Below are 72,089 nucleotides of genomic sequence, written 5' to 3'. Positions count from 1 at the left end.
AAACAAGAAAACATGGAGCCTTGGGTCATCTCTTGGAAGCTACTTTGTCATATCATATCATGCGCAAACGGTGCATGCAGCCTGTTAGAGTCGCTCCTCTACGTTCATTCTTCTTTCTGATTTTTCTCTGGCAGTTTGTTGAAGTTGTGACCTCTTTTGGCCTTCCAAATGAAATCACCAACTTAAACTTTTGCTTGCATTACTGTTGCCCCTTGCCCTATGTTTGTTTTTACTCATGCTCAGCTGGTTGGGCTGAAGCCGGCCGGCTCATCGGCCCGCTGGATGTTCCTGCAGAACTCTGGAGATTTAGGACGCATGGAGGCAGAGGAGGCATAGAGCTACGAGGAGGAGAGCTGGTATAAGAAGACGGAAGTTTATGGAGAGGAGATAGAAGCCGTGTCTCTCCTCTCTCATCATGGGCAACGTGAGATCTCTGGATAGTAAGATGGACAAGCTAACAGGACTAGCCAGGAGTCAGATGGAGTTTCAGGAATGTAGCATGGTGTGCTTCACGGAAACGTGGCTGCATCAGGATATTCCCGACCACAACGTCTCCATTGATGGCTTCCAGACTGTCCGGGCAGACCGGGATAGCAGCGAGAGCGCTTTGGGCCTCCGACCATATTATCTGCACAGGGAGATCTCACATTTCATACTGGTAGCTGTTTACATCCCCCCTCTGCCAACCTGACTACGGCGTCCAGCGTTCTCAACGCTGCCATAGCCAGACTCCAGACAGACCACCAGAGTGCCCTCTTCCTGATCTCCAGACAGACCACCAGAGTGCCCTCTTCCTGATCTCCGGGGACTTCAACCATGTGTTTATTTTCTACATAGCTTATTTTGTCTTCTGCACATACTTTTATTATCATTATTTTCATTGTATTTGTATTTATATCTGTAACCCCTTCACCATGGCTCACTAAGTATGACACACTTTAAGCTCAAACGGTCTAGTGGTGAAAGAGACATCCCATTGTAAAATAACTGTCTAGGGTTAAGTATGACTCTCACTCTTCTGAATATATCACTTAGAGGCTACCAGAAAAGCTAGGCAAATTACCTTAATGTAATGTAAACAAAATCCTGATCAACTTTAAAGCATGCAGCAATAAACAACACAACAAGGTATCTCAGTTTTGCATATGTATTAGCAGAACTTCAAATGTTTCACAGGAAATGCAGAAACAATTAGAAACAGGAGACCCTCCCCCCGTCCTGAAGGTAACAAAAGACTAGCTGACGACCTGAACAGCTTCTACTGCAGGTTTTCACACCCCACACCCGAACACTCTGATTTACCTGGCCCCGGACCATCAGCACTGGTGCCCCACAGGGATGTGTTCTCTCCCCACTGCTCTTCTCACTCTACACCAATGACTGCACCTCAGGGGACCCCACGGTGAAACTCCTGAAGTTCGGAGACGACACCACCGTCATCGGTCTCATCCAGGACGGAGACGAGTCTGCTTACAGACAGGAGGTGGAACAGCTGGCTCTCTGGTGTAGTCAGAACCATCTGGAGCTGAACCCGCTCAAGACGGTAGAGATGACAGTGGACCTCACCATCCTGAACAGAACTGTGTCTACTGTGGACTCTTTCAGATTCCTGGGATCCACTATCTCCCGGGACCTGAGGTGGACCTCCCACATAGACACAATCAGAAAAAAGGCCCAGCAGAGGATGTACTTCCTGCGTCAGCTCAGGAAGTTCAACCTGCCCCAGGAGCTGCTGATCATGTTCTAGACCTCCATCATCCAGTCTGTTCTGTGCACCTCCATCACTGTCTGGTTTAGATCTGCAACCAAACTAGACAAACACAGACCGCAACGGACTATAAGGACTGCAGAAAAAATCATCTGTGTCGACCTGCCCCCCATCCAGGACTTGTACCAGTCCCGGGTCAGGAAACGGGCAGGTAGCATCACCGCTGACCCCTGCATCACTTTAACCTGAGTGCGCTCTCTTAACTGTTTGTTTAGCAAGCTAGCATTTAGTTTCATTGGCACGCTTTAATGTTGGAGCTCATGGAGGACACAGCAGCTGTACCTTCTTTTTGTGGAATGGAAACAACCCTACCATGCAGAGGAATGTATTCCTCAATCTCAAACAGCACAGCAGCGATGGACAGCTAGGTAACACCACACACCCCTCAGGAGGAAGATGACGTGCTCTTCACCCAGCCTCGGCTCCAGTGACACCCGCTGAAGCTCTCTACTGTCGTCGGCACAGGGAAAGTTAGGCAACCCTCGTCTCTCCTCTGATGGCGGCGGCGGCGCTAACTCAGCTAGCTTCATTTTCATCTGAGAGACACACACTCCGTCGACAGCAAACAGTCACAAAACACACACGAATCACAGTGTGGTAACCAGCAACAGTTCACAGTCCAGTAGGAGGATAAAACAGGTTAACTGAGACAAAGTCAGTATTAATTCTCCAGAGAGTCTACAGTCCACAGCTCCGCTACGCCCGCGTTCTCCTCCTTCTACTTCCTGCTTCTCGTCTCCATGCACAAGGTCACCTGAACTAACACTTCCAGGTCATTAACTCCCTAATGTAAACATAACGTGGCAGAAGTATATTTAAACACATGAAATGTACATATCTTAACAGTAAATTATTAATGAAGTTCAACATAATAATTATCTGTGCCTTCTTAAAGTTGTTAGTTTTACATCATTTCAATATGACAACTAGGGGCGAGCCTGACTAAGGATTTGCTTAGTTGAATCTGATTCATCAGATTTTGCCCATAGTCGACTAATAGTGGAATGTTTGTTGTTTTTCCTTATTGACCCAAAGTCTGCATGATGGTGACCGCATGACAATATTACACATAACCCTTTACAATTAAGAGACTCATAGCTTAAAGTAAAACTTAGATTTTTTAAATCTATATTGCAAAAACAACGAGGTGATGAAGGAGAGAAAACTCAAATAAGGCCACCATCAGTTAAACATGGAACAACGCTCCACTATAGATTAAGGAATCGGGAGATATTTAAACAGTGTTCACACAGAGGAGAGCAGCACTGCAGAGGGTAGTTTGTCCAACTTAAGACTAAACATTAGTATAATGTTCACAATCAAACCTGAACCAGCTAAAGGGTTTTTAAATCTCTTAACAGAACCTTTTAAAACAGTCTTTCATCTCGTCTTTGTCCGCTTGAGTCTTTTCAAACTGTACGTGAGGAAAACCATCGTGTGTACGGGCAGAAGTGCGCTCCTTGCTTTGTTGACTGTAAATCCTGTCTTTGAGAATATCCTCTCTGATGATGTGGAGGTGGATGGGATGCTGTGGATTGTTTCTGAGGCTTCAGACAGCTTTGGGTATCCCTCCTCATTCTTTTGGCCCCGTACAGTTTTTGTGTGGTCCGGTAATCCTTGATCTCACAGCCCTCTTCATGAAGCTGCTCCTCATCTTCATCACTAGTTTTTAGGATCAACTGAAGTTTTATTTCCTGACATTTTGAGCTACCATGAACGTAGAAGGATTTAAAGACCAGCTGAGGTACGTCTGCTCTACAGGTCCTGCTAAATGGGAGAGTCCACCTTTAATTACCAGGGGAGATTTAATTACCACTTTAAGGAGATTTAACACTTCAAGAGCTGTTCTCAGAATTACATTAAATAAGTCTATATTTATATCAAAATAGGCTAAATGAGACACTATTTTTACGTGAAACAGGAAAATAATGTAAAATGAGACATTGAGCACCCCCATGGTTTGAATGGAATGATCCATGTTTCATATGCAAATATTCGACTATGAGATTGGCAGTCGACTAAGGCTCGTTAGAACGAATCGTCCAATATTCAACTATTGGGGTCACCCCTAATGACAACTGAAAATACAATCAGGCATTTTATCAATAAAAGTCACTCTTGTGCTTTATCAAAAAAATACTAGTGATAATAATACTGATATTCATCAGGTTATTACATATCTTGTTAATTACTTTCTTCTATTAATATTATTTGATAACAGATCCCACACAGGGACGAGGTCAGTGTTTATAAAGCAGTTGTTAAACCTCCCATTAAGGCACTTAACAGGAAGTTTGGCACTGGCGCCACTGCCTCAAAACCCAAGTGTGGCCTCCTTCAAGAAGTTGTAGGAAGTACTGTCAGCTGCAGTCAGTTAACATGACTTGCAACTGTTAGTTTTACAAAGATTAGAAGGAAGAGTAAGCTGGAAAAACAGCACCAGGGGCATAAATAATGTATGCAGCAGGCTTTGAGTGATTCTGTGTTGTCACAGCATGTAAAGCTGTTGACATTAGATAAGTAGGTAATGTTTCAGCATGTCTTTTCATTGTACTCTGATGAATGAGTTACAGCTGTAAACACTTTTTTTGAGTGTCTGTGGGATGTTTACTCTGAACACTGCGACATCAAGACACACTTTTCATTCCTCTGTTTCCTGTCTACGTCTGTCTTTCCTCAGCCCTGCTCTCTGAAGCTAATAAAAGACCCTCAAACACTCGTTCTTTTTGCCTTATTTGGCATCTGATAAACATCTTTGGGAGCCATTTACAGGTCTTTTTCCTTTTGGTTATGTCTTATCTACCCTTTGCCATAACATTATTTACATTTAAATCAGTATTAAAATCCCTTTTCCTACATACAATTTTGCATCATCAGCATAGAAATGAATACCATGCCTCCAGTTGATGTTTCCAGGATTTGGACAGGATATAAGCAACTTTTTGAGTTATTTACTATTTATCCAAGGTTCCATTTTAGTCAAGTGGTGGTAATATTGAAAAATATTTTGGTGGCAGTACTGAGGTGAAGGTTGCAGAATCAATGATATTTCTTAATGTGCGTTGACACAAACTCTTATCGACTATTTTTTGTGATCATGTTGAAGCCCATCCTACTTTAACTTAACTTCAGTTTTTTTTTTTTTTTGGTTTGTTTTTTTCTTCTTTTTTTTTTTTTTTTTTTTTTCTCTTGTCTGCATATATATTTCTGGTTTGTGTCATGTTTGTCACAAACTGTCAAATATTAATGCAATTTATTCTTGCAGCAAAAGAAAAGAAAGAAAACCTTTGTCTTCTGTGCTTGTGACTGTGTGCATGCAACCATCACCATCCCTCTTAGAACTCTGGCCTATCTTTTATTGACAGCTAATATCATGTTCTGTAAAAGAGGGCGTGCACACCTAGGTGGGCCAAAAAATAAAAAATAAAAAAATAAGAAAGTGAAAGAAAGATTACATAAGGATATACAAAGGGACAGGGAGAGAGAAGGAGAGAGAGACCTAACACACTTAGATGGAGAGGGACCATCTCACCATGATGCCAAAAAAAATCCGTGGGGTGATACTAATGATTAAGCAACCCTTAGTGTCCACAATCATTACTGAAGCTTGGGTCGCAGAGGGTTGCCGCCGTGCTGTGTTCTATTTGTGTAACGAGACCACCACTGGTGCAGATGAAACCACTTGGGTCAGATCAGCAGAGCGGTACGGCCCGGCACCCGGACCGCAAGAGCAGTCAGACCGAAGGACCCAACCCGCCGCGGGAGACCCAGGCCAGGGGACAAGCCAAGGACCCAGACCGGAAGCAAACAGGTACCGCCGGAGCACCCAGGGCGACCCCCAGATCACCCAGTAGGAGGAAAGGGGGGCGAGGGGGGAGAGATCCCGCAGCCCCCCCAAGGGACACCCCCACAACACCGCCCCCACAGCCCCCCAAGACGGAGCCAAAGGAGCCACCAGGGCCGAGGGGGCCCGGCACCAGGAGCAGACAGCCAGGCAGACGGGCAGGACCAGGACCAGAGCCCACCAACCGGCGCGCCGGAGCAGGAGGAGGCGGCATGGCCAATCCCCCCCGCCCCCCCCAGACGGCCCGACCACTCCCCCCAGCCACGCCCCCCAGCTAACTTAACTTCAGTTTGATGTCTTATCATTCATCATATTGCTTATACTTTATTTCGAATTTTTTTCCTTCATTTCTTTATTTTTATGTATTTTTGGTTGTTTGGTATCATCATTTTTTTGATCTTCCTGCTTCCTAATTCTGTTGTAGCTGACAATCGCTTTTTACTGTTTTCTCTCTTCTATGATTTGATGTTTTATAACACAGTGACTGATCCTGTCTGTCGATGTCTGCTCTCTCCCTTTGCCACTACTGCCCAGCCCCCGTGAGGCGCTCATACTTTCAGCCCACCACTTTCTGCCCTGCATCCACTTGCAGATATTATCTCATCACTACTAAAATTTGTGCATGTATAATGAATCTGTGAGGAGTGATGAGGTCAGAGCCTGGATGCAAAATTCAATGTTCAGCTGCTGCAAATGTCAGTACATGTTTCCTACTGACGCAAAATGATCCACCTGCTTTCCCACTTGTATAGTCTGTGTTATGTCAGAGTGTGCTGATGCTTGAACGCAGTAGGTAATTGTCTGAAGCAGTTTCAGTGGGTGAGTGGGTGTGTTGATAATGTCACTGATGTTTTGCAGAGTTTTGCTGCTTTACACTCTCATCTGCTGGCCTCAGCTACCTGTATGTAGTTTCCACTCTTGTATTGAAGATAGATAATTCTTCATGTTTTGGTGACATGAATGCAAAACAGACATGATTACTAAAAAGCTCTACTCCTCCATCTCCTGCGCACTCTGGGGTGCAGATCCTCCGCCACTCCACTTTATTTTGTGAAATTTGTCTGATGGCTGGAGTTTCTCTTCAGATTAAATTATTGTTACCCTCCCAGTCAAGTAAAGCCATGTATCGTCTATTGTGGTGAATTTGAATGTGAATGTAGGAGGGACATAAATCTTTCTCTATGGGTGGGAAAGTTCTCATTCCGTTTCAGATGAACTTTATAACCCCCACACTTTGCAGAGGAAGTTCTGTCATAATCTACAGGGTGTTTTCTCTGTGGAATGTTTCCTCATGAAGTCATGCAGGTGTCAGGAGCTGACTTATGGACCTTTTGTGATGTGCCAGACATCAGCAATACTCCCTTGTATAGTCATCTTTTGACATTCTTTATGATTAGCATCAGTTATAAAAAGCTTTCAAGTGTGCAAACCATAGACTGTACATATAATGGACAGCATCGCTCCACCTTTTCCCATTGTATGGTTTTGAAGCCAAAATATCCCGTTCCAGAATTTTCTGCAGCCAGAGTCTGCACAATCGGGAAATTGTGTGTTTCCACGGTAACAAGCTCCGTCCTACATCGTAGCGTCCCGAGGTCCTACTGAGTTTCCCTCTAAGGCAGCTGTCAATCAAATTAAACCTGGATGTAAAACCCTGTTTTTTAACCTCTAATAACTAACGAAAAAGAAGCTTCAGAAAAAAGAGGCCTTGAACACAACACAGTCAAATAACTACATGTCACCACAGCATAAAGATGTGAGAAACATTTGGACCACGTGTATTTATTTTGTAAAGTTTGACTGCAGCCCCATTCAAATGAATTGGGGGGGACAGAGTTTTTGACCTATACTGCAGCCAGCCACTAGGGGGAGCAGTTTTTGTGGCGGCCTCACTTCGAGCAGAGCAAGATGAAGTCCATTTTATATCCAGTCTACGGTGCAAACAGTGAGACAAAACTGAAGATTTCACTTTTCTATGCAGTGGTCTGCTGGGGAGCAGGGAGCACAGAGAGGGACAGAAAATGAGTGAACAGACCGTCAGGAGGGCCAGTTCTGTCCTGGGCTGTCCTCTGGACTCCATAGAGGAGGTGGGCGAGAGGAGGATGTTAGCCAAGCTGACATCCATCATGGATAATCCCTCTCACCCTAGTGTTGTAGTCAAGTCCCCATTATTCGAGACAAAGACAAGCCCAAGACCAGGGTGCACCGAGACCATGACAAGACAAAGACCGAGACCAAGACCAAGACCACATATATCAATGAAAAATCATGATGAGAGTTAACAAAATAAAAGACTTTTCTTTTGACACGCTGTGAGAGTTTATTGAGAGTTAAGAGTTTATTTTTTAATCAAACGTCTTAGCAGACATCTCTGGTCACGGGCGCACAGTCTCTCCTCCTGTCATCTGTCTCCATCATTAACGCCTGAGTGCAGGGGGTGTGTCACTCACTATAGCATGGGGGGGTTCTCTCTTATCACAGTAATGACAGGGACACAGTGTTTGATTCAGACCCACAAAATATTGTATCCATGCACATCTGAATTGCAATGATTTCTCATTCTGTGTATATTTTCAATAACCTGATGCAATTTTATCTGTGCAATAACTTACCTTACTATCTGTTCATCAGATAGAAGTGTACATAGTATGTATATATCTGTTATATTTGCAGTATTATATTTTATTCTACTTTTATTCTTTTCTTTTTTATTTTACCTTTATCATTACTATTATTATTGTATATATATATATATATATATATATATATATATATATATATATATATATATATATATATATATATATATATATATATACAGTCATGGCCAAAAGTTTTGAGAATGACACAAATATTACTTTTTCACAAAGTCTACTGCTTCAGGGTTTTTAGGTGTTTTTGTCAGATGTTTCTATGGTATAATGAAATACAATTAGAAGCATTTCATAAGTATCAAAAGCTTTTATTGAGAATTACACAGAATTCATGCAATAAGTCAATATTTGCAGTGTTGACCCTTCTTTTTCAAGACCTCTGCAATTCTCCCTGGCATGCTGTCAATCAACTTCTGGACCAAATCCTGACTGATGGCAGTCCATTCTTGCATAATCAATGCTTGGAGTTTGTCAGAATTTGTGGGTTTTTGATTGCCTACCCGCCTCTTGAGGATTGACCACAAGTTCCCAATGGGATTAAGATCTGGGGAGTTTCCTGGCCAAGGGCCCAAAATCTTAATGTTTTGTTTCCCGAGCCATTTTGTTATGACTTTTGCTTTATGGCAAGGTGCTCCATCATGCTGGAAAAGGCATTCTTCATCACCAAACTGCCCTTGGATGGTTGGGAGAAGTTGCTCTCGGAGGACGTTCTGGTACCATTCTTTATTCATGGCTGTGTTTTTAGGCAAGATTGTGAGAGAGCCCACTCCCTTTACCGAAAAGCAACCCCACACATGAATGGTCTCAGGATGCTTCACTGTTGGCAAGAGACAGGACTGATGGTAGCGCTCACCTCGTCTTCTCTGAACAAGCCTTCCTCCAGATGCCCCAAACAATCGGAAAGGGGATTCATCAGAGAAAATGACTTTACCCCAGTCCTCAGCAGTCCAGTCCCTGTACCTTCTGCAGAATATCAGTCTGTCCCTGATGTTTTTACTGGAGAGAAGTGGCTTCTTTGCTGCCCTCCTTGACACCAGGCCTTCCTCCAAAAGTCTTGGCCTCACTGTGCGTGCAGATGCACTCACACCTGCCTGCTGCCATTCCTGAGCAAGCTCTGCACTGGTGGTGGCCCGATCCCGCAGCTGTAACACCTTCAGGAGACGGTCCTGGCGCTTGCTGGACTTTCCTGGGTGCCCTGGAGCCTGTTTGGCAACACTTGAACCTCTCTCCTTGAAGTTCTTGATAATTCCATAGACGGTTGACTGAGGTGCAATCTTACTCACTGCTATAAACTTCCCTGTTAGGCCCTTTTTGTGCAATGCAATGATGGCTGCACGTGTTTCCTTGCAGGTAACCATGGCTAACAGATGAGGAACAATGGTGTCATGCACCATCTTCCTTTTAAAGTGTCCAGTCACTCAATCATGACAGATTGATCGCCAGCCTTGTCCTCATCAACACCCACACCTGTGTTAATGTGTGTGACACCTGTGTGGCATTGAAATGATGTTAGCTGGTCCTTTTGTGGCAGGGCTGAAATGCAGTGGAAATGTGTTTTTGGTGATAAAGTTCATTTTCAAGGCAAAGAGGGACTTAGCAATTAATTCACTCCTCATAACATTCTGGAGTATATGCAAACTGCCATTATAAAAACTGAAACAGCAGACTTTGTGAAAATTAATAGTTGTGTCATTCTCAAAACTTTTGGCCATGACTGTATATATATCTGACATCAAATCAGACTAAACTTTCTGTTTTAGGTCACTTAGGATTGCCAAAAATTATTTCTATTTGCTAAATGTCAGAATAATGACAGAGATAATTTATTAGAGGTTTTAGTATTACTTTCTTCAAAGTCAAAAGTTTACATACATTTCCCTAGTATTTGGTTGCAGTGCCTTTAAACTGTATGACTTGGGTCAAACGTTTTGGGTAACCTTCCACAAGTCTCTTACAATAGTTTGCAGGAATTTTTGGCAGTATACTTAGGGTCATTGTCCATTTGGAAGACCAATTTTGCCCAAGCTTCAACTTCCTGGCCGATGTCTTGAGATGCTGTTTCAATATTTCCACATAATGTTCTTTCTTCATGATGCCATCTATTTTGTGAAGTGCACTAACATTTTTAACTATGTAAGTACATTGTTGTATTCCCCTGTCCCGTGTTGTAAGCTGCTCTAACAAAATCATTTCCCATAATGGGGATCTATAAAGAATATCTTATCTTATCTTCAGATGGAAACAGGGCAGACAGGGCAGGAAAGATAAGGACGTCCTTTCAATTTAGACTGCGTCACACTCTTTATCTATAGTACTTGTCTGGGAAATATGCAAATTAACTTTAATAGCATGATTGTGGAGAAGTGGTTACCCTGTGGTTATCATTATTATGATAATGAAGTATGGTGTACATGCATTATTGAACTACAACCCCGGTTCATTGTGTCAAATGTTGATAGAAATGGATTTTGATGGTCTGCTAATAATTCTAACTCTATATTTATTAGAAAATAGTACAAAGACAACATATCAAATGTTGAAACTGAAACATTTGATTGTTTTATGAAAAATATGCTCATTTTAAATTTGGTGCCGGCAACATGTTTCATCATGGACGGACAACAAAACACTGAAAAAGTTTTGTAATGCTAAATAAAAAACACCTGGAGAAAAAAGAAATCGCTCATCTAATAAGGTTAATTTAATAGAAAGTCCAGGTATAAAGTAGGTGATGTAAATAAAGTATAAGGAGGACATTCCTGGAGTTAACAGGACATAGATTGGCAGTGTTCTTCAGGCCCTGAGGTGGTACTGCATGAAAATGGACTCGACTCTGGAAGTCACTGCATGGGCTCCTAATCCCATCCACAAATGCAGGTTAAAACTGTACCATGCCAAGAGCGCTTTATTTTGCCATCAGAAACAACTAACAAACAAACTTTACTGTCAGACTTCTCTTCATGAAGAAAATGAGTCCAAATGGGGAAACTAACAGGAGAAATAACTGATCATTGATATATATTCTATCAATGATATTAGACTCAATTACTCTATTTCATTAGACAGTGAATCTGACAAAAACAATAAGATATAACATCCATCCTCTGTAATGTTGAATTTATGATTTTGGGATCAGTATATTGTTTTTAAAACTCACATCACTTTTTAATCTCAGCTCATCACATACAGACTGTTTAGAAACCGACGGCTGTTTATGATCTGTTTCAGGGCACCCTTAGTGACTGTTTGAAGGTCTGTTTCAGAGCACCCTTAGTGACTGTTTTAAGGTCTGTTTCAGAGCACCCTTAGAGACTGTTTCAAGGTCTGTTTCAGGGCACCCTTCGTGACTGTTTTAAGGTCTGTTTCAGAGCACCCTTAGTGACTGTTTTAAGGTCTGTTTCAGGGCACCCTTAGAGACTGTTTTAAGGTCTGTTTCAGGGCACCCTTAGTGACTGTTTTAAGGTCTGTTACAGGGCACCCTTAGTGAATGTTTTAAGGTCTGTTTCAGGGCACCCTTAGTGACTGTTTTAAGGTCTGTTTCAGAGCACCCTTAGTGACTGTTTTAAGGTCTGTTTCAGGGCACCCTTAGTGACTGTTTTAAGGTCTGTTTCAGGGCACCCTTAGTGACTGTTTTAAGGTCTGTTTCAGGGCACCTTTAGTGACTGTTTTAAGGTCTGTTTCAGGGCACCCTTAGTGACTGTTTTAAGGTCTGTTTCAGGGCACCTTTAGTGACTGTTTTAAGGTCTGTTTCAGGGCACCCTTAGTGACTGTTTTAAGGTCTGTTTCAGGGCACCCTTAGAGACTGTTTTAAGGTCTGTTTAAGGGCACCCTTAGAGACTGTTTTAAGGTCTGTTTCAGGGCACCCTTAGAGACTGTTTTAAGGTCTGTTTCAGGGCACCCTTAGTGACTGTTTTAAGGTCTGTTTCAGGGCAGCCTTAGTGACTGTTTTAAGGTCTGTTTCAGGGCACCCTTAGAGACTGTTTTAAGGTCTGTTTCAGGGCACCCTTAGTGACTGTTTTAAGGTCTGTTTCAGGGCACCCTTAGTGACTGTTTTAAGGTCTGTTTCAGAGCACCCTTAGTGACTGTTTTAAGGTCTGTTTTAGGGCACCCTTAGTGACTGTTTTAAGGTCTGTTTCAGGGCACCCTTAGAGACTGTTTTAAGGTCTGTTTTAGGGCACCCTTAGTGACTGTTTTAAGGTCTGTTTCAGGGCACCCTTAGAGACTGTTTTAAGGTCTGTTTCAGAGCACCCTTAGAGACTGTTTTAAGGTCTGTTTCAGGGCACCTTTAGTGACTGTTTTAAGGTCTGTTTCAGAGCACCCTTAGTGACTGTTTTAAGGTCTGTTTTAGGGCACCCTTAGTGACTGTTTTAAGGTCTGTTTCAGGGCACCCTTAGAGACTGTTTTAAGGTCTGTTTTAGGGCACCCTTAGTGACTGTTTTAAGGTCTGTTTCAGGGCACCCTTAGAGACTGTTTTAAGGTCTGTTTCAGAGCACCCTTAGAGACTGTTTTAAGGTCTGTTTCAGGGCACCCTTAGTGACTGTTTTAAGGTCTGTTTCAGAGCACCCTTAGTGACTGTTTTAAGGTCTGTTTTAGGGCACCCTTAGTGACTGTTTTAAGGTCTGTTTCAGAGCACCCTTAGTGACTGTTTTAAGGTCTGTTTTAGGGCACCCTTAGTGACTGTTTTAAGGTCTGTTTCAGGGCACCCTTAGAGACTGTTTTAAGGTCTGTTTTAGGGCACCCTTAGTGACTGTTTTAAGGTCTGTTTCAGGGCACCCTTAGAGACTGTTTTAAGGTCTGTTTCAGAGCACCCTTAGTGACTGTTTTAAGGTCTGTTTCAGGGCACCCTTAGAGACTGTTTTAAGGTCTGTTTCAGGGCACCCTTAGTGACTGTTTTAAGGTCTGTTTCAGAGCACCCTTAGTGACTGTTTTAAGGTCTGTTTCAGGGCACCCTTAGTGACTGTTTTAAGGTCTGTTTCAGAGCACCCTTAGTGACTGTTTTAAGGTCTGTTTCAGGGCACTCTTAGAGACTGTTTTAAGGTCTGTTTCAGGGCACCCTTAGTGACTGTTTTAAGGTCTGTTTCAGGGCACTCTTAGAGACTGTTTTAAGGTCTGTTTCAGGGCACCCTTAGAGACTGTTTTAAGGTCTGTTTCAGAGCACCCTTAGAGACTGTTTTAAGGTCTGTTTCAGAGCACCCTTAGTGACTGTTTTAAGGTCTGTTTCAGAGCACCCTTAGAGACTGTTTTAAGGTCTGTTTCAGGGCACCCTTAGTGACTGTTTTAAGGTCTGTTTCAGGGCACCCTTAGTGACTGTTTTAAGGTCTGTTTCAGGGCACCCTTAGTGACTGTTTTAAGGTCTGTTTCAGGTCACCCTTAGTGACTGTTTTAAGGTCTGTTTCAGAGCACCCTTAGAGACTGTTTTAAGGTCTGTTTCAGGGCACCCTTAGTGACTGTTTTAAGGTCTGTTTCAGGGCACCCTTAGTGACTGTTTTAAGGTCTGTTTCAGAGCACCCTTAGAGACTGTTTTAAGGTCTGTTTCAGAGCACCCTTAGAGACTGTTTTAAGGTCTGTTTCAGGGCACCCTTAGTGACTGTTTTAAGGTCTGTTTCAGAGCACCCTTAGTGACTGTTTTAAGGTCTGTTTCAGAGCCCCCTTAGTGACTGTTTTAAGGTCTTTTTCAGAGCACCCTTAGTGACTGTTTTAAGGTCTGTTTCAGGGCACCCTTAGAGACTGTTTTAAGGTCTGTTTCAGGGCACCCTTAGAGACTGTTTTAAGGTCTGTTTCAGGGCACTCTTAGAGACTGTTTTAAGGTCTGTCTTTTCTCTGTTATTAAACTCAGCTGATGTTAAGTTTCGGTTAAGTCCGAGCCGCTGCAGCGTCCAATCAGTGAGTGATATTCAATAAGGGGGCGTGTCTGTCAGAGAAAAGACTTCCGCAAAGTCTGCTCTCGTGTTTCCTCGATTATCCTTCCTCGGATCAGTCTCCTCGCTCCTCTCTCCTCCAGGAGCGTTTAGAGCTCTGGGACGCAAGTTAAAATGGCGTGTCAGTAAGTACTTCCGGTTCGAGCGAGGAGACTGCAGTTTAGAGCTTTGAGATGCACCCTTAGTGTGAGGTAAAGAGGCGGAGTTTGAGCCTCCTTGCTAACAGCTGTGTTCCTGCCTGTCAATCAAGTCAGTCATGTCCTTATTTGGGCAAAACTCATACTCTTTATATCTTCTGTACTGTCGTGTTAGAAAAAATTCACCCCCATACAGTGTGTCCTGATAAAGAAATGAGCGACGTAGACTGAAGCTGTTTTTTGAACCAGGCTGTAAACATGTTTATTTCTGCTGTAAAGATCGTCTTCTTTGAATGGGTGTGTATGTGGTTTCCTGTGTTTCTGCAGCCAGCCTCAAGTGGATTCTCAATGAATTGCAGTTTATAACACTTCAGGGGTTCATATTTTGAGACCGGAGGTTGCTGCTTGACTCATGCAGACATTGGTATAATGGATCATCTTTCTTAAAATTAGGGTGGTAAATTTGACCCTGTCTGCAGTGGTACATGTTGGTTCTCTGGCCTGTATGTTAAGAAAATGGCCAAGCCAGGGCACTGGTGGCCTAGTGGTCTAAGCGCCACACATACAGAGGCTACAGTCTTCGTCACAGGGGTCGCCGGTTCAATTCCAGGCCAGTCGACCATTTCCTGCATGCATTCCCCCACTCTCTACTCCCCACATTTCCTGTCTCTCTTCAGCTGTCCTATCAAATAAAGGCAAAAAGGCACAAAATATAACTTTAATGAAATAAAAAAGAAAGTGGCCAAGCTGACCAGCGCCCCTGTGAGTAATACAAGTACTACTGACAAGCACCTCAAACAGCTTCTCTTCTCATTATACTCACAGGGATGCTGGTTCCTGGTATCTCATACAACCTCACTTACAAAACATCCCATTTATGGTTCAGTAAGAGATAAGAGCAAAAGGTGTCAAGGCTCTGTTGGTTAAATGAATGTTGTTGATGTTTGTTAACAACAATAGCATCCCAATGTATAAATTGAATGAGATAAAAGTACCCCTTTATCTCTACCCATACACTATATAACCAAAAGTCCGGAGGCTTTCATTCAGTGTTTGAAGGTTGTAGTTTCACCCTCTCAAACACTCAAAGTGTCCTTGTGCTCAGCTGTGAATTTATCTTAGTCTACCACTTTAGAGTTCATTTCACTTCAGATATAGTTACTTGAAGGAAACCAGTAAGTACTTAAGAGTTGACTGAAGAGGAAATTTCATCAACCAACTTTTGGAAAAGTGTCAATCCTCTGAAAGTGTAACGTTTAGTCACTGATAACTTGTCTGCTTGTCACTCCCTGTCAGCAGTGGTAAGTACACTTGACTCAAAATGATTGTGGTGAACTCTGGATATTAGACAGATAGTGTGTATCCCCATAAAAAAGAAAGAAAGAGAAAAACAGTTAAATTTGCCCAAACACAAGTTTTATATGAAAGTCAGCATTTTTCAAGGTAAGAGCAGCAATTCAAGTGTAACAGCTATTCCAGCATGATTTGTTCCAGAGAATTTTCTAAGAAGTTATACAGCTATATCAGTATTACATTGTTACAAAAATATAAATCATCTAAGTCTCAAATTAAGTGAAAAACAACCTGATTGAAGTGAAAGAGCAGCAAAGTACAGAAAATGACAAAACACACTGAAAACAGAAAGAGTATGACAGACATTCAAATATGTACCAATCAAGGAAAATAGTTCTTATATACAGAATAAAACCAACAAGTAGAACATGAAATGAGTTGTTTTAAGAGTGCGTGTACAGTAAGACCTTTCAAGTAAGATGTGAGGAGGAATGAGAGAGCAAGGGGTGTGACGATCTTTCCCTTTTCTGAGAGCAGGATTCAGGACTAAAAGAACATTTCACAGACAAAGTGTATCTTGGCCGAACAGATTTCCTCTCATATGTTGTGATTTTATCTGTGGCTTCTGAAGAACATTCAGTTATGTAACAAGTCACACTTCCTTTCTCAGCAATCCCTTGATATGTTCATTTAAGTGTCCGGGCTCCAAGTTTCCAAGATTCAACGACATAAGGACCAGGTTCACGTGGAAGAAATGCAAAAATCAAGCTCATGGTTTTGATACCAAGAAATGCATGTGTGTGTTTTTAACACGTTACAAAACTATGTCACAATACGTGCCCATTATTCAATTTTCAAACTTTTATGTTAAGAAATGATCTAGTGATACTTTTGAAATGCATTTCATTCAATTAAATTCAAGGTATATATGGCGATCTCAGTGACCTGCCATTTATGCTTACAGTCCTTCCTAAAGCATTTTAGTAGACAGAGAGCAAAGTACTACATTTTAGAACTAGAGTTCACTTTGAGAAGAAACGTCAGTGGTTCTTTCAGTGCTAGTGGTATTTATGTTTTTAAGTTTTCTACTGTTACATTAAGTACAAATGTATTTTTTAAAGGGTCAGTTTTTTGGTTTATAGTGTCCTAGACTAAAGTTTAACATTTGCTGTCAGTGTTTTGCAACTGAACCAATATATAACACAAGGAACAATTCGGACTGTCCTCTGAATACTGTTGGGTTAAGGCTGATTTATACTTCTGCATCGCCCCTGAGCACCACTTACTTGTGTGTTGATGTGTCCGTGACGCGCAGCAGTTCTCCACCGAAACGCCTGAGGTCAGTGTGGTCTCTCTGATAGCCGGATAGCCCGCTACGATCTCTGTTTCCTTTTCCACAGCGATTCAGAGCGTGTTCTGTTAATCTACAGCTGATACATGTTGCTGTTTATCATACAGACATGATTACATGAAGAATAGAGAGGAGAAATACACGGCAGATGAGCGGCCAATGAGCAGGGATCCCGGAAGTGCTGTAAATGTTAAGTGTTGTTTGTTGCAGTAGCTCTCTCTTCATTGTCCTTTTTTCGACTTTTTTTCATGTCTGTTTAGTTATTATGTATTTGGAGCCTGTCATGACTTTTAATGACTCATTTGTTGGCCATAAACACCAAAACTGACTAGGTTTGCAGTGAAGTTTTTACTATTTTACTATTTTTGTTCCTGTGTGAGATTCTGCACGTAACTATAGCCACATTGATCAGCTGTTAGCAGCCGTAGCATGTCAATGCTAAGCCTGATGTTCCCTGCAAGCTGAGGAGAAGGAGGCAATGATGATGTGCTAATACTGAGGTGTAAGCTAAGAAAAGACGATGTCGACCTGTCCTTCCACCCACCGTTATGGAGAATGTAAGATCTATCTACGATAAGGCAGATATGAATCTCTCGTGTAACCATGGTCGCACTGTTTACACTCGGGACCAGCTGTTAGCTTTCCGTAGCATGGCGATGCTAACCGGTGCGAGGCCCGATCTGCCCCGCGAGCTGAAGAGGAGGAAGCGAGGACGACGTGCCGGTGCAGCACTGCGAGCTAAGAAGAGATGGTGGATTTCAGAAGATGCAAGCCCCCTCCTCCCACACCAGTGGACATCCAGGGAACGGACATTGAGATTGTGAAATCTTACAAGTACCTGGGTGTTCACCTGAACAATAAACTGGACTGGTCAGACAACTCAAATGCGCTGTACAAGAAGGGACAAAGCAGACTCTTTCTGCTCAGGAGACTCAGGTCATTTGGTGTGGAGGGGGCTCTTCTGAAGTCCTTCTTTGACTCTGTGGTGGCATCAGCCATATTCTTTGGAGTGGTCTGCTGGGGAAAGAGCATCTCTGCTGCTGACAGGAAGAAGCTGAACAGACTGGTGAAGAAGGCCAGCTCTGTCCTGGGCTGCCCACTGGACCCTGTGGAGGTGGTGGTTGACAGGAGGATGATAGCAAAGCTATCTTCTCTGATGGACAACACCTCACACCCTCTCCAGGAGACCATAACAACACTACGGAGCTCGTTCAGTGACAGACTACTTCACCCGCGGTGTCTCACAGAGAGATACCACAGGTCTTTTCTTCCTGTAGTGGTCAGACTCTATAACCAATAATATATATATGTATACAGTATATATGTTGTAAGATATGCTTATTTTTTACCTCTTTAATTTAAATTGCTAATAACTTTTTAATAATTGATACTTTATAGGGTCTTGTTTGCTTTATATTTTTTTGCACTGTCTACTCTGTTACTGTGACTCTTGAATTTCCCCGTTGTGGGACGAGTAAAGGACTATCTTATCTTATCTTATCTTATCTTAAATGCGGGAAATACAAGCCGCAGAGAGGACCAATCAAAGCGCTTTCGGTCCGCGTCGATTCTATGCGTAGTTACATTTTGGAGGAGGTGCACGTCAGCTACGTGCGTAGGCCTCTGAGTAGGTACGGGAGCTACGCGGACCTCCGGCGTAGGCTACGACGTCGATTCGACACAGAAGTATAAATCAGCCTTTAGGGTTAGGGTATGTGTGTGTCATCAAACTGATCCCTTACATTATCATCTTAGTTTTAGAGTGCTACAAAGTTCATCGTACTATTTACAGTAACTCTCATGATTAACTGTGTGAGAGCAAAACAGCAGCCAGAGCATCACAACAGCTACAGAGCTCCTTGTCCTCTGATACTTGTGTTACCTTGTGCATACAGCCTGTAGTGCAGAGGTGTCAGAGCAGAGACAGATCATGCCCTAAAACTCCAGCTCCTCTGGAAGGGCTGGAAAGGTTTCTTGAGGTTGAAGAACATGAGGTGAGGCTTGAGTCGAGGGGTTTTCTCAGGTATGACGGCGGCTTTGCTTTCCTCAGTGGGAAATCGATTGCGGTAGACGTCTGGGTATGACCTCTGAAACTGAGGAGGCAGGGATATGACTCATTACTGTATAATATATGCAAATCAAAGTCATACTGATGCTGCTGAGGGATTCGAGGATCACAGGTCTTAACTTCTTGAAACATACTGAACACAAGTCTATGGAGGCACGTTCAGACAGATCCTTCTGACAAGTTGCAATGTTGCAATTTAGCCAGTTCACACAGAAGAACTGTGTTTATCAGAATAAACCCCTTGAGATGTGTCATCTCATTTTAGAGGGGTCCCAAAATACACAAATTCAAATTGATCACATTGATGTATCTGTAATATTGTATAGACAATTGACAAAAACAAAACTATGTTGAGTCTATTGATCAAACAGAGAATGTAAGCTTACATTTCCATTACCAGAGGTTCTGTTACAAATGTGAGTCACGACTGGTTTTAATTAGTGTGTGTACAATGTATGGATCTTCCAACCAATTTTCATGTCATTCTGATGGAATTATCAAGTCCAAAGGTGAGAAAATACTCCAAAACAGTCCATATCGAGTACTATTTATTCAACACAGCTAAACACAGGGCCTAAGAGTCTTGGGGAAAACAATGTTAGTTTGGGTTTTTCCTAGTGTGGCTGTTGTTTGCAGAACTAGTCCTACCAGCTAGAGGTGTAACGATTCATCTACTACATCTATGTATCCATTTATATTCCTATGATCCGACTACATCGATCTGTGGTTGGCAAGTTGGCCTTACAGACGACATATATTGATCTAACATCGTTTTAAAAGGTAATAAATCGATTGTATCCATACTAGGAAATAACACATTGGATTTAAGCACAGCAGACTTTATATGGATGTGGTTTTTTTGCACTTTTAATGATAAAGACATTAAACGTTACTCTATTCAGGCTGCCTGTCTGTGACGTCAATGCCACACAAAACAGCATGGCGGATGGCAGAGGAGAAGCCGGCGAGCGAGAAGTTATCAAGCCATCATTGCGGTCCAGTGTGTGGAAACACTTTGGCTTTTGCAAAGACGGAGATATTCTAAATAAGCTGTCATATTCAATATTGAATACTGAAAACGAGAGCAGAAAAGGTTAACCTCCTGTTAATTCAACCTGAGGTGTTCTTCAAATAAAATAATGAATGCATTTGCAATTAATTGTTGTTTACTTGTTTGTTTATATCCATAATTAATTTATACCTGGTTCCCTTACAATAAACAACAGGAATCTAGGACTCTCCAGTATCAAGGCCTTTATTTCACAGTCACACTGGTTGAATTTTTGCCTCAAAAGTTAATGAGTCGATTTCAAGTCACTGAATCAGGTTTCCTGTGCTGGTTGCGCACTGTTCCAGTCGAGTGTTTATGTGCCAGTTTAACCTGACACAGCCTAATAACAACTTAATCTCTATTTTCTGTGGATTGAACTACTGGCAAACCACGCCGTGCTCCTAGATGTCATTTGCACCTGTTTACATCCTTGTAGTAGTAGAGCATTATAGCATGGCAGAAGCCAGCGATGGGAGCTACAGCCCTAGTGGTGGGTGGCTGCGCTACAGCTTAGACACAACATATAAATGATACATTTTTAATTATAAATCTACAGCAACAAAAATATTAATAGTTTGTTTAGCCTGCTGCTAATTCTGATATAGACAAGCAAGGATGATGGCATCCCTAGTTCAGTGAGACAGTAATTCAATTGTCTCATATCTTATCTTACCAGCACATCACCAGAGCAGAACTAACAATTAGAAAAACATTGAAACTTGCATTGCAACTTTGAATAAAAGCTGCCGCAAAATTAGGCATTTAAGGCTGCAACAATAACAGCAAAACAAAGCCTCTAAAATCCTGGAGGGGCTGATTAATGGCTCATAGTTCATTTTAAAGCATTTGGCAGAAGCACTCTCTGATTTTTCTGTTTGCCCATCAAGATTTCTAATTAGAACCACATCACTAAGATCTCCATTTAGTGCCCTTTCTCTTTAAACGTGTCCCTTTCCAACAAGTAGAGGCGTACCTGTTTGAGTCTTTTCTTCTTGTCCTTGGCGGGCAGTTCTGTGTCTGCAATCAGGCCTTCGAGCAGCTGCTGCAAGGGGGTCTGAGTTCCGATCACCTTCTGCTCCTCGGAGTCCACCCTGCTGATCTGTTTACAGAAGGCTGGAGATGAACTGAAGTCTGTATCGGAGCCTGCGTATTTGATCTGATGGAAGGAACGAGGGAGGTGTAAGATGGATGTACATTTCAAGAGGTGTTACACAAAAACTATCATATGCTTGATCCTCCTTTTTTCTGTCATACATTAAGTAAATGGAATGTATTTACCACATCAGTCCTTGGTGTTATTTTGGAGAAATAGGCTTCTATCAAGATTTACTTTTCTGTTCAGTGTGTGATGTGTACGCTTGAGCAGCCAATGTTGGGCTACAACAATGAAATCTAACAGGCCTTTATTTTGCTGGACAAACGGTGTTTGTACAGTCTGTGTTCTCCACATTCTGTTAATTCCAGACAAAGAAAACCAGCATGTACATCAATATGAACCAACTGTGCTCATAGAAATAAAAGAAAAGTCCTCTGTGTAAGAAGAACGACTGCTCAAGCACAAAATCTCCAAGTGCTCTTGCAGGGTTTCCAAGTATTACCAACCAACGCAGCAGACACGCATATAACCCTCCTCTGCCTGCTCCTGTGATGACTCACTACAGTTCCCCATGTTTCTAATGTGGCCTTATTGTTTGTTCATAGAAATCCTACTTCAGTTTCTGCAGCGTTACATTAAGAGTACAGGGTAACCTTGCATCAAAGGGGAATAAACATTATTAATGAAAGAACTCCAGACTGTGCCGCTGATCTTAATACCTATGATACCCTAAGCAACAGATAGAAAAGCAGGTACAGGAACATCAGGGAAAGTATCGTCACTGAATATTAGATTCATATTCATTTAATAATATGAACAGAAATATTTATGATGCGGTAAACAGGACTGCGGTTTGGAGAGCCTCAAGCTTCTGTGACAAGTGTTTTCCTCTCACATTACCACATCAACCACAGTACATCCAGATTCTATGAAGCTTTACTAATATCTGAACGTATCAGTGACTGCGCCTCTTCTCCACATTTAGTGCTCAGCAAAATGATGGAAACAAGCTGGAACATTATTTCCAGAATGATGGCCAGATATGGCTCAGAGCTTGAGAGGCAGCAGAAAAATGGTTGCAGTGTGATCACACCATCACGTACTGTCACTGCTAGGGGTGTAATGATTAATTAAAGTACTCCAGAACAGTCCATATCGAGTACTATTTATTCAACACAGCTAAACACGGGGCCTAAGAGTCTTGGGGAAAACAATGTTAGTTTGTTTTTTTCCTAGTGTGGCTGTTATTTGCAGAACTAGTCCTACCAGCTAGAGGTGTAATGATTCATCTACTACATCGACGTATCCATTTATATTCCTACGATCCGACTACATCGATCTGTGCTCGACAAGTTGGCTTTCCAGACGACATATATTGATCTAACATCGTTTTAAAAGGGAATACATAAATTTTATGGATACTAGGAAATAACACATTGGATTTAAGCACGGCAGACTTTATATGGATGTGTTGTGTTTTTTTGCATTTTTAATGATAAAAATGTTAAACGTTACTCAATTCAGGCTGCCTGTCTGTGACGTCATCGCCACGTGCCAGCAGACAGCAAAACAGCATAGCGGATGGCAGAGGAGAAGCCGGCGAGCGAGAGATCATCAAGCCACCATTGAGGTCCAGTCTGTGGAAACACTTTGGCTTTTGCAAAGACGGAGATTTTCTAAATAAGTCGCTCGCTGTTTGTAGGATATGTAAAGGTCAAGTAAAGTTACCACGGCAACACTCTAAATCTATCCAACCACCTACTAAGGCACCATGGGATTTCACACAACGCCGTCCGTCCAGGCACCTCTTGCAGCGTTCATCAAGGTAACATCAGCTCTGCAGAAGCCTCAGGCCTCACGAGCATGTTTAGTCAGAGACTAGGACAAAACTCGGCACGGGGAAAAACATCACGACAACAATTGCCAAGTTTATCTGCAAAGACATGCGACCCTACAGTGTGGTTGGAAATCCGGGGCTCTGTGAAATGATTTAAACATTGGAGCCATGGGACCAGATACCGAGCCGACCACTCTTCTCAGAAAAGGTTATTACTGCATTGTATGAAAGTATTAAGAATTATGTTGTATTATTTTTATGTTGACAAACAAAAGCAGAACTAGCAGGTAAACCTACTGTTCAAATGTTGGTTGCACTTACTGAACTTTTATTGAAAATTAGTGGTGCAACGGATCATGGTTGATCCGTGATCCGTACGGATGCCTCTCCACGGTTCGGCACGGACGTGGTCCGCGGACCGGTTGATGAAAAAAGTTGCGCGTGTTCACGTGATGACCGCATGTTCAATCCACACTCACTCGTCAAGCGCAGCGGTAGTCATGGTAAGTGAAGGAGCAGAGGAACTTGAAAAACCTCCTGCATCTTGTAAGTCACATGTATGGGAGCATTTTGGTTTCCCTGTGAAATACACTGAATGCTGAATGTGCTTGAGCCACGTTATGAAATTCCGTTGCGCACCCACTAGACCAGAGGCCGTCAATACGCGGGCCGCGGGCCGCTTCCGGCCGCCTATTTGTGGCCCCCGAACTGTTATTCCTTCACTCTGTGTTTTGGTCGGGTCACCTTGTGTTTACCGGGACTTGTCTCCATGTCAACGATACGCAGACAGCCTGTTAATGGGTCAATTAGAGTCCAACGCTGCGAGTGAAATCTTTAACATTCACTTTCGTTTATTGAGCAGTTCACATATTGGCACTTTGCCAGCTGTAGGACCCTAGAATAAAACGGTGTGTTCCAAGTTTGCAGCTCAAAGAAAAGTGGACGGTGAAAATCAACGATTGAAAGAAGAATGGAGTGAATCTTTTGAAGTTCCTCTGCTCCTTCACTTGCCATGCCATGAAATGCAGTGAATGAGGTAGGACTGGGCCCACAGATAGGGTGCTTTGCACAAGCAGTACATTTTGAGTTGAAACTTGTTTTTATTTTATTGGCAAAAGTTTAAAAGTGTTTTACAAAATAACTGGAGGGACAAAGTTGTATTTGTCTTTTTTCTTTTTTTTTGCTGATCCGAAAAATGATCCGATCCATGACTCAAAACCGTGATCCGATCCGAACCGTGAGTTTTTTGATCCGTTGCACCCCTATTGAAAATGTATAGAATATTGAAAACGGGAGCAGAAAAGGTTAACCTCCTGTTAATTCAACCTGAAGTGTTGGTTGCACTTTCTCCAAATAAATGAATGAATGCATTTGCCATAAATTGTTGTTTACTTGTTTTATATCCATTATTAATTTATACCTGATTCCCTTACAAGAAACAACAGGAATCTAGGACTGTCCAGTATCAAGGGATTTATTTCACAGTCACACTGGTTGAATTTTTGGCTAAAAGATACTGAATCGATTTCAAGTCACTGAATCGTTCCGGATCATATTGTTCTAAATGAACCAATATCGTCCTTTGATCGTATCGACAACCATGAATCATGATAGGAATTGAATCGTAGTTAAAAAGAATCGTTACACCCCTAGTCACTGCTCATCAGTCATTCACTAATGAGCTGTAACTGCTCTGAGTTTACGGACCTGGACCCTTTTGAGGTGGGACAGGTGCTCCTCAACCTGGTGACGCAGCTTGGAGGGAACTTGGAAGATGGTGTTGTGGTGCTCCATCATGAAGGTCACCAGTTTGGTGGCAAGCAGCTCGTCCAGGTCCATCTCATCAACAGAGCCCAGGACGCAGTGAGAAAACATCTGCACCATCTGGAGAGGGCGCATAACAGGAGAGGGATCAGAGGCCAGCAGTACTTCAGTCCACAGTTACACTTATTACATTAATATTAAAGATGTTTGAGGAGGATCTGTTGAATACATCCAAAGTAATGACAGAAAAGACAACTTTTGCTTTTAATATTGGAATTTTGAATGCACACAGTGTTCAGACTGATATTAGTTTGAGCTTGAAGTGATTATCATGACAGTTCATATTTAATCAAGTCTGAGTAGCTCATAAAGTATAAAGATTAGACATGGTGTGAACTATCACTGATTCATGCAAACATGAGGAGAGAAACGCAGTGTATTTATTCCCTTCTCATTCTTTCCCACCTCTGCAAAGTTTCCCTTTCTTTTTGCTTTTATGGACTTTACTTGTTCAAGCTTTGTCAAGAGTCATTTCTGGAGTGTCTTATTGCTTCTGTAACCTTTAGTATTCCAGGGATAGTCTCCTCTTGATGCGACATAAATCTGTGGAGACAGTGACCCAAGTCTGAGGCCATTGTTGATGAACACGCTCTGTATCCCTGAATAAACAACACACTCAGTTTTCATTTCATCCAAGTCAGACCGGCTAGACTGAGGCAGGCAGATTGATGAAATCCAGACTGGAGGAATAAAATAACCTCTAGAAGGATATGTGAATGCACAAACTTTCAACCTCCACCCAGCATGTTAGGAGAAACATCTTTGCCCATCTAGCAGCTAATAAATGGCTTTGCTTCTGATTATACATGCGACTGAAACTCATCCTCAGTGTGATCAAGATTGAAAAACTGAGGTATGACAGAGACCATGTTTGACAAAAAATTACAAAGATTATATTTTTACAGTTGGACCCATGTTCCATCTGTTTACATAAACACAGAAGGCTGTGTAACTTATACTCCAGCAAGTTAGTAGAGAAAGCTCCAAAATGTTGGCTTCACTTGTGATAGCTGTTGTTTCGTCCATGGTTTCATGCAGTCTATGATCCTGTCCTTGCCAACAAGCAGACTAAAGGCTGTTTTATACTTCTGTGTTGCCCCTACGCAGCAGGGGTCGAGGCAGACGTGAGCACCACTGACATGAGCACCGCATACGTTTGCGTCTGTGTCCTTGTCACGCAGCAATTCTGTCCTTAAGTTTCCTCTGGAAACATTTCAGTTGTGTTGTGGTCTTTGCAGCATGTTTTTCTAATGTGTTGTGTTGTGGTCTTTGCAGCATGTTTTTCTAATGTGTTGTGTTGTGGTCTTTGCAGCATGTTTTTCTAATGTGTTGTGTTGTGGTCTTTGCAGTGCGTTTATCTAATGTATTGTGTTGTGGTCTTTGCAGTGTGTTTTTCTAATGTGTTGTGTTGTGGTCTTTGCAGTGCGTTTATCTAATGTATTGTGTTGTGGTCTTTGCATTGCAGCATGTTTTTCTAATGTGTTATGTTGTGGTCTTTGCAGCATGTTTTTCTAATGTGTTGTGTTGTGGTCTTTGCAGTGTGTTTTTCTAATGTGTTGTGTTGTGGTCTTTGCAGTGTGTTTTTCTAATGTGTTGTGTTGTGGTCTTTGCAGTGTGTTTTTCTAATGTATCGTGTTGTGGTCTTTGCAGTGTGTTTTTCTAATGTATTATGTTGTGGTCTTTGCAGTGTGTTTTTCTAATGTATTGTGTTGTGGTCTTTCCAGTGTGTTTTTCTAATGTGTTGTGGTTTTTGCAGCATGTTTTTCTAATGTGTTGTGTTGTGGTCTTTGCAGCATGTTTTTCTAATGTGTTGTGTTGTGGTTTTTGCAGCATGTTTTTCTAATGTGTTGTGTTGTGGTCTTTGCAGCATGTTTTTCTAATGTGTTGTGTTGTGGTCTTTGCAGCATGTTTTTCTAATGTGTTGTGTTGTGGTTTTTGCAGCATGTTTTTCTAATGTATTGTGTTGTGGTCTTTGCATTGCAGCATGTTTTTCTAATGTGTTATGTTGTGGTCTTTGCAGCATGTTTTTCTAATGTGTTGTGTTGTGGTCTTTGCAGCACGTTTTTCTAATGTATTGTGTTGTGGTCTTTGCAGTGTGTTTTTCTAATGTATTGTGTTGTGGTCTTTGCAGTGTGTTTTTCTAATGTATTGTGTTGTGGTCTTTGCAGTGCGTTTATCTAATGTATTGTGTTGTGGTCTTTGCATTGCAGCATGTTTTTCTAATGTGTTATGTTGTGGTCTTTGCAGCATGTTTTTCTAATGTGTTGTGTTGTGGTTTTTGCAGCATGTTTTTCTAATGTATTGTGTTGTGGTCTTTGCAGCACGTTTTTCTAATGTATTGTGTTGTGGTCTTTGCAGTGTGTTTTTCTAATGTATTGTGTTGTGGTCTTTGCAGTGTGTTTTTCTAATGTATTGTGTTGTGGTCTTTGCAGTGTGTTTTTCTAATGTATTGTGTTGTGGTCTTTGCAGTGTGTTTTTCTAATGTATTGTGTTGTGGTCTTTCCAGTGGGTTTTTCTAATGTATTGTGTTGTGGTTTTTCCAGTGTGTTTTTCTAATGTATTGTGTTGTGGTCTTTGCAGCCCGTTTTCTAAATTTTGCGCATGTGTTGTCAAATTGATGAAGCTGTTCTCTTAATTTGCTTGTGTTTTGTCTTTTTGCTTGTGTTTTCTCAAGTTGCAGTGCTGTGAGCTCTCAGGGCCACCGTAGCCATCAGCTGACCTGCTATCTAATTATCGGCCCTGTCTGTCAACTACTAGTAACAAGTGCTTGCAAGCATTATAGAATGAAAATTTACACATGTAATTTTTTTGTCCCCAAATACAAGCAACAGCCAGTTGGAACCAAATGTGTAAGGACTTAAAATTAGCCTTCTCTCTTATTATTCCATACCCTGTTTTCAAGAAAGAGAGAAGTTTGTCCTCCTCCTGAAAACATTGCCCTGCATCCTAATGACTTATTAAAAAGGTAGGAAGGATTCTGAACAAACAGTGTTCCCCACGGCTTCTCTCCGACCGTCCGCCTGCATGTTTTCTGTTTGTAGTCCCGTGGTGACACTTTGTGAGAAGTGTTCCTTTCACCTTTAAAATCCAATACAAAGAAAACAAAGCAACTAAACTCATCTCGCTCAGTGTAAAATGTTGTAGGCTACAAGCTTTAGAACGGTGGTGCAAGGGCTTATTTGATTTAAAATAGTAACAGCCTTTTTTTCCAGTTTCCTTTGAAACATATTATAGTGACATTACTCCGTTTAGCTGTCTGTTCCTCTCCTCGATCGTCTCCTGCCTCTTTGTTTATCCTTTTTGTTTGTGGTGGCTTCACGCCGGGAATGTGTCGCCACATCCTCCTCGAAATGTTCTTCCCGCCGTGCTTCATCAAGCAAATGGAATGAATAGAACTCCAGTAGCTGACGTTACACCGTTCCAGACGTACCAAATCACAACACAAGTACAGCGCGTCGCAAGGGTCAAAATAGCTTGACAGTCGGCAGAAATGGGCGAAAGTATGAAAACGAAACCTCACATGCAATACAACATTTTCCATCAGCCACTGGTGGGTGTGTGTTTTTTATCTATCATTGGCGCTTGGCATGGGTTTTAATTTTACACCCTGGGTGGTGCATATCCATATCCATATCCATATCATGATGCTCATTTACTGGATTTACCAAACCCCAAGTCATATTTGTCCTCAATTAACTAGCAGTAACAGAAATATGTAGCAAATAAGTGTCAGCCCTGGTTACCAGTGTGCGGGTAGCAATAGTGTCGTTGAGTGGAGGTAGGTGGGGATTCTGGCAGACCCGGGCCATGAGACGCAGTAAAAGCTGGAGGCGTCTTCGGTTTGGCGGCGGCAGTAAGAGAGTGCTGACTTGAAGAGCCTCAGTGGCCATCTCCTGCTCGTGCAGCAGGCCTGTAGAGTTACAACAAACAAAGAGTTCAGCTCCTGAGGGCAAACCCAGGCTACACAACATAAACACCAACACCAACTGCTGTTTTCATTTCTCTTGCACTGCACAAATATGAGCTCTGGAAACAAATCACACTCACTGAGTATGTTGACAAAGACTTCATATAGATGAAAAGTCAGCAGGGGCTCTTTGAGTCTCTGAAAGTAATCTCCTACTGTTCTCAGCACATCCCTCTCAAAACCCGGGTACACTGGCTGTTTGGTTTCATTGCCATTGGGCCCTGGGAAGAAAACAAATGCATTTTTAGTGCAAAACAAGGAATACAAAACTTCACTTTTTATGAAGCATGCATTTAACCCTAAGTTTACTTCTCCTATAGTCCCCCAAGTTAACGTATAAACTGCTAAATCAAAACAAAGATAGAAGTGTAGCTTCAGTGTATGAGTGCCCACCACTATATCAAGTTCACATGAGTTTCTGAGAGTGAGTAGATAATGTATACTTACAATTAGCAAGGCATTTCATTGCTGTTATCACCCAGTAGGGCATGTCCTCTGGAGATGCAAAGACACAAGTGAGTTATGACATTCCTGTAATTTGTCACAAACTGTTATTCTTCAACTGTGAATCAGTGCATCATACCTGCTTTATTGTCCAACACGACAATGCCCGTCTTATTAACCTTGAACACATTGTGAACGATGTGCTTGCTGTTCACATGCTTCGGGTTTAAAACTCCATCCAATGACTCCAGGCCCAATGCTCTCTGTAAACTACAAAACAGATAGAGAATCACAAATCTAGAGCAAGGGACCCAAGCAGTTGTCTCTGCATCCAAGATGTATCATATTAGAGTCTTTTTATTTGATCATAATATAAGCAGCTCTGTTTGGTAAGTGGTTATGTAGCAGCTAATGACAGCCTTGAGTCCTTGTTGTCAAAGTGATATAACATGCTTTCTAGCTCAGCAGTGAGAAAAATGACTCCTCTCAGAACGTACGATGGAAAGCTTCGCAGAGGTCAAAGACATGCTGATGCATAGCAGCTGTCAACAGCCTGACTGAACTGAACACTGGCTGTTTGAGAAAGACAGCTCAATCACAGTCCAGTGATGTGTTGAATTATACTTTTTCCCTTAAAGCCTCTGGAAACGTAAATGGAATATTTAAAATATAGAATATCACAATGTAATGTGTAATCAAGCTTCAACAAAGATCTGAGTGAAAATAAACATCCACAACTCTGAAAAAACATCTTATTTTACAGGTCAGAGCATTTCTCAGGAGTGGGCGTGGCCTAACTCTTTGATTGACAGGTCAAGAGAGAGTTCACAGCCTGCATGTTTGAGCCGTCTGGCTCTGAATCTAAAGACATCAAAACTCCAGAATCTGAAAATTATTCATTTACAATGGTCTCTGAGTGCTGAGTCACAAAATACTTCAGAATCAGGACTTATTAAATGGTGTGATGACTCAAAAATGTCTCACAAAAATCACTCGACATTTCCTTTGTTTTTAAGAACCAACCAGTCAAGGCACCAACTGTCATCAATGGATTTGGAGACAGTGAATCAGTATACTTACTCTGGCACAATTCTTGATGACAAACTGACTCACAGACTCTTTTTCTTGAGGAAGCTGACGGGGTTTAATGTTGACAGATCACTTTTAAAAATTGTTTATTCATCTTTTATTGAGTCTGTTTTAACTTTTACAATGACCTCTTGGTTTGGTAACCTCAGCACTTTTAACAGAAACAGGCTGGGTTATATCATCAAAGTCTGTTGACTTCGTTGGCAATAAACTTAATGATCTTGGCCATCTTTAGTGAGAGCCACTCAGAAGGCAAAGGCCATCCTTGAAGACCCTCAACACCCCCTTTATTCAGAGATAGACTCTTGCCAACAGGGAGGATGTTCACATATACTAGGGAGGGCCAGATCAAACTGATATCTCAGGTCATTTGTGCCCTCAGCTGTTGGGTTTTTAAACAAACTGTAGGACCATGCCAGTCTACATGGGATTGTGGTACCTTTGGTCTCATGTGCAGGAAAGATGATGTCATCCACGGGAGTTACGTAGATATGTATTTGAATTAGGGCTGAATGATTTTGGAAAATAATCTAATTGTGATTATTTTCCTTAATATTGCGATTGCGATTTAGTATACGGTTATTTTTTCAAGGTCCTCTTCATGTATTTTTCAACAAACACAAGTAATAAATCAATCTGTATTATAATAAACAATATCAGATTTATTATACACAAACTGTTCTTTCTCATAGGCTAGACTTCTGTTAAGATAAAGGCAAATTAAGCATGAATTAATATGAAAGACGGTTTATTTATCTACTTCAATTACAGTTGTAAACTTACTGAATCCTTTGACTTGCAGTCTTGTAAGTGTTCACCACAACTAATTAACAAAATTCTGCCAAACAAGTGTTTGAAGTTTAAAGCATGTTTGGATGTGAACCAGCCGACTGAAGGTGTTGCTCACAGCGGAGACGCTCAGCTGGGGGCTGCGGCTGAGTGACAGGTCTCTGTTTTCTCCACTGCCGGACTGATTCTGACCCGGTTGCGCTCCTGACTGACACCTGACCACGTAAACATGCTTATTTTTCTCAGTAAGAACCAGTAGACAGAAAACTGGACACTGTGAGTCTTAAATATGTTTCTGTTCAGTTGTCCTGTTGCAGTAAATCCACATGTTGTCTGGGTCTTCACTGATTCTGCGTCTGCGGAGATTATTTAGAAGCCTGCTCCACATGTTGATATTCAGCGTGTTGATTACTTTGTACGTCCCAATATGATCGTTTCTTCTGCTGAGGCCATTTTTAACAAAACAACAAATCAAAACTTCAAAAGTTGTTTTCTTCATCCCCCGCTCACATGTGTCTCATTCTTCTGAGTTTTCTTGCCGTCAGCAAATCAGCTGAAAGGCGCATTACGGCCACCTACTGCATGCATGTCACGTAAGGCTGCGTCTGTGTACATGAAACTTTTTTTTTTTTTTTTTTTTTTTTTTTTAATCGCAGCCTTTGCGATTTGATAATTGCATTCTATTACATTGCGATGTCGGTTTGAATTCGATTAATCGTTCAGCCCTAATTTGAATTAATGTATGTACTTGTGTTTGTTATTATGTGTATTGCTTGTGTGTATAGGATGTGTGTAGAACTGCTGTTGCTAACCAAATTGCTCCTTGGGGACAATAAAGATTTTCTAATCTAATTCATAGTTTTCATGTGACGTCACACACTTATGGAACGAACGCCCCCCCCTGGTGGGCAAAAAGAGGCTTCTTACTGCTATGGGATAAGGGGAAATGACCGGACTCTGCTGCAAACTAACTATGTGTTTAAACACTAAAAAGTGCCAGACAGTTAGTCAAGTCAAACTTTATTTATAAAGCACATTTTAAAACAACCACAGTTGACCAAAGTGAGTCAGTTCATTATATGACGAGGAGACAAGCCCTGGTTCTGCTTCTTACAGGGATATTTTATTGATTTTGAAGTGGGGTTGTATGAGTTTTATGTCACTAATTATACTAGCCACACTAGTTTGTGATCTGCTGGTATATCTTAATTCCCAAAGGTCTGAGGGACTGTTGTTAAGTTTTCCTTGTGACAACATGAAGTTTTCTAAGTTCATTGTGTATAAACTGTGTGCATTAGCTCACAGTTTACACACCTGCACCTCCAGGTAACTCTGCATCTCTCCTGCTCTCCAGTTTAGCTCTGAAGTTTCTCCTCTTGTTCCTCCGGTGCATTGAATTGTCTTTTCCTCTGTAAACTCTGGCTCATAAAGGTGTCCATGTGTGTCCTCAGTTAGCGTAACATGACATCTGCACGGTCAGAATCACTCATTATTAAGTTTAGTTGTATTTTTGTCTCTTTGAAACTACAGTCCTGAACAGCTGATCAGTGCGCTGCAGGCGGAGGAGCATGCTGTTGAACATGTGTGCACATGATTCAGTGTTTCATTTCTGATTGGCTAGATATTTATGTTGTAATAAATATCCAAGTTGACCCCGCCTTCTCTATGCTAGTGTTAGAAAAGTATCAAAAACTTGACTGATAACATTTCAACAATGACTATAACTATATGACTATAAATATCATAGGTAGAATGTTTTTGTTGATTTGGGTTACAAGAGGCCTTAAGTGAAATGTTTCTAGCATGTCTGTACTCCTGGAGGTTGCAGACTTGGGTTGCCATTAAAAAGGGATTGCTGCTCCAGAGCAAATGATGTTAACAACAGTGTAGGTGTTCAATGAGTGATGTCAAAGTGTTACATACTGTGCAACTGTCATCGTTTTCCAGATGTGGTCCACTTGTTTTGGTGTGATCTCTTTCCGCCGTATGAGCTTGCATTCGTGCACATCCCCAATGGCTACACTGTGCCTTTTGTTCCACAGATCTGAGGTCTGATGGAGGAGACAGACGTGAATCAGCAGAAACAAAGAACTGTGCAACAATAACTCAGAACAAGAGTCCAGAACAGATATCTCAGCACTCAACATAAAAATATGTTAGAATGTAGTCCTGTTTTGGTCTTATATCGACTAAAACAAAGAAGTGAACAAAGAAGTGAGTATGTTCTGTTGGGCTCTTCTAGTGTAACACATCAGAACTCAATGGGCCTCATTCACTAACTGTGCGTACGGATGTTTCAAGCGCAAATCTGGGAGCCATCAATATATTCGTACTTCCGTTTTATTCTTACACTGCGAACAAAAGCAGAACTTCCTCAGACCATGCGTACGCACAAATGATGACGACCAACCTTCTCAGAAAATGTCAACACATACTCTTTGAACTAAATGCATGACAAATTTAAACTACTTTCAGTAAAAGAAAAAAGCCTTTAATAGAATTCAATGATAAAAAAGGTGAATATATTAAATAACCATGAAATTGACGCCTTTTCCCCATTATCATTATTATCATTATTGAAACTTAAATTAAATACCTACTTCACAATTAAAAATACGACAATGTACACATTAAAATGTCAATTTTTTTATGTTAATTAAATCGTCGACCACTCTCACCAACAGTGCCATGAATTAGAGCATCTGTTGCCAAAACCAGTTGATTGGTTGGAGACTATTCAAGGGCATGCAGTGAACAAACTTGATTACAGTTCATGTCCAAAAAAGTAAAGAGTGCAGATCTAGCCTTGCTTGATGACATTCATTTTAAACAACAGCACTGTGGGGATGCGTTTGGAGGCAGGAGCTCTAAGAAACAGATGGATTGTTGGTGAGTATAATTTATGTTATATTTATCTTCAGTCTCTATCCTCTTTATATTGTTGTTTTTAGGTGACAGAGGATATGGCCTTAAAACCTGGCTTACTGATTGTGAATCCTGAAACCCCCCAAGAGGTGCGCTATAACAACATCCATGCCCACACGCGTGCCGTAGTAGAGCGTATATTTGGGCTGCTGAAGACTCGTTAGATGTGTTTTGGCACAGCTGGTTGCAAGTTACTCTACGCCCCTGAGAAAGTGTGCAAGATAATTGTGACGTGCCATGTTCATTAAATTAAATGAATGACCGTTAGGCAACGGTTGAATATCATCACTTTATCCCTCGTTTTGGGAACATATTCCTAATATGGAGGTGTCTCCAATAATCACAGGCATTCTTTAATACTGAGCCGTCAGATCAGGTGGTCCTTGTCCTCCTCCAGTGTCCTTCCTTTTCTCTGTTCTGCTAGTCTTTTTTTTGTGTCCACTTTAATATCAAACCATTTTTTCTTAACCTGAGCCACAGTGCAAACTTCATAGACACAGCATTAACAGCCTCAGTAATTGAAACCCAGGCTTTTTTTCATGGTGACCCCTGCTGATAAAAGTGTTGGTTTTCTTGCCTAAACCTCCACAACAATCACCTCTATTTCTGCCGAGGTGATATTCTTGTGTTTTTTTCCTTTTGGGGCCATCTTTAGCAACTTAGTTTTTCTCCAACTCAGCGCTCCTGTCTTGATGCACCGAACAGATGTCCTTATATGGATGAATTGGGGCGTGGTAGTATGCTGATTGCAGGTTGCGGGCACGCGCCTGTCAATTTAGAATTATTCTGATTCACTAATAAACACAAGGTGGTGAGAACGAAATTGGCTGGTACGCACGTGTCATGAACCCGACGATGATTTTGCATATGCACTTGTTTTATGTGCAGAGTAAGAACATTGCTACACATTTATTAGTGAATGAGGCCCAATGTCCTTTCAGTTTTAGTGGATTTTATAGAACTTAAGACTAAAATAATGCTCACTTTAGAAACTGAAAGAGGGAAAATGACAACGATCTTCCTTCAAATGATCACATCAAGCTATTTGCCCTTTATTTAGATGGCACAATGCCTACCCACTTCAAGCACATCATGGGTTAAACCAAACCCAGCATGAGATAAACCATGCTCACAAGAGGAGCGGCCACATTGCTTTCTTTTTTCTCACCATCACAGCAGACTTCTGAGGTGCAATGTTTTCCCGCTGAGGCAATTCTTCGTAGTCATCCCAGCGAATGAGTCTGGGCAAGTCGGTGCCGATCTTCAGCAGAGGCCTTGTTGGAAAAGACTTCAGGGGAGACAGGGTGGGGAACCTGGAGAGAGAGTCAACAGCACAGATCAGCTAAGGGGAGAAAGATCTGCATTAATAACATTTCTACTGCACCGAACAGAACAGCTGTACCTGTCACTTTTGAGTTTTTCTAATGGTAAGTTGTGTTTAATCCCTTTTGTGGCACCATCTTAAATTCCCAGCAGGCTGAGACCAGAATTGGAGGTAAAGTAAAAAACTGTTAGACATCAGATCACAGCACAACATTTGACACAACACAGTCTTCAAGCTTTTCCATGAGGTACCCATGCCAGCTGGATTAATCCCTAACTATAACTTCAAACAGAGAGAAGGAGTAACCGTATGTCATTAGACCCTATTTAATCATTTAATAGAGCGAAATACTGAGCGATGGTTGTTTCAGCTCCACTTGAAAAGCCTCCTTGTGTCTCAGGCCTGCTGAGTATGCTGGAGGACATCATTCAAAAGGCAAAGGCTGCTTTATTCTGTTTGTTTTTTCTCTCTCCCCCTTTATTCTGTTCTAATTACCAGGATTTTACGGTTAGAAGAGACCGGGACCTCTCTCAATTATCTGACTCCCAGGAAACATTTTGTGAGCGAGAAACACCGACAGAATCCAAATCAAAGACAAGCACAGCTAACATCGGCAGCTGCTCAGCTCAAACTCATCACGATGTGTTGAGTGTGCTGAAGAACACGGGAGGGAAAGAAGAAGCTGCACCTTTTTAATTGGGTTAAAACATTTCAACTTGAAATCACAGGAAGAAAAAGAGTACAGCCTCTCTTTTGATGTGAAGCAGCAGGGAAAGGTCATTTTATGCACTTGTGGATAACACTGTGTCCTCATGTCAGTATTGTACGTAGGCATATTGCTCTTTGGTCAAGCTGCTGTCTCTGTCAAACAAACTACAAAGGCACAAACAGAATACTAGTTTAGTTTGGTACAAAGCTAAAAACATGCATGTGACCATAGACTGTACAAAACATGGAAGTAGTATCCGTGACGTCACCCATCTGTTTCTGAAGCGCTGTTTTGAAGCCAATCGACGGCGGCAGCCATATTGGAAATGCTGAAATCAACCCAACTTACTGTGACGTAAAGAGGCGGGCTTTAAGCCTCCTAGCCAACAGCTGCAGTGTTCCCGCCTGTCAATCAAGTCAGCTGTGCCTCTCACTGGAAGACTCATGATCTTAATATCTTTGAAATTGCCGCGTTATAAACCCCCCCCCCCCCCACAGTGTGTGCCGATCGAGAAATGAGCTATCCAGACTACACTCGTCTTTTGAACCAGACTTCTATGAATTGGTGTGTATGTGGTTTCCGGTACTTCCGGAGCCAGCCTCAACTCGATGAACTGCAGGTTTTAACACTTCCGAATTGGCTTCAATTCTGCATGTCACTGATGTTTGGCACTGAATAAAAAACATATACAAACTTATTTCTGATGACATTTAGCCCACAAATGAAGGTAATGTGAACTGATGATCTCTTCATTAAGCTCTTTGAATGTGCATAATAGGGATGGGTACAAGTACTCGAGTACTCGAGTACTCGCCGTTGACTCCATTATTCGAGTAGCATTTTGTTACTCACGCACCTGGCAAGATAACTTGAATATATATGTGACCATGTGCTTTTTGTTTTTGCCTAACTGAATATACTAGGTAGGAAAATAATTAACAGGATATAAATGTTTGACTTCTCCGGCCACGGCTTCAGCTTTAGTCCACACCAAGCCAGATTTCAGCAAAAACAACTGTTTTACGGCAGCTACGGCAACTCTCTAGGGACACGTTATTCAACCGAAAGAGAAAGCACAACAAACACAGAACTGTCTGCGACACCTGTGACGTGTCAGTTAAAAAAAGTAATGTCTGGAAGTACTTGAAGGTGAAGTTAATGTGCGGTACAAGATATGTGGCGTTAAACTTCCATTGCATAGAAATTCTAGTTTGATGCTTAACCACATACACTTAAAGGTGACATATCATGCAAAATTGACTTTTTAATGGTTCTCTACCTGAAATATGTGTCCCTGGCATGTCTACAAACCCCCCGAGAATGAAAAAAATCCATTCTGCCCCTGTTCTGATTTCTACACCTTTCTGTAAATGTGTGTGAAACGAGCCGTTTCAGACTTCAGTGTTTTTGTTACGTCACAACAATATCCGGTCTGTCACGGAGTCAGAGCTCGGAGCTTGTTCAGCCCATAGACTGTATAAAATACAACTCAACCCCTCCTCTGTTTTTCATTCCCTGCACAAATGTGTGCTAACAAGGAGCTTAGGAGGGAGGCATGCTAGTTGTAGGCTGTCTTAATAAACACAGAGGTCGGTTTTACTCCCCACGTCTGCAGATTTGAAGATCTAGTGGATGATTTTTATTTGTCATGGATAAGTGCTAGCGCTAGTTAGCATAGCTACATAGCTACATGTCGTAGCTGAAGCTGTGTACCAAGACACACGTCGACATACTGACAAATAAAACAACAAGAAACACTAAATCTGTGACCAATCCTTCAGAAAAGGTCCTGCTGCCTCTCTGGCAGAGGTCGGTTTTACTCCCCACGTCTGCAGATTTGAAGATCTAGTGGATGATTTTTATTTGTCATGGATAAGTGCTAGCGCTAATTAGCATAGCCACATAGCTACATGTTCATAGCTGTAGCTGTAGCTCTGTACCAAGACACACGTCGACATACTGACAAATAAAACAACAAGAAACACTAAATCTGTGACCAATCCTTCAGAAAGGTCCTGCTGCAGGCGCCTCTCCGTCAGGATCAGATTCTGGATCAGATTCAGAGGGTTGAAGTAACGTGATCTCTGAGCAGCCGTGTATATTCAGCCAACATGTAAACATTAGATCAACGTGCTGGACAGCCGAGGCACATCCACTTCCTGAGGGGGCGTGGTCAGAGAGAAAACAGAGTGTTCTGAGGAGGACTGAAGAAGAGGGGTTTTCAGGCATGCCAAAATCTGATTTCAAAGTGTTTTTTTGAGCACAAACTTTAAAGACATGTTTTGGGGACCTCTTAGACCAATATATATTGATGAAAAAAGCGTGATATGTCACCTTTAAGGCACATGGAGAAAACAGAGGAGACAGATAACAGACAGTCTTGCATCACGCCTTTTGCTCACTCTGTTAGCACACGTCGTTTTGATGAAACCAGAGTGGAGAAGATTAGCCTGATAATAACCAAAATGGTAACTGGAGATATGCTCCCTTTAAGTTTTGTGGAAGGAGAAGGCTTCAAAGAGCTGACCGCGTTTGTCGAGCCGGAGTACAAGCTACCATCACAGAGAACAACAACTACAAGAGTGGAAGAGATGTATGAAGAAAAGGCAGCAGAACTTACTACAACTCTGGTCTGGTAGGTCTGTGTCTGACGGACTTTTATTTATTTATTTTTGTTTATGGTATAAAAAAAATAATAATTGCGAGTACTCGAGTAATCATTCATTGGGAAATTTGAGTGATCAATTACAAGGATTACTGTAAATTCCCATCCCTAGTGCATAACACACCTGTTCCATCACTTTAATAACTTTACAAACGTTGTTTTCAGTGACATTTCAGCACTTCAGTTTTTCTGTAGATGCATGCTACATTCAAGTAACCTTTGTATATAGTCCATGTGTAGTTCTTGATTGTTGTCTTGGAAATAAAAAGCCCTATCACACATTTTAGTATGCAAATGTCCACTTCTTATTTTTAGGGATGCATGATTTCTCTCAGCATCATATCAGCAGATAATAGCTTAAAAAATTGAATTATATCGGTATGATTAAAACATTTCTAATTTGTAAAGTTGTAGTTTGAGGCCTTTTCATCTTTATTTGATAGGACACCTGAAAAACCCTGTGCATTGCAGGCAACTCCACCCACCCGTCTCCCAGCCTCTTCAGTCTGCTGCCATCAGAAAGGAGACTAAGTACTCTCCTTCCTGAGGGCCAGAACCAGCAGACTGAAGGACAGCTTTATCCACCAGGCAGGCAGGATGCTGGACTCTCCCTGTTCTGCGCCCCCTTCCCATAGTGCCCCCTTCACAGACTAAACCCTGACTGTGACCCATTAAAGATTTAAATCTCTCTCTCTCTCTCTCACTCTCTATTCCTCTTTCCAACCCCAACAAGGTCTGGTTTGTGGACAGGTTTGGACAGGTTGTGGACATCCATGATTCATGTAAGTTATCTTATCAGGTCAGAAAATCTGGAATTATTGATCCCTGTACTGTCCATTACCTGTACAGATGGCCGCTGTCTTCAAAGTCTTCCGTACCATGGCGTCCCTTGATGTCTTCGATGACGTGCGCTTTGAGAAACTTCTTGAGCAGCTGCAGAGTTTGGTAGCGGGTCACCTCAGGCCCAAAGTTGTAGTTCCGTCTCAGCAGCTCGTGCAGATAATCCACAGCCTCGGATCCTGTGAAACTGCAATCATAGCAGCGGAAGTGTGCCCAGTGCTTTCTCAGCGGCATGCCTCCTCGGAACAGTTTGATGGTTTCATTCCACTAATGACGAGGTGGGGAGATAAAAGATTGAATGTCAGAAGAAAGCGCTTTGTCTCAGACAGAAAGATTGTTGAGCGTTCCTTTGCAGTCCAGTCTTTGTTAGAGATTATATTAAAACACTTCACTGAAGCTACTTTTATTAAAGATCACACATTACAAAAATGTTCTTCAATGTAATGACGGCCATCTGAATCACTCACTTTCTTTCATTACACACAAAGTGGGTTGGAGAAACATTAAACCCTGTGGAACAAAAAGCATACTCTGCATGCTTCTCTTTATAAGAAATAACTCCATCTACTCTAATATCCTCCTATCACAAATAAAAGGCTAGTTTCACAACAAAAAGAACATTATGTCCTCAGAGTGTTTTGGATGGTGCAGAGGTTATAGATTATCAGATCCTACAAAGCGTACGCATGGCTGAGAGGGAAATGGAAAAAGGTAGATAAAAGCAGAGACGGCATTAGGCAGGATGAGGTCATTTCAAACAGGGGGAGTATTAAACTGTGAACTGAATGCAGCTCAACATGGCTGCTTTGAATTTGAACGCTTAATGTGAAGATAAAGATTTAAAGACTGAAGTGCTCTCACATTCATTTCTATAACTGGAATTAGGGTTGCAAAATTCAAGGAATTTTCAAAGTTGGAAACTTTACATGGGTATAAATGGGAATTTATGGGAATAAACCAGCAATTTACTAAATTGAAGTACAGTTGAATATCTATGCTATTCCTCAATCACATGCACACTGCTTACTGCAGGGCTATTTAGACCACGCTCCCTACATGCACTGTGCATTCCTCCATCACATGAAGCACAGATGATTTCTAGAATCCTGCAGAGGCTTGAGAACAAGCGGCAACCTCCGGTCTCAAACGATGAAGCCAATGTGGAAGTGCTATAAACTGCAATACATCGAAAATCCACTTGAGGCTGGCCGCAGAAACACCGGAAACCACATAGACATGAATGGGAAAAAGACGATCTTTGCAGCATTAATAAACATGTTTACAGCCTGGTTCAAAAAACGGCTTGGCCCTACAAAGCTAATCTCTCTATCGGCACACACTGTACGGGAGGTGAATTTGTTTCTAACATGACGGTTCAGAAGATATTAAGATTACCAGTTTTTGCCCAAATAAGGACATGACTGACGTGACTCCCAGTTGGGAACACATAGCTATTGGCTAGGAGGCTCACACTACGTCACACTCTGCCTGGTTGAGTTCTAAATTTCCAATATGGCTGCTGCCGTCGATTTGCTTCAAAACAGCTCTCAGGAACAGATGGGTGACGTCATGGATACTACGTCCATATTTTATACAGTCTATGGTTGAGAAGCTTATTGCTTTTTGTCTGCATGTTTAATGGGACATTTTTGGAGGGAGAGGGGCTCTTTTCATTTAACATTTTGAATGGGACTTTGTTGGGATTAGGTGTGGGAATCGAAAACTGGATCCGACTTAGAACCGGTTCCAATTGATCAATTCCATCGGAATTGAACACCTCAAATGTTATCGATTCTTCTTAACGATTCATTTCCCAGCACGATGTTACGTCACGTCGCGTTGCAGTAGTACCTCTTCCCTTTCGGAGTTGGGACGCTTTCTCTCAGGCTCGAGGGGCCGCCACTTCCAGACTCATGCCGCCGAAAATGAAGCACGAGAGCGGGTAAAATACCTCCACGATGACCCTCGGAGGGAAAGCGTTTTTCCTCTCCAAATTCAAAGAATTTTAATCCAGGCTCGAGGAGCCACGTCCGGACTCACACGGCCGAGAATGAGGTCAACCTATTGTTCAGTATGTTCAAGTTGAATATGTTCATGTTCAGTCTTGTGCAGACATCATTTTGGAAAAAATAAAGTGGTTCCTTTTGGTGCTGAAGACTGTGTCTAACTACTTTTTCCCCCCCTCAAAAATTACTCAGGAATCGTTAGGAGAATTGATAAAGAATTGGATTGATAAGCAGAATCAACAATGGCAGTGACATTAATAAAATCTTATCAATTCCCACCCCTAGTTGGGATTGCATCTTTTGTTAATTTTTGAATGGGTTGGGTCGGGGGGATGAGTAATAATTAACTCAACTTTCATGTTTTTGTTCTTCAATGAAAGAATTGATTGTTAAATAAAATATTTAACACTTGATAAAGTTCTACTTACAAATACATCTGTTTTAATTGTATTATTTTGGATGGATGTCTGCTTATAACAAAACAACTATTTATGCTTGGATAGGATACCTTTCCATTAAATGACCCTCAATTCACAGTTAATTCACATAAATTCCCATGGAAACTTTCCGGAAATGTTCCACCCCTTTGCAACCCTAACTGGAATGTCAGTGTCACTGCATGTCATTTGTGTCTTTGAACGACCTTCCTGATTCAGCTTGGTTCTTCCCAGAAAGGAAGGTTCATCATTATCTTCATTATATAGGCTGACCGGCTTCACATTCTCTATTTCTGTGCCACTCTATAGAGGCTTGCTTTGCCGGGGTAATACAATGGAGCCACCCATTGTTAACATTAGTGGTCACAGGCTTTCAATGGATGATGGATGCTTTGAATTAAGTTTAAGGGGGAATATAAATAACAGGGGGTCGGTGAAAGGCTAGATTTTCAGATTGAGGCTACAATTAGAATTAGAACTTGACATATGTTAACCATCATATCTAAAATGTCCTAGTGGATGAAAGGTTTTGTAATAAAGCTTTTATGTACAGAGTACTCAAATTTAGTTTAAAGACATTAAATATTCCACCAAATAATATGGATCTGGACATATATACAGACCTGGGGTTCCCAAACTTTTCAGCCCCCGACCCCCGAAATAAAGGTGCCAAATACTCCCGACCCCCACTGTCCCTCAAAGTGATTTAATGTGTCTTCATTTAGCTGGTCTGCAGAAAATGACCCTACCTATATGAGCATGTGTCTGTGTTTCCTGTGCTGTTATGAATGAACCTGCTGCTCCTGATGCTTTTGATAATTAACTGTTCACTAACTCTAAACTTAGGAGTCATCTGGAAACAAAGAAAGACAGAAAACTCATTACATGTTTTATCCTGGTTTAGTTCTTATCTTTTTAACAGACCATTTTTTACCAGCCTCTGTGCTTGTGTGTCTCAGACACACGATTTTAACTATAGAATTCCTCAAGGGAGCATTCTTGGGCCTATTTTATTCTCCTTGTACATCTTACCCCTTGGACACATTATCTCAAGTCATCACATCAATTACCATTTATATGCAGACAACACCCAACTATACATCTGTCTCACCCCGTGACCCAAATGCTCTTCACTCCCTCACCGCCTGCCTTTCTGAAATCAATGCATGGATGAGAAATAACTTTTTAAAATTAAACGAAGACAAAACTGAAATTCTTTTAATAGGACCCAAAGCAGCCTGAGAACAACTCCAGACTACTCTGAGAGATTTTAACAGGCAAACTAAATGAAAGGTCACAAACCTGGGAGTGGTTTTAGATTCAGGTTTTAATTTTAATGCTCAGTTTAACAAGGTCGTAAGTACTTCATTTTATCATCTCAGAAACATAGCAAAAGTCAGACCTTTTTTAACACAGAAATATGACCAAATTTTAATTCATGCTTTTATCACAAGCCGCATTGATTACTGTAACTCCCTTTTTACTGGTTTGCCCAAAAAGTCTGTAAAGAAACTGCAGCTTGTTCAGAACGCTGCTTCCAGAGTTTTAACAAGGAGAAAGAAAACTGATCGCATCACCCCTCTTTTAAAAATTCTGCACTGGCTCCCTGTTTCTTTTAGAATTGATTTTAAAGTTATTTTACTTGTTTTTAAAACTCTTAACAGCCTTGCTCCTCCACACATCACTGATCTCCTGTCATTTTATGTTCCAGCTCGATCACTGAGGTCCTCGAATGTTTCCCTTTTAAATGTTCCTCATGTGTCTCACACAGAGAGAGAGCTTTCTGTTTTTACGCCCCTAAGCTGTGGAACTCTCTGCCTCTGGACATCAAAACGGCGAGTTCTCTGAGTGTTTTCAAATTAAACTTAAGACTTACCATTTTAATCTAGCTTTTAATGTGGAGTAGTTCATTTTAGCCCTGAACTGCATTATTATTATTACTAATTTTATTATTATTTTAATCATTATTATCTAAACCATTTTTTTAACATGTATTTATTTATCTTATTAATTTTGTGTTCATCTGATCTCATTAACTCTACCTTATTTTTAACTTTTCATTCCACTCTTACTTATACTATTAATTTTACTGCGTTGATTTTCTTTTTTTAAGTATTTTCTTTTTTTTTTCAATCATGCCTTTTATAATTTTACCATTGCTGTTGTTTTCTGTCTCTCTGCTACTCTGTGAAGCACTTTTATTTTAGGTTTTATTTCAAGGTTAGCTACTATTTCTGTCGATATTTTTTTTACCATAATGGGTAAAATGTACTATTTTTAGATAACTAAAAAAACATTCTGGAAGACATCTCAGAACCCTCATTTTTGTCTCGCGACCCACACTTTGGGGAGCCCTGATCTAGACTACAGATATTACACTTTTGCACGAAACTAAATTGGCACACATGATGCATTGGTCCAAAAAACACAATGATGTTACCCTCAATCTTGTAGATCCTGTGAACTATAACACTTAATACAAACATTAATATTCTATTGAAGTGCTTAATGGTAAATAGAGCTACCGAGGGTTAAGGAAATAGGAATTTTGCCTCAGTCTGATAATGATTATCCATCCATCACAACAACAAAAAACGTGTACAGGAATGTGATACCAAACAGACTGTAGACCACCCACATAGGGGGGCACTTTGGCCCCATGTCACTACAGAAAACCTGTTGCCCAGTAACACATTTAACAGCATTTAAAGTTGTTTTACACAGGTTTAACCTCACGTGTCTGCATTCAACTGAACTTACTTAACGTGAAACCTACGGCCAACAAAGACCTCTTACTCCCGGCTCAATGTGTGAATATAAACAGTCACAATAACCTGAGTTTACTCTAGTATCTCTATATATTAATTCAACTGTCCACATGTGTAGGAGCATTACATTAAAGCTCCTGAACGTCCCAACTGTTAACGGTTACAAACTCACCAGCTTGGTCGCTCTGTACGGACCCGCTCCGATCACTGTGCCCTCCATCCTGGTTCTGGAAAACCACTTTACTGGAACGAAAACATGGAGGGTTAAACCTTTCTTTACTCGTACGAAAACATGGAGGTTTAAACTGTTTTAAAGCTTTCCTCAAGCTTCTCCTCAGTGAATGAAAACAGGATCTCCCAGAGCCTGCTCACAGAAACGTTGCTGCCAACTTTGAATCTCCTACGTCACATTATTCCAGCAACGTGATTCGTCAGCGCGCCGGTCATGTGACACCAAGAATGCAACGTTCATGAATGGAGACCGTGTCGGACAATAAAGCTTCAACTGCCCATTCAGCAGCCTCTGTGTTATTTGTGAAAGTAATTAGTTTCACAGTTGCATTCTTTGGAATTAGAGAGAAGGTTTTAGAGGAGTATTTATATAAGAACTTCACTTTGAATACCATATTACAAATATAACAAGAACATAATTTTACCATTTAAAAAACATCTCCAAACTCGGATCATTCATATCCCAAACTGATGAACAAGAAATGAGTCCATGCATTCATATCAACCCGGTTAGGTTATTGTAACACACTGTACACAGGTCTATCCAAACAATCCAGAGGACGGCTCCAGCTCCTTCAGAACACAGCAGCTAGAATCCTGACACACACAAGAACATTTGAACATATCACCCCGGTTCTCAAAGCACTTCATTGGCTCCCCTTCAATGCAGAATCACTTTGAAATCCTATCACTAGTCCATAAAGCACTCAATGGTTCAGCTCCCCAGTACATCTCTGACTTGTTCACAGTGTATAACCAGACCCAGATCCTTACAGGGTTCCCACTCTATTCCAGAGATCATTTTCCAGGAAATTTCCAGGACATTTTCAGTGATGATCAAGCTGGTATGACAGTCTAAATTTAGTTCCTAATTTAGTTCCTAAATAGTGTAATATGTTCCTCTCAGTGGAAGTCTACATTGAAAGACATGTAGTCTATGGCTATCAATGAAATCATCTCTTACATACTTAAAAATTATTGCAAAATGATAATAGAATAATGCAACCACAGATGTACAGCACTTCACTTTATTAGTGCAACCAAGTAACAATGATGGGCAACATCTCAGCTTTCTCTTTTCTCAAAAAATATAAAATGAGCTAAGAAAAAAACAAAAGAGCCTGAAAAGGAATCAGGAAGCTGCCTTATTGAAATAATTAAATAATAATAATGATCAGAGGATCAGTGCTTTAATGACCTAAATAGAACTGAATGACAAAAATGTCTACAAATGTTTCTCAACTCAACTCAAACTCAAAATATACCTTCTTAATCATGATATTCATCCTGCTAAGTGGTCGATATAAAACAAAGCTCTGTTTGCTCCAGTTTGGTTCTGGTTCTGTTTGCTTGAGAATTGGATCTGGTTCTGGTTATGTTTGCTTGAGTTGGTTCTGGTTCTGTTTGCTTGAGTTTGGTTCTGGTTCTGTTTGCTTGAGATTTGGTTCTGGTTCTAGTTATGTTTGCTTGAGTTGGTTCTGGTTCTGTTTGCTCGAGTTTGGTTCTGGTTCGGTTCTGGTACGGTTGTGGTTCGGTTCTGGTTCAGTTCTGGTACGGTTCTGGTTGGGTTCTGGAACTGGTCTGGTTCAGTTCTGGTTCTGTTTGCTTGAGTTTGGTTCTGGTTCTGTTTGCTTGAGTTTGGTTCTGGTTCGGTTCTGGTACGGTTCTGGTTCTGGTTCGGTTCTGGTACGGTTCGGTTCTGGTTCGGATCTGGTACAGTTCGGTTCTGGTTCGGTTGTGACACGGTTCTGGTTCGGTTCTGGTACGGGTCTGGTTCGGTTCTGGTTCAGTTCTAGTACGGTTCTGGTTCGGTTCTGTGCATGTCTGGTTCAGTTCTGGTTCTGTTTGCTTGAGTTTGGTTCTGGTTCTGTTTGCTTGAATTTGGTTCTGGTTCGGTTCTGGTACGGTTCTGGTACGGTTCGGTTCTGGTACAGGTCTGGTTCGGTTCTGGATGGCTTTCCTTGAGTTTGGTTCTGGTTCTGTTTTCTTGAGTTCAGGTCTGGTTTGGTTCTGGTTCGGTTCTGTTCTGGTTCTGGTTCTGTTCTGGTTCGGTTCTGGTTCAGTTCTGGTTCGGTTCTGGTTCAGTTCTGGTACGGTTCTGGTTCGGTTTGATTAAGTTTATTTCTGGTTCTAACCCTAACCCTAATAATAACCCTAACCCTAATCATAACCCTAACCCTAACCATAACCCTAATCCCAACCCTAACCCTAACTCTAATCCCAACCCTAACCCTAACTCTAAACCCAACCCTAACCCTAACTCTAATCCCAACCCTAACCCTTATTACAACCCCAACCCTAATCCTAACCCTAACCCTAACTGTAATCCCAACCCTAACCCTAACCCTAACCCTAATCATAACCCTAACCCTAATCCTAATCACAACCCTTACCCTAATCACAACCCTAACCCTAACCCTAACCCTAATCCTAACCCTAACCCTAATCCTAACCCTAACCCTAACTCTAATCCTAACCCTAACCCTAATCCTAACCCTAACCGTAACTCTAATCCCAACCCTAACCCTAACCCTAATTACAACCCCAACCCTAATCCTAATCCTAACCCTAACTCTAATCCTAACAGTAACCCTAACCCTAACCCTAATCATAACCCTAACCCTAATCCCAACCCTAACCCTAACACTAACCCTAATCACAACCCTAGGGTTAGGTTAAGAATGGTTTTGTAACAGAATAAATGCACACAATTGGGCAATTATAAGGCTTCTCATAAAAACACTGTACATAAAGGGTTTTCAACACACAAACCATTAGTTTTTGCAAAGTTAAGGTAAAATATACGGCTACAAAAGATCCTAAATTAAGATCCGTTCGGGAGATGAAGGAGCCGGCTCTTCTTTGGGAGCCGAGTTAAAAGAGCCGGCTCTCTGAAAGGAGCTGAACTTCCCATCACTAAAGCACATGCTTACTACCATTTGCACTCTTAGTTTCCCTTGGAACCATTTGTATTGTAAAACGTATCAATGTACAGTAAATGCTTCAGACCTGTACCATAGTGATAAACAGATAACACTTCAATTTGAATCAAGTAAATCCCACTTGTATCCTTTAAAACAGAGGGTCATTTCATTCCTTGTGGACTCAACATGACAGCATTTATACTTTTCAAGTAATTGATCTTAAACACTTTCAGAAAATTAACAGTAGCAAGACTCACATATCCCTTCGAGCCACCAAATGGTATCATAACAATGGTGTATATGCTGTTTGTAATGACACAGCACAATTTTAAAATGTATTAGAAATTTATTCAAATGATTTCACGGACCCCCATGCTATGGTTCACGGACCCCCAGGGGTCCCAGGACCCCATTTTGAGAATAACTGAGCTAGAGTACGGTAATTGAGTCCTCAGCCTGCAGAGAAAGTTGTGAGGCACAGACCCCCAAGCTCTCTGCCCGACTCCACTGGTCACACTATAACTTAAATATAAGACTCTTTGAATCAAAAGAGCACTCTACAAGGTTCATGTACCATAAAACATAAACAATATACCCCCGTTTTCTGTGAATGTATGATTATGAAGTGAAGGAGAAAAGATGTGAAAAAAGTTGTGCAGTGTCGCTGTCTTTTCCAGCACAGCGTGCACTCAACTTTCAATGATTAGGGATGTGTTTTGTTAATAGGGTCAGGTCGCACGCAGCCATGTTGGAATCATTTTCCAGGACTATCTGTGATTTTCCAGGACATTTGACTTTTTCTCCCATTTTCGAGGTGTTTTCCAGTACTGGAAAACTGGTCAACTTTTTTCCAGGTTTTCCAGGACGCGTGGGAACCCTGCCTTAGTTCATCAGGTGGAAGTCTTTTAAATGTACCCAGAGTCAAATCAAAGTCTGGTGAAGAGGCTTTTAGCTACTGTGGTCCTTCTTCTGAAATAAAAGGTGTTTTTTGACCACAGGAACTTTACCCCAGGACTAGGGATTTTACCCCTGAACTACGTGCGTTTCGACTGGAGGAACCAGGGTCTAAATTCAGTTCAGGGGTAGATGATCTCCCCCCCTGAAAAGCCCCTGCTTGGGGGGTAGTACTTTTTAAAGGTCCTGATACTTTCAGTTGAACGTCACGGTGTTTGTGGAGTTTACACAGTTGTTGAAACACAGAGGGAGTTCCTGGGAATGCATACTGGTTAAGCTTTTTATTAAGATTTCAAAACATTATTTAATGTAAAGGTTTTTCTCCATACATCACTGGCCTGATTTGCACAATCTACCCGGGACTTCAGCCCTACTTTTGTTAAAGATCACACATTACAAAAATGTTCTTCGATGTAATGACGGCCTTCTGAATCACTCACTTTCTTTCATTACACACAAAGTGAGTTGGAGAAACATTAAACCCTGTGGAATAAAAAACATACTCTGCATGCTTCTCTTTATAAGAAATAACTCCATCTACTCTAGATCCAGTAGATGTCATCCTCCTATCACAAATAAAAGGCTAGTTTCACAACAATATAAGAATCATATAAACACTCTTAGAAAATAATATCTGGACGGAAATTTACAAATGAAGTGATGAAAGGGATTATTTTACAGATATATGATTTACCAGAAAAATTAATAAATAATGAAAACAGAAAGTCATTAAAACATCACTAAGGTAAATTCAGTGCTCACTCACTATACTTTAAAAAAAGTTTTTTTTCTGCTGCATACATCAATCAAAAAGTGCATGTTACCCAGTTTTATATTTTTACAGACAAACAAAAACACATCGTACAATGACAACCACTAGAGTCCAATCAAGCAGCAACCTCCGGCCTGAAAATATGAGTCAAATGTGGTAGCGTTAAAAACTGCAGTTCATCGAGGATCCGCATGAGGCTGGCTCCGGAGGTACCAGAAACCACATACACACCAATTAAAAAAAGCCGATCTTTACAGCAGAAATAAACATGTTTACAGTCTGGTTCAAAAGACGAGTGTAGTCTGGATAGCTCATTTCTCCATCGGCACACACTGTACGGGTGAATTTTTTTCTAATGCGTCAGTTAAGAAGATATTAAGATTACCAGTCTTCCAATGAGAGGCACAGCTGACTTGATTGACAGGTGGGAACACTGTAGCTGTTGGCTAGGAGGCTCAAAGCCCGCCTCTTTAAGTCACGATTGGTCAACAGCAGTAATATGGCTCCCGCCGACGATTGGCCTCAAAACAGTGCTTCAGAAACAGATGGGTGACGTCACAGATACTACATCCATATTTCATACAATCCATGAGTCCAATCCAATGTGTATTGAAATAAGTTATCTGAAAAAAAAAAAAGAAAACAGGAAGGACTTGTGAATTAGAAAGAAGATATGATACATGAAAAATAAATAAATAAAATTCAAAAATATTAAATTAAAAATATATATAAAAATTAAAAAAATAGAAAAAACAATAAAATTAAAATCATTTCTTACAAACAAAATCTTGAAATTAATGTTTACAACTTGCGCCATGAAAAGTATATTACATTAGTCCTCAAGAGAGGGAACAGCATTTACAAATGACAGCACAGGACCCATGGTCTTTTTAAAATTATCTGAACAACCTGTAGAACTATACTTAATTTTCTCTTAATAGTGGAAGGACATTCGGTCTTTTAGGAATTTTCAGATGGCGGTTTACGATCCTTCCATTGTAGAAGACTGCAGCTGCAGGCCACAAGAGAGGCAGAAGCTCTTTTTTTTTACTGGCTACATTTTTAATTGGGCCAGGCTTTAGACTCTAAAGCCTGAAGTCATACTTCAAATTGAATGAAAAGTGGACTGAAAAGACAGGCTAAGTGAGAAAGACAAACACTATATCCAAAGTCAGTAATGTATCAAGTCACATACACCAATTTATTAATAAGAAGAGCACATAGCTATTGTTTAAATGTAGGCTATATCTTTTAGCTTATATTTAGTGGGGAGGACTTAAAGAGATTTTGGCAGCCAAAGAGCTGTTCTGTTACTCCAAGGTCTCAAAACAAAATCAAATGTCAAGTAGGTAGCAACATGATCTTTCTAACAGAACCCCTGCTGCAGCTTCCTGGAAAGACTGCAGGTATGAGAGTAAAAGAAAAATAATTGCAGTTGACTTTGCAAAAGGAAATAATTGCAAAGATGACCTTTCCAAATCTGTGGAGGATCAGTGTGGTTAATAATTGAAGCAGTTCACCATTGCACAGGCGCCGACTGCAAAACCCTTTTAACCTGTTTTTAAAAACTTGAATTGGAATATATCACAAAAGACCTGAGGTGTGTTTCAGGTCCCATCAAAACAAAATGGACAATGTTCAAAACCCTGAAAAACAACACAACAGTGACGATGAAATATTCTGAACCTATCTATCCGAGTGGCAGATATCCCCTCAGGGTTTTGATGTCTTTCTGATACACAGAGAACATTGAAGACATTTATATTGTCCTTCTGATATCTTTGTAGTAGCATGATAGAGCTCAGAAACTCTTTACTTATCTCAGATTGGTGTAGATTCACCCATTGGGGATTTCAGGATATGAGCAAATCTCATATGGATCTCGCTTGGTTTATTGTGTTTACCTTTAAATTTAAAAAGCCCTACCTCTGCCTATAGTGCCAAACTCTACAGGACTGAGTGAGAGAGCAGACTGAATCAACTCAATAACAGAGCTCAATTCAAATTCAGGAGAAACAGCATAACAGTGGTCTTTTGACTCCAAAATATATACAGGAACTGCTAAAGCATAACAAAAGTGCCCATATGAAAATGCTGCAATCCATACACATCACCATTTTGTCCACATTACATTAATTTTGTAATATAAATTATTCTCTTGACACTTGTTACACATTCATGGCAGACGTGGGCCTCGCTTGATTACAGCCCAATCAAGCCTCGGCTAAAATATGCATGAGTAAAATAAACATTATGTTTGGGTACACTTGAAAGCTAAATACCAACATAAAGCAGTGGCATAAATATTAAGAACTGTGTTTGTTGCTGATTTTTCTGGCTCAGTTTCTGGAATAAATTAGAAACTACATAAGCCTGAAATCCAGAGCCATGTTTTAACAACTAAGCTCTCTGAGTTTGATCACACTTGAGCCTTCTGGAGATTTCATGGGCTCTATTACATGAAACATCCCATGGAGTGTTACACTTCTGATAAGACCAGTGACAGCCCAGCCTGCCATCCATTTCTGAATGCCGCTCTTTTCCTTTCAATGAGTGTGATTCGTTCCTTCACTTACACATAGTCCTTACTCCTCAGTGACAGGTCAAGGCGATAATGAGGCAAGGAAAGGAGGAAATATACAGAGGGCAAAGGGAGGTAGCAATCACACCTGGCCATCAAATCAGTACTAGGAGGAGTGGTTCAAGCACAAAGAAGAGATTGTGTGCCTGAGCCAGAACAGTGAGACACTGACTTTATTCATAACCAATAACTACACAGTGTTCCAAATCATTATGCAAGTTCCATTTTTGTGATTATTTAAAAAAATATATGTTAACAGTCTTTTTCAAATTGGTTAGGATGTCAGATAGTGAATATAGACAGCGATGCACTCCCCCCTCCAATGTAGCAAGTTCTCTTTACTAAGAGATTCCCACTACAGAGAAATTACTAAAATGCAAAAAACTTCCCAACATTAACCCCAGAAGAGAAACTGTCAGTTCTCCTGGGGGGAAGGGTCAGCAGCTCCTCTGGCTGCTAAATATGTGTCTGCCTGTCACAGCCTGAGGGACGCACCATCCCATAATATCTGATTTTAGGTGAAGGTTATATGAGCATATACAGCATCAAATGAGGACATTGAGATATGCTGTATGGATGACACCATCGTTCATTAATGCGTATAAAATATGTAATATACAGTTATGGCTGAAATTATTCATACCCCTGGCAAATTTTGATTTAAAGTTACTTTTATTCAACCAGCAAGGTTTTCCTTGATTGGAAATGACACAGGCGTCTCCCAGAAGGTAATAAGACGATGTACAAGAGGCATCATTGGGGAAAAAAAATGTTTCTCAGCTTTTATTCACATTTGAACAAAAAGTGGCATGTCCAAAATTATTCATACCCTTTGCAAACTGTCACAGTTTGTGGGAAAATTATAGGAAGTGTTTGATTGCTGTAAATAGCCAATAAAGGCTTTTCTATTGATTAATGAGAAGGGTATGAATAATTTTGGACATGCCACTTTTTGTTCAAATATAAATAAAGGCTGAGATATATTTTTTTCCACAATGATGCCTCTTGTACATCGTCTTATCACCTTCTGGGAGACGCCTGTGTCATTTCCAATCAAGAAAACATAAACTGGTTGTATAAAAGTAACTTTAAGTCAAAATTTGCCAGGGGTATGAGTAATTTCGGGCTCAAGTGTATATAATATGTAATGAATATATATGGAATGTATGTATATGAATCTTATGTGCTTTGGCAACAAGTTGTCTTTGCTCATGCCAATAAAGAAAATTGAATTGACTGAATATATTTCCTCAAATGTGTAGTTGGAATTATGCTTTTCAAAGCAAGTTGGCTGTTTTTTCAAATAAATGCAGAATCTGCAGAAATGAGCGTGCCAAATTATTATGCAAGTTGGTGATAAGAGCATATAACTTATAAAAATAAAAACTAGGCACCTTTAAAACATCTTGTTAATTGAAAATAATATTTACTACAACTGTATTCAAAATTCAACAAAAACAACAGTTTCCTTTATATTTGTGTAAAAAATAAAACTGTTAATGTCTTTGAAACATATTAAATCTAAAGTGTTTCTCTCATGTCCAATATAAGCTCCTTTTCTTTCAATGAGGGTCAGAGGTCACTGGTAAACTGATTTAGTTTCTGACAACATCTCTGCTGACTCTATGAGCTGCACCTTGTATGTCTTTCCAAAGATGCTCTTTGAGCTGTATTTCTCATGATCACTGTAAATTATCTTTATTATTGACCACAAGTTCTCAGTCGGGTTGAGATCAGGTAAGCAGGCCGGCCAGTTCATGAGGCGATCGTCTTTAAAGCGCTGAGATGTCATCCTGTCCTGGGAATAACATGAGGCATGTGACGGTGACAGTTTTTCCCAATAAGTCAACCCTCTGTTATTCTAATTGCTGTAATATATCGACCACCCAAGTATAATGACACTTTTATTTGTGTGTTTTCAGACTTTCTATTTAGATGTATCCTGCACTGAGAGGATTTTAATTGTTGGTGATTTTAATATCCATTTAAGATAAGATAAGATAAGATACTCCTTTATTCGTCCCACAACGGGGAAATTCATGGAGTTACAGCAGCAAACAAGAAGGTGTACAGTACAAGAATATATATATAGATGTCCATCAGAGACAACAGCTTGGTCATAATTCTCCTGTCAGCCACCACCTCCACAGGGTCCAGGACTGAGCTGGCCTTCTTGTTACAATGTTACAATGTCATTTAGCAGACGCTTTTATCCAAAGCGACGTACATACGAGAACAAGAACAACACAAGCAAAGATCTAGACAAGAGGAAACAAGATCAGTAAGAGTAACAAAGTGCTTCAAGTCAATTTGGGTGCAGGTACTGCCAAGTAGTGTAAAGGCAATGCACAAAAATAAGTAAGGATTTTTTTTTTTTTTTTCAAAATAAGGAACATCTACAATGAAGCAACCAAACAATTTAAGACCTTCCATTATCATCATCAACAATTAACATCACCAAAATTATTACCAAAGTACCAAGTGCTGGGTCACTCAAGACCTGAACACAGATTCCCAGAGTAGAGCAGGACAGTGCGATTCAATTCAGTGCAGTCAACTGTAGCTGGAAGACATGCTCTGCCACTGGGGACAATAGTGGAGAGCAGTCTAGCTAAGTGCATAGTGCTTCCTAAAGAGCTGGGTCTTTAGCTGTCTTTTGAAAGTAGAGAGGGACTCTGCAGATCAAATGGAGTTGGACAATTCATTCCACCATTTAGGGACAACAGAAGAGAAGAGTCCAGCTAGTGATTTTGAGGCCTTGTGTGCTGGAAGCACTAGGCGCTTTTCAGAGGCTGAGCGTAGCGGGCGAGAAGGGCAGTAGACCTGGATGAGGGGTTCCAGGTAAACTGGAGCGGTTTTGGTTACTGCTTTGTAAGTCATGATTAGAGTTTTGTATCTGATGCGAGCTGCAACTGGAAGCCAGTGTAGCGAGATGAGCAGGGGAGTGACATGAGCTGTCTTAGGCTGGTTGAAGACCAGACGTGCTGCTGCGTTCTGGATCATTTGCAGAGGTTTAACTGTGCATGCAGGGAGGCCTGCCAGTAGAGAGTTGCAGTAGTCAATGCGTGACATTACAAGAGCTTGAACCAGGAGCTGTGTTGCGTGTTCTGTCAGGTAGGGTCTGATCCTCTTGATGTTATAGAGGGAAAAACGGCAGGACCGAGCAATCGAGGCAACATGAACCTTGAAGGTTAGCTGGTCATCGATCATGACATCTAGATTTCGGGCAGACTTAGTGGGCATGAGGTTTTGTGATCCAAACTGGATATTGATCTGTGAGTCCATAGTGGGACTGGCTGGAATGATAATAAGCTCAGTCTTGGACAGGTTGAGCTGTAGGTGATGTTCCCTCATCCATTTAGAAATGTCAGCGAGGCAGGATGAGATCCGAGCTGAGACAGTTGTGTCGTCAGGAGGAAAAGACAGGAAAAGCTGTGTATCATCTGCATAGTAGTGATAGGAAAAGATAGTTAGTTCAGTCTTGCTCTCCTGTATCCTGTCAGCAGGTGAAATCCTTCCAATGTGGCGTTCATGTCTGGTGTTATGATGTGATGACAAGCCATTGGTCAAAGACTTTGTGAATATTATTGAGTCTTTTAATCTTTCTCACTTTGTGTCTGGACCGACACATCCTCACGGATATACATTAGACCAAGTGTTAGGCTATGGTTTGTGTGTGTCCATTAATGAAATCAGTACTTTTCCAATTTCAGATCACTCTCTTCTTTTATTTGATATTTTAATCCCACATCTCCACAGCCAGGGGGCAGCAACAAAGACACAGAGGTCATCTCGCTACATCAGCCACAAAGCTCTAAATGATTTTAATTTGGGAGTGCCAGACATAGTTGAGCCAGTATTTATTCAGTCATCTTCAGTGAACTGCCTCACTGAAAACTTTAACAGTGTGCTTCGTGGCCTGCTGGATTCAGTGGCCCCAGTTAAGACTCAGAAGGTGCCCTCCAAAGAGTCCTTTGCCCTGGCTAAATGAGGATTTACTGACATTGAGAAAGGACTTTAGAAAAATGGAGCATCAGGGGCATCACTTCAGACTTGAAGTGTACTATCAAGAGTGGCAGGATAGTCTGACTACTTATCAGTCTAGAATGTGGGCCACAAAGGCAGCTTACTACTCTGATCTTATCATGAGCAATAAGCATAACCCTAGACTGTTATTTGATACTGTATCTAAGCTCACACAATGTCATCAGTCAGTCATAGCACTGAACTGTCAGCCCAGGATTTCTTGGTGTATTTTAATGATAGGGTTGAAGACATCAGAAACAGGATACCTCAGTCCTCCACTGGTATCTCAGAGTGTGTTTTTGCCATGCCCAATTACACAGGACAAGGTATATCTGAGTTTGAGTCCATTTCTTTTGATGATCTGACCAAGGTTGTTATGGCAGCACGATGTACAACCTGTTCTTTGGATCCTGTACCATCCTGGGTTGTTAAAGATCTATGGTCTACATTAGGGATATATGTTGTTACTATCCTGAATTTGTCACTCCTTTCTGGAGTTTTTCCGTCTTGTTTTAAAACTGCTGTGTTTAAACCTCTACTGAAGAAACCTGGCCTTGATGCAGAGTCTCTCACTAATTGCAGACCTGTCTCGGCTGTAGCTCAGTCGATAGGGACTTGGCTTGGGAACCGAAGAGTCGCCGGTTCAAGTCCCTGTGTGACGAAGTTTGGAAAGTGGACAGGTGGCTGGAGAGTTGCTGGTTCACTTGCCTGGGCACTGCCCTTGAGCAAGGCACCGAACCCCAAACTGCTCGGGTTGCGCTGGTTGATGGCAGTATCCTCACTCTGACATCTCTCCCTAAGCATGTTCACTGCATGTGTGTGCGCATTTGTATGTATAGAGTAGAAGTAGAATACTTGCAATGATCTAAAAGTTTCAGCATAATGCTTCAAAAACCACTTGGTAAGAGCTGTTAGCATCTGTATTTATCATTTCACATATGAGTACATAAAAAAATGTTAGGTAGTGAGAAAAGAAACAGATCAAACAGCTCTCTCTGAAGCATGTCACGGGAAAGGATCAAACACTTATTGTGAAGAAGAGGCTGCACAGACCCAGCAGGCACTTATTGTAAAGGTATTGATAACACACCACTCAAAAATAAAATCCAATAAAATTGTCCAGCAATGGGAGGCAGATAGAAGCTGAATGAAGAGAGTCAGCTTCACTGTGTTGATTGAGTGTGATTGAGGACTTGTTGAATGTGAGTCACCTCCTCTGTCACAGAGAGGACACCTGTGTATCCTGTTGAGGTGCCTAATTGGAGGGAAGGTGTGTGAAGGTAGAAGAGCTTCTTCACTTGTCTTTCCTTGTCCAAACAATGGCAGGGTCGTGTTGTTGACTGCATGACTGAAGAGGAAAGACAAGAGAATGAAAGACAACACACTTAAATGTCGCCCTGTGTAATGTTATATATGACAACTGCTTGTTTAATAATGTCACGTTGTCTGTTCACTGGTACCATGAGGAGTTTTTCGACCGGAGAGACTTTACCCCTGAACTAAGTGCTAGGGGGGTAGTACTTTTCAAAGGTCCCGGGACTTTCAGGAGGCAGGGCCTGCAATGCTGAACTTGTCAGATTGGTAGATAAACCGCAGTGTTTTTATTCCTCCCTCCGTCCACAATAACATCACACACATCTGTGATTCTCTTGATTTCTCTTTCTTTCATTCGTTTTTATTTGTTCTATCTTTTTTGTATGTGTGTGTACTTTTCAAAAGAAGAAGCTGTGATTCTCTTGATTTAGCAGCTTGTAACAGTAGTCTTCTCTCAGCCCACCGTGAATGCGTCTCTCCCGGTGTTACGGTTTTAAAAGTGACCCTGTAAACTGGAGACCTTCAGCTGAACGTGTCAGTGTTTGTGGAGTTTACACAGCTGTTGAAACACAGAGGGAGTTCCTGGGAATGCAAACTAGTTTAGTTTTTATTAAGATTTCAAAATATCCTCATCAGATATTTAATGATGGTCTAAAGACGTTTATGAGGGATGCGTCCGGCTGAAAGTCTCCAGTTAACAGGGTCGCTGTTTAAACCAAAACACTGGGCGATCTCTGCCACGGCTTTTTGAGTTCAAAAGGATTTTAAAGCCGTGTTGAAACGTCTTTGCTACTCGTGCTTATCTCCTCTCACGTGTTGATTCAGTGAATCCATCTGTGATGAAATATAGCACCATCTAAAACAGCACCAACTGAGTCTCTTCATGCTAACAGGCTAACTGTTGTGTTGCTCATAATGATTGCATTGGGAAAATAAAGCTATGGTTGTTAAGAGTTATCTTAGCAAAAAGACTATAAACAAAGGTACACAACAAGCCAAGCAGTGCATCGATCCATTTTGTTTCGTGCTGTATTTTGCTCATTACACTTAACTTTCTTTGCAAGCAACATGAGCATTTCCTGGTTAAATAAAGGTTATAAATAAATATAAATAAGCAACAATGTATGGTGGTTCTCGACAGCAGGAACTTTCCCTGGGAAGAAAGGACCTTTAAGGAATTTTGTGCATTCGATACCAGGAACCAGGGTCTAAATTTAGCTCTGGGGAAGTTAATCTTCACCCTTGAGAAATCCCTGCTTGGGTGGTAGTACTTTCCAAACGTCTAGGAACTTTAATCCAGGTTTCAGGCTTCTTGCCTTATGCAACTTTGGATATAATAAGACTTGAATCTAGGGTTGGTAGTCATGAAACTAGCATGGAAACTAGCACCAAAACATTCTCATAGTGAAAGTTAAAAACACAAACATACATGAAATGTACGCGCAGGAGGCGGGCAGAATAGCAGGACGGGATTTGATTGGTTTCATCATTTGGCTCTGATGGCAGGGATTGGTTGGTGTTTTCCCAGGTTTACTCCGGCTGTAGATAGCAGCTTTTTTAAGAACACATTATGTATTGATTACCATCAGGACCGAAAGATCATTTTAACCAGTATAAGTATATAAGTGTATCTAAATCTGATCACCAACCCCAGCTTTAACAGTCAAATTAACATCGTAGCTGAAACAAATGAAATAAGAGTAATAATCAGCTGGCAGAATCTGCTCTGACTGCAAGATGTAGCCTACAGCCTGGGTTTTTTTTTTGGCAAGTGAACCTGTTGTTGGTGAAAAACAAATCAAACCTGTTACTCTCCAATGACAGTCTCAGCTTGACTGTCAGGGAAACAGCTGTATGCCTTCGTGGCACAGCATGCACTTGTCTCGAGGGCTCCTGTTGGGAGTGATCACATACCCCAAGTTGAAGGAGTCACGTCTCCAAAGCAGCAAGACAACTGTTAAAATGAGCACCTAATGAAAAACAGTGCTGCTGCTCTGTGCAACTGGTTTAAACTTGGAGGTCGTGACATTTTTATCAGCTGATTGAAAGCTCTACAAATGCATCAGAAACACAGCTTAAAGACCGCATGTAGAGATCTGAAGAAAGTACTGCCATTTGATCCCCCGCTGTGCTGTGGTAAGACAAACATTGGGGAGCTGATTTGACCTTGGCTTTTCAGAGAAGGACTATTTTAACATGCAGTCCACATGGCCTTTGGTGGATCAAAAGATGCTCAGATCAACCAAACAAAAAGGGAGAAGACCTGTGATAGAGTAAGGGAATTTTGACAAATATTGTCGGGCTGTGACTAAACAAGGTTAAAAAAAAATCCAGGAGAGGAATTTGATTGGAAAAATTCAATTGTTGTCAATTGTTTTTGGTTTGGAATATAATTAGCTTTCCTGCTTTCTCTCCAACAGGCTGTTTGTGTGTGCATGCGAGTCCATGCGCTGGGATGACAAAATTCCTTCCTACGAGTAAATATCCAATCACTACGCACTGAAGTTAGAGGACGCTTACAATACTGGTGTCAGATTTAACACATTACTTTAATACAGTGAGCACTGAAGAGAGGCAGTAGTACAAGGAAGCACCGTCGACTTTCAAGTCTGTGGTGTGGTAAACAAATGACTGTTTGCAATTATAACACATCTGCCCCACCATCACCCAGTGATATCACTTGTAGCAGGATAGCCAAGAAGGTGACACGGTCATCCAAAATGCAACAATCCCTTGCCGATGGCTTCCATCATACACACCCCACTGGTTCAGATTTGGGTCAGACACTGGGTTTGATCATTGCAGAAGATTTGAAGCAGTTTTTGCACATTTATCTGCACATGGACAAAAGTCACTCTTTTTGAGGAGTTTGCGGGCAGGGTTTCAGAGGGTGGGTCTTATGTAATGAGAGGGTACACCGTGCAGGGGAACAATGAAACTAAATTTATTAATGTAACAATGGGAACAGCTATCTTCCAAAGCTCACGCTTTGAGGTCCCACTTCACCTCCCACAGGCTGCGGAGACTATCATGAATCCACCCTCCATGGATGTCAGTGTAGGGACTTACACTCACAGAAATGATTCAGGGCAGAGTTAATTTTTATGCATTTACATCTTATTTGATTTTATTTGAAAACTCATATTTTTAAAATATATGCATTGAAATTATTTATAATCTGCATAATTTAATCAATTCTAAAATGTATTAAATGTAATTGGTTAATATATACTAACATGGTTTAAATAATCAAAGCTGTAAAACAAACAGGATTCTGTTATTTAAAATTTATGTGATTGGTTGTCATAAAAGTTATGAGAAGGGAAATGGGGAAACCGGAAACGATGTCCTGCACTTCCGCTGGACGCCAGCACTCAGGCCCTTGTGGGTATAAGCAGTCGCCCATGTGACGGTAAGCAATCCGAGATATCCTGTGTCCAATTACTCCCGAATGTGTCCTAATCGTGCAGTTTATATAACATCACATCAATATCAATTCCTATATGATAAAATTTACGTAGACAATACGGGTGCCCGCTAGCATCATAGCTAGCCGCTTCATGGCTAGCATGGTGTAATACAGCTTGATACTGGACTAAACTAGCCCTTTGCAGTCGGGTTTTATGTCGGTTAAAATGACTACTAGTATCATCGGTAGTTAAGCTAGCCGGATAGCATTCCCTTTGTCCACAACATTTAGCCTATTCATTTTGTAACAAGTTAGGCTGTCTGTAGCATTATTTTATATCAGTTTGCTTAAAGGATAACTTGAGAACTCCATGGGGTTGTTTTGGTAAGTGAAAACTCGATACCTTTCGGTGAAATTCTGCATTGTGAATGCAAAAAAAATTGCATTTCTGTGATTCATGCGAATCTTTTTTTTTTTTTTTTTTTGCTCTTCTTCTCTTGTCTGCATATATATTTCTGGTTTTTGTCATGTTTGTCACAAACTGTCAAATATTAATGCAATTTATTCTTGCAGCAAAAGAAAAGAAAGAAAACCTTTTTCTTCTGTGCTTGTGACTGTGTGCATGCAACCATCACCATCCCTCTTAGAACTCTGGCCTATCTTTTATTGGCAGCTAATATCATGTTCTGTAAAAGAGGGCGTGCACACCTAGGTGGACCAAAAAATAAATAAAAAATAAGAGAAAGTGAAAGAAAGATTACATAAGGATATACAAAGGGACAGGGAGAGAGCAGGAGAGGGAGACCTAACACACTTAGATGGAGAGGGACCATCTCACCATGATGCCAAAAAAAATCCGTGGGGTGATACTAATGATTAAGCAACCCTTAGTGTCCACAATCATTACTGAAGCTTGGGTCGCAGAGGGTTGCCACCGTGCTGTGTTCTATTTGTGTAACGAGACCACCACTGGTGCAGATGAAACCACTTGGGTCAGATCAGCCGAGCGGTACGGCCCGGCACCCGGACTGCGAGAGCAGTCAGACCGTAGGACCCAACCCGCCGCGGGAGACCCAGGCCAGGGGACAAGCCAAGGACCCAGACCGGAAGCAAGCAGGTACTGCCGGAGCACCCAGGGCGACCCCCAGGTCACCCAGTAGGAGGAAAGGGGGGCGAGGGGGGAGAGATCCCGCAGCCCCCCCAAGGGACACCCCCACAACACCGCCCCCACAGCCCCCCAAGACAGAGCCAAAGGAGCCACCAGGGCCGAGGGGGCCCGGCACCAGGAGCAGACAGCCAGGCAGACGGGCAGGACCAGGACCAGAGCCCACCAACCGGCGCGCCGGAGCGGGGGTGTCCCAGCCACGCCCCCCACCCACGCCCTGCGACTGATGGACCAGGCCGCGGGGGCATGGAGGGACACCCCACAACAATTTTTGTTGTATGTATGTTTGCTAGTGAGGTGGATTAAAATAGGGGGAGCAGGAAGGGAGGCGGGAGAGAGGTGGGAGAGCCGTAGTGCACTACTGCATCACAATCCGCCGCCCCCCCCCGTATAGAACCCGCCCCCCCGACCCTATATCTTTACCTATATCAGTATCTAGTGAGGTGCATTAAAATAGGGGGGGGGCGGGAGAGAGGGGGGAGAGCCGTAGCGCACTACTGCACCACAATCTGCCCCCCCCCCCCCCCCCCCAGTATAAAACCGGTCCACCCAACCCACACCCCCCACCCCATGTCTTTACCTATATTATATTCATGCAAATCTACAATTAAAGTTATTGGGGGCGGAGGGAAAGTTGCTTCGCGAGCTCAGTCATGAATACGAATCACTTTATTGCAGTGTTTTCCAAACTAGTTTGGTCGACGCGTAGGCCTCTTTTTTTTCATAATGCGCGCCACCCTGCTCGTTAAACGTCGCTGGTCATGCTGCCTTTTACAGCGCTTACTTGTGGTGACTATGACATAAGTCTTCCAGCTCACTGTCCGTGATACAGAGTGTGCTGCTCGTCTGTTTGTGTGTGTAAACATAAAAGCATTTTTGGATGAAAGCTTTTTTTCTCACCTATATTATTTTTTTCAGATACCTAACTCTTGGGGTATTTTTCTCGTTCTCCTCACATCCTGTGTTCTCTCCTCCATGTGGCAACATAGATTTTGTAAGTATAAGTTAAAAGATGTACACATCAAAATGTAGCACAGTTTAAATGTAGTTTGTATTCATTTATAGTTCATGTGAACTTAAAATGTGGTTTCACTAGCAAACATACATACAACAAAAAAACAAACAAAACAAAATTCAAATCATATCACACACACACAATTTGCAGAGATTCTACAAATGTGTATAGTGGGAGATAAGTTGAGCTTCATAGTTCGTTTATATTTTGCTTGGTGTCAGAATCATTTCAGGGCCTTTCAGTTGACTTTGTCACCAGATAGAAAGGTTGCTAACCTCTCTTACCCTCCTCCGACCACCTCTTTTGCCATCTCCTCACTCTTCTAGCCTCTTATCTTTCCAAACCATTCTGTTACCCACCTCACTCTAGTATTTTCCTCCCTACAAGCCACCTCTCTCATAACCTCTTCTTTTAACCATCTCTACTCTACTTTCTCCTACTCCATCCGTCTTCCAGCTGTTCTCCCTTTACTAGCATTCTGTCTTCATTAACACATCAGTTATAGGCTAATACTGTCTCCTGTCTGTGCACTCTGCTTGGGTGGTTAAGTATTTAAATAACCAGACTAATACCTGTCCACCCTGTTTGTTTGTGTCTCCACCTTAGATTAGCAAAGCAGGATGGCAGAACGAGTAACTTTCAGAGTCCTCTTTGGAGGTGAAGATGATGCAAGAAAACTCACCATTGAATCTGGAATACCAAACACTGTGGAGGAATTCGCTCTTCAAATAAAGACTTTCTTCCAAGTGACTGAGCCATTCAGACTTCAGTACAGAGACAGAGAAATGGATGATCAGTTCATGAACCTCTTGTCAACTTCAGAACTTGAAGATAAAGCTACTGTGAAAGTGGTGTACATACCTTCTGAGACAACCAGCTCTAATCCACTCTCAAGGGATACCAGCCCCACAATCCCAGGTACTCCTTCCGGTGTCAGCTCCTCATTACATGAGCTAAATGATTCAGACTCCTACAGCAGCAATGATACCATCATCTTGTCATCGCCCGAGACCCGGTCCTGTTCTTGGCCCAAAGTCTTTGTTGTTCCTCGCTTCTCATACTTTGCCGAGATGATGCTCCACACTGGAAATAATGAGTTCAGTGCACACAGAACTTTGCTGTCTCTTACCCCCAAAACACGTTCTGATATTCTTGAGGGCCTAGCTGAAGAAATCATGAAGTATACAGCATATCCAAAGGATGAGCAGTTAGAAGAAGTGGCCAAGGCTCTGATACAGTCCCACCCATGTCTCCTGGAGAAATGCACTCGCAGTGGCTACTGTGGTTGGAAGCACTACTTGAAAATAAAGATGATGAACTTCAGATCAAAGCTTAGGTATGTTGTTGCGGCTGACTGACGATTTAACCAAACAAAAACGACACGCCGCGGAAGGCTAAGCACGGGAGTTTACCTGTGACGCGCACTCACAGAAACACACATCCACTTCTGATGCTCGTCAATGCTCTTTATTTCTAGCGATGCGCAACTTGAACAGATGCTTCATACAATACAAGACAAAATACTGAACGGCAAAACTAATGTGGTGTTAAGCGTAGCGGTCAACAGAAAGTGTCACTCCCGACTCACCCTTCCTCGTTAACAAACCAACAGACTACAGGTGCGTGGAATTATTTGTAACCACTGCAAATTTATTTTTTTACAGTTGAAAATTCTACAAGTTAGATTGATTAGAAAGATGGAAGTTTTTGTAGCTGCATTAAGAAGATGATATTAAAAGGCTTTAATGGCAATAAATCTGTTGAATCAACAAGGTGATAGTTCATATGTATCATTAAGCTTGTACTGAATGGAAAAGAATTACATAAATGTGATGCATTTTGATTCATTTGGTTTATTACATAAGCATAAATAACATGTAATTCAAACAATATATTTTATGTGTTTTAAATAAATACTGTCATTATTATTCATTTACTTTATTAATAATAAATACATAAACCTGAGGATTATGCATTTCAAATAAATAGGCTTTATAACACTACTGAATATTGCATCATTTAAGGTTTATTTGGTAGGTTTGTGTTAAAATTATCTAAAAAGAGTACATGGAAATTTGTCATTTAATAAAATTACATAAATCTTAAAAGTTAGGGTTAAATATTTCTGTGAGTGTACCTGGCCACCTTTCCAGCGGGAAAGTGGTAGAGGTACATTTATTTTTCTGCTTTATAGCGGCACTACATACGCACATGCATCCACTCTGGATCCACTCTCCCCTCTCTCTCTCCGTCTCTTGCATGCATTATGACGATGCGTCGTCAAATCCAAGGCCTGACTCCTGAGGAAATTCGAGCTCTGTCCAAAGATGAGCTGCAGATGCCTGTGACCACGGAGGACTTCACCCTCACCCTCAAGATGTTCTCCAAGTCGGTCTCTGCTGCAGACCTGTCTCTCACATTTTCTCTTTCAGATGTACATAATTGTGGAATTTACAGAAGACAAGTCGGTTAATATTGTACCGGCCAGTTGGTTTGAAGATGGCGTCACTTGGTGGCCAGACTTTACGAGTGATGAACGCATCAACAGAGCTGTCAAGAAACAGGTGAAGCCAGGACCAGACTGGAAACTGTTTGATGCTCGGGTAATCTCAAGATCAAGTAAGGATTTATTTTGAGTCCAAAATTTACAAACATGCTTTGAAATCCACTGATTCTTAGAGCTTGCAGAGGTTTACTAATAACTTGTTTTTTCAACTTTGATAGGTGATTACACTAGAGCAAGAGAAAAGCTGAGGGCTTCATTGGTCTGTAATACCTCAGAGTTACAATCAGATGATGAGGAGGAAGTACTTGTTAGGAAGAGGAAGATTAGGCCAAGGTTTAGTATATTTATTTTAAACATATCACAACATTGTTCATATTTAGAAGCTGCTTACAGGTGCAATTTTTGATTCTCAGCTAGTTGGTTTTTTTTCACACATCGTTGTTAACAAGGTTTTTTCCTTTGTTAGGATCATTTTTGGCGAGACAGACTCTGACAGTGAGCCAGAGGAGGGTAAAAAGAGGAGGCGCACTAATCTCTCCTCCACTCAAGCTCCACCCATTTCTCCACCTATTTCTCAACCTATTCCAACACCAACACCTAACATACCATGGAATGAAACTTTCCCAACACCCTCTAGACCTCTGCCGGACCCAAGGCGCACTGGATCGCTGTGTTTCACAGGTATCTCAAGGCACTTCAATACCTTCTGTAAACCTCTGGTTAATAAAATATCCATCCTTCAAAATGATTAAGTATTTGCTCATTACTTCTTCTCAGCACTAGTAGCACTTGTTCCTACAAATACTTAGGTACCAGGCTAAAAATTGCTTTTATACTACTTACATTGATCCATCTAGTCTCTGTTTAACTTCAGTTATAGATCAGTTTATTGACAGTAGCTTTAGTAGGGATTGTAGTATTGCTCTGTGTGTTTTACAAGACTTTACAGTGGAAAATACAGATGCTCCTTGTGAATTTATGCAAAGGGTGCAGAGTGTGTACAGTACTAGTGAATCAATCATAGATGGGGATCATAAGGTAAACGAGTCATCTCAGGCAGTCAGAAATCTGCCAGACTTAATTCATTCTGAATTTTAATAATAATAATGCCTAATTCTATCTCTTCAGCTGATGCACCACTTGTGCCCATCCCTCCACCCTCCAGTGCTGCAGGATCTCTGCCAGAATTCAACAACCATTCTTTTACTCCAACTTTTAGATTGGGGAAGACTGGCACTGGATCATTTCCTTGCTCTGGTAAGTCTTATAAATCAGTCTGTGACCATTTGAATTGTTTAAATATACTTGTAGAAATGTGTTTGCATGCAGACATTTCCTTTGGAACTTCTGTAACCCATGTTAAATGGATACGTTTGAATAGGGGAAAACATGTTTCATATAATACTTAAAGCAACACCACTTTTAATAGAGGTGTTTCTCTACTCTTTTTGTAGCTGCTCAGCAGCACATCCTTACTCTGCTGGAGCATATAAAGGAGCAGCAGATGCAGCTTGCTGCTGCTGTAAATAATCTAGCAGCAAGGATCGGGACGGAAACTCCTGTGGCTGAGATCCCACACAATATCAGCATCCCACTGGCCACCATGTCTGAAGTTGAGGGGTTGGAGGAGTGGCTTAAGGATGCAAGGCACTCACTCGCTAAGCAAAACATGGTACTGTAATGGAAATGTTATTGGGCCTTATTCACAAATGGCGCATGTACAAAAAACTGTGCTTTAAGCTGTGCATACACATATTTGATGGTGAAATTGACAAAAATGTACTTCTCTGTTATTGACCTCTAGACAAAAAGATTGTTTTATATAGAGAAATGGGGGTATGGTTGTGTGCTGATTGCGGATAGCAGGCATGTCCATTTTTAATTATTCTGATTCACAAAATAACTCACGGGGGCAAAACTAAATCAGCATTTCATTAACAGTAATTTTGCAGGCGCATTACCTTATTATTGAATGAGGCCTATTGTCTTTTCTTTTTTTACATCATTTTTAAAGCTTGTATTTTGATCTGAATTACTTCTGTCTTGTCAGATTTCTGCTCTTGGTGCTGTAGGAGGACAGAACACCAAAAGGGTCACTTGGAATATCCTGTCAAGGATATATTCGGATAATGTGGCAAAACAAATTAACTGGAAGGGCGTCAATGGAAAAAAAGGATTCAAAGAAATGGTCACAAGAAGTCTCATCATCAGTAAGTTCTTTATGATACAGTGTGGACATGGCTAGTAGACCAGGGGTCTGTTTCAGGAAGGAGGTTCAACAAACTATGAGTCTAACCCTGAACTCTGAATTGACTGATTTACAGTCAGATGCTCTAAGTTAGTTCCGTCAACTCTGAGGAGGTTCACTCATAGTTCAGTGTGCACTATGACTATAAAATGACAACATGGATGGAGCTTCAATACTATGATTCACCATGCCAACAGCTGACACAAAGAAGTCTGCCCACTTCACCATTTTGGAATTAGAAATCCTCTTGCTCACATGCAGTGAGTTAGATTTTTTTGGAAAAGAAAAGCAACACTACTGCTGTGACAAAAAGAGTCTCTGACAAAAAACTTTCTGAACGGTGTTGTCTTTACAAACAAAGGAAGGCATGCCCCAATTATAGGATATTTTAATTTTTTATATAGCTGGTTAATTGGACACATTTTTCTACTGAACCGAAAGCAGCTATCAGAAGAATGTGTTATTAGCAGGGCTAAGAGAAACAAGGATCATTTGTGTTAGTGATATATTATAAATTGAGGTACTGTCTCTAACAGGAGCTGTGAGGAAGAATCATTCCACAATCGGTGCCACTGACAGCGAAATCGATTCCTGTGTTATCAGATGGTTTAACCTTGCATCTGACCGCGGAGGTGGACGCAGAGATCGCGCAAAAGCGAAAGATGCGGTAACAATTGTACATTTTAGATCAAGCCTTGTGCTAGTATTTTGCAGCAGCTTTTTTGTTCATTTGTTTTTTAACTGCAACAATTTGTTGTTTATAGGCATCATCAGACCACCATACATCAGGCATTGATCAGCAGTAGTGGACCTCATAAAAGTAAGTATATTTTACATGTATTTTGCATTTATGTTGACTACATTTGTAGAAATTATATTGATGAGGTTTTAGATTAAAATGTTGCTGTTATTATTCCAATAATTCAAAAACTCTATTTCTTTTATCATTGTAGAAATAATCACATCAGTGGCAGCCAATGGCCTTGTACAGTGTTCAAGTTTGTTCAAGTCAGTGCTCAATTCTGCTTAAGTCAGTGTTTCAGTCAGTGCCAATTCTGCTCAAGACAGTGTTTCAATCTGTTCAAGTCAATGTTTCAGTCAGCGCTCAAGTCAGTGTTTCATTCTGCTTAAGTCAGTGTTTCAGTCAGTGCCAATTCTGCTCAGGTCAGTGTTGCAGTCAGTGCCAATTCTGCTCAGGTCAGTGTTTCAGTCAGTGCCAATTCTGCTCAGGTCAGTGTTTCAGTCAGTGCCAATTCTGCTCAGGTCAGTGTTGCAGTCAGTGCCAATTCTGCTCAGGTCAGTGTTTCAGTCAGAGCTCAATTCTGCTCAGGTCAGTGTTTCAGTCAGTGCCAATTCTGCTCAGGTCAGTGTTTCAGTCAGTGCCAATTCTGCTCAGGTCAGTGTTTCAGTCAGAGCTCAATTCTGCTCAAGTCAGTGTTTTAATCTGTTTAAGTCAGTGTTTCAGTCAGTGCCAATTTTGCTCAGGTCAGTGTTTCAGTCAGAGCTGAATTCTGCTCAAGTCAGTGTTTTAGTCTGTTTAAGTCAGTGTTTCAGTCAGCTCAAGTCAGTGTTTCAGTCAGAGCTGAATTCTGTTCATGTCAGTGTTTCAGTCAGAGCTGAATTCTGTTCATGTTAGTGTTTCAGTCAGAGCTGAATTCTGTTCATGTCAGTGTTTCAGTCAGAGCTGAATTCTGTTCATGTCAGTGTTTCAGTCAGAGCTGAATTCTGTTCATGTCAGTGTTTCAGTCAGAGCTGAATTCTGTTCAAGTCAGTGTTTCAGTCAGAGCTGAATTCTGTTCATGTCAGTGTTTCAGTCAGAGCTCAATTCTGTTCATGTCAGTGTTTCAGTCAGAGCTGAATTCTGCTAAAGTCAGTGTTTCATTCTGCTTAAGTCAGTATTTCAGTCAGAGCCATGTCTGTTTACGTTTTTGCTCAGATCAGTGCAAAAGTCAGTGTACAATTTAAAATGTTTTGTAATATTATACAAAAAATATTGTAAATCTGTATATACTACAACTAAAGAGACTATCTTGTCTTATTTCTTATGTATAATTCAGGGATAACGTTTTGTTTAATCTTCATATGTCCATAGTTTTGGTTTGGACAGAATGTTTTCTAACCATTTTTCAAAAGGCTACTTTTCATAGAGTTAACATTACAGCACAGATTATTTATGTAGATATACAGTATATCCATGTCCTCAAAATACATATATTTTGCCCTAGAGAGGAATGCATTTTACTCCATCTTCATACTTTCTTGTTTATTCTGTACTTTTGCTATTCTGATTAGTTGATTCAATCGGATCATTTCTTAATTTACAGACTTACAGTTTGTTAAAGACAGATCCCAAAGCTCTCCCAACAGAATCAACAAGACACCCATTTCCAACCTACTAGGTCATATATCATCAAGAAAGAAAATGAAATATTTATATGTCCCAAAATAGTTTAAATCAGCTATTTTTGCCATTATTTATTTATTTTTTGCCAAATCAGGTAACACTACCACTGGTTCCACTTTCTTACAGGTGAGGAATTATAACTTTCCTGTTTTTTACATTAAATGCAATTGAATTATTAATTACACTGTTGCAACGATGTGTTTTTCTCATTAAAAGTGTCATAACAAAATAAGGTGTTTGATTTTTGTCCCTTTCTTACATGTTATGTATGTCAAAGTGTATAGAAACTGTATAAAGAACATTAAGACATTGAGAGAGGATTCTTTTAACTGAATGGTTCACATTTAGTTTTGATAAATCTATATTTTTAAGATTCAGTCACTGATAAAGATTATCAGAATGAGTCTGGAGACGGTCTGGAACCAGCTGAGAACTCATTCAGATATAGCCCATACTGTCACCAAAAAGGCTTGAAAACTATATCGGCCAAGGTCTGTTTTACGAGTCTGGCCCAGAGCCTAAATAGGTTCTGGGCCGGATACACTACAGAACTGATCCAGGCCTGGCCCATGTCCGGGCCAAATGACTTCAAAATAATGTCATCCGTTCCAAAGCTGGCCCAGTGACGGTCCAGAGGTGACAAACCGGATCCGCAACGGTATTGGCCCGTTGTGCCAAAGGACACCGGCCCAGGTCTGTTTTACGGATCTGGGCCAGAACTTATGGTGGCTCCGGGCCACATCTGGGCCACACCCTTTTTGCTATCTGGGTTCTCACATTGCACATTTCACACGTGAACTGAATTTGAAGTTAAAGGGAAAAAAATGACAAGGTAGCTTGTGGAAAAAATGTGAACTTGTATTTTTTAAATTTTCACTTGTAAAAAATATTCACACGTGTAGATTGATATTTACAACCACAACTCGGTGATTACAACCTCTCGAATCGGTCCCTGTAATTTCACGAATGTGCTTTCTCACATTGCAAAGTGACGAATCTGTGGGCTAGATTTTTTTAACGCGGCAATTTTGAAGATATTGAGATTACCAGTCTTCCAATGAGAGGCACAGCTGCCTGTGGGAACACTGCAGCTGTTGGCTAGGAGGCTCAAAGCCCGCCTCTTTACGTCACACTGGCTCGACAGAGGCAATATGGCTGCTGCTGTCGATTGGCTTCAAAACAGCGTTCAGAAACAGATGGGTGACGTCACGGATACTACGTCCATATTTTATACAGTCTATGGTATGAGCCTGAGCATAGAGGTTTCTAATGTGTGCACGCGTGCGTGCGTGTGTGTGTCAGTCAGCACCATAGACTGTAAATAAAAATGGACAGCATTGCTCTGCTTCTTCCCGCTGTATGGTTCTGAAGCAAGCGGCAACCTCTGGTCTCAAACGATGAAGCCCATGTGGAAGTGTTATAAACTGCAATACATCGAAAATCCGCTTGAGGCTGGCCGCAGAAACACCGGAAACCACATAGACATGAATGGTAAAAAGACGATCTTTGCAGCATTAATAAACATGTTTACAGCCTGGTTCAAAAAACAGCTTGGCCCTATGAAGCTAATCTCTCTATCGGCACACACTGTACGGGGGGTGAATTTGTTTCTAACATGACGGTTCAGAAGATATTAAGATTATGAGTTTTGCCCAAATAAGGACATGACTGACGTGACTCCCAGTCGGGAACACATAGCTATTGGCTAGGAGGCTCACACTACGTCACACTCTGCC

General features: G+C 41.2%; 2 protein-coding genes across 6 annotated transcripts; one reads left to right on the top strand and one right to left on the bottom strand.

The window, feature by feature from the left end:
• Positions 1 to 14,952: 14,952 nt before the first annotated feature.
• On the bottom strand, positions 14,953 to 45,207 carry depdc1b (DEP domain containing 1B). Of its 4 annotated transcripts, none has more exons than XM_034697798.1 (12): positions 44,977 to 45,207; positions 39,595 to 39,860; positions 35,224 to 35,368; positions 33,054 to 33,181; positions 29,392 to 29,522; positions 29,256 to 29,303; positions 28,889 to 29,029; positions 28,585 to 28,751; positions 24,725 to 24,901; positions 21,058 to 21,240; positions 18,848 to 19,058; positions 14,953 to 15,003 (listed from the first exon to the last, which is right to left on the bottom strand). In XM_034697798.1, exons 1-11 carry the CDS (start codon positions 45,022 to 45,024, stop codon positions 18,894 to 18,896), a joined length of 1,599 nt encoding a protein of 532 aa, XP_034553689.1. In that variant the 5' UTR covers positions 45,025 to 45,207; the 3' UTR covers positions 14,953 to 15,003; positions 18,848 to 18,893. The 4 variants fall into 4 exon arrangements, with proteins under 4 accessions (XP_034553689.1, XP_034553690.1, XP_034553688.1 ...); XM_034697799.1 differs by having other exon boundaries at positions 14,972 to 14,998; XM_034697800.1 differs by lacking the exon at positions 14,953 to 15,003 and adding an exon at positions 16,981 to 17,003.
• A 20,164-nt stretch (positions 45,208 to 65,371) lies between these two features.
• LOC117822870 lies at positions 65,372 to 69,593 on the top strand. Of its 2 annotated transcripts, XR_004633267.1 has the most exons (10): positions 65,372 to 65,814; positions 65,920 to 66,034; positions 66,168 to 66,382; positions 66,830 to 66,958; positions 67,156 to 67,373; positions 67,752 to 67,911; positions 68,486 to 68,616; positions 68,714 to 68,769; positions 68,903 to 69,080; positions 69,147 to 69,593. XR_004633267.1 is itself a non-coding variant. In XM_034697801.1 (9 exons), the coding sequence occupies exons 1-8, from the start codon at positions 65,628 to 65,630 to the stop codon at positions 68,753 to 68,755; spliced, it is 1,197 nt and encodes a 398-aa protein (XP_034553692.1). In that variant the 5' UTR covers positions 65,372 to 65,627; the 3' UTR covers positions 68,756 to 68,769; positions 68,903 to 69,593. The 2 variants fall into 2 exon arrangements, 1 of the variants encoding a protein (XP_034553692.1); XM_034697801.1 differs by having other exon boundaries at positions 68,903 to 69,593.
• The last annotated feature ends 2,496 nt before the right edge of the window (positions 69,594 to 72,089 follow it).

Source organism: Notolabrus celidotus, chromosome 12, assembly GCF_009762535.1.
Source record: "Notolabrus celidotus isolate fNotCel1 chromosome 12, fNotCel1.pri, whole genome shotgun sequence".
NCBI lineage: Eukaryota > Metazoa > Chordata > Actinopteri > Labriformes > Labridae > Notolabrus > Notolabrus celidotus.
Note: the sequence above shows the minus strand (reverse complement) of the source record. Positions and strands in the feature narration are given on the sequence as shown.

Coding starts and splice junctions, on each gene's coding strand:
- depdc1b (XM_034697798.1), bottom strand. CDS start 45,024: ATGGAGGGCACAGTGATCGGAGCGGGTCCGTACAGAGCGACCAAGCTG. Junction 29,304..29,391: donor CGTGTTGGACAATAAAGCAG/GTATGATGCACT, acceptor TTGCATCTCCAG/AGGACATGCCCTACTGGGTG. Junction 19,059..21,057: donor AGAAGAAAAGACTCAAACAG/GTACGCCTCTAC, acceptor CTGCCTCCTCAG/TTTCAGAGGTCATACCCAGA.
- LOC117822870 (XM_034697801.1), top strand. CDS start 65,628: ATGTACATAATTGTGGAATTTACAGAAGACAAGTCGGTTAATATTGTA. Junction 67,374..67,751: donor CACTCGCTAAGCAAAACATG/GTACTGTAATGG, acceptor CTGTCTTGTCAG/ATTTCTGCTCTTGGTGCTGT. Junction 68,617..68,713: donor GCGCAAAAGCGAAAGATGCG/GTAACAATTGTA, acceptor TGTTGTTTATAG/GCATCATCAGACCACCATAC.